The sequence below is a fragment of the Dendronephthya gigantea genome, unplaced genomic scaffold, assembly GCF_004324835.1.
Source record: "Dendronephthya gigantea isolate DGI-Jeju-01 unplaced genomic scaffold, DenGig_1.0 000218F, whole genome shotgun sequence".
Classification (NCBI taxonomy): domain Eukaryota; kingdom Metazoa; phylum Cnidaria; class Anthozoa; order Malacalcyonacea; family Nephtheidae; genus Dendronephthya; species Dendronephthya gigantea.
In genome coordinates this window covers 56,975-129,063 of record NW_021163228.1, presented here as the reverse complement: position 1 = coordinate 129,063, position 72,089 = coordinate 56,975, and the positions used below count along the sequence as shown (strand labels likewise).

Here is a 72,089-nt window from a genome sequence, read left to right as displayed (position 1 = left end):
CAGAGTCTATAAGTTCTACAGAGATTTGAGTGCATTTTTCTATACAATGCCTCATTTTGTGAATGTTAAAGACATCAATGGCTTAAGTGTCAACAACAGTGTTTTTAATAATATCCTCCAAACCAATAGTTGGTCGTTGCTCTTGGCGAGGAACTACAACGGAATTTCTTATTCACAGACGAATAATAACCAAAGTTATCTTCAGAGACGACTGCTCCCGTTTTCGGCTGAAAATCGCACCCATTTGAGACACTGTCGGAATGAAGCGACCAGTTGTTAACCTTTGCCGCCCAACGAGCCTTACACCCTGTGCAATGGTGAAGGGGGGGGGGGTGTTGTTGGTTTTAATGGTTCCGGAGGAGAAAAACATGAGCAAGAAGCGAACAATTTTGAAGGGTGACTTAAGGTGGAAAGTAAGGTGGAAATAGACCAAAAAAAAGAACTTTGCAGTTCTTTGTCAAAAAACATGGGGCCGGGGATGGACCAAAAACATGGTGGAGAGAAGTTAACCAAAAAAACTTAAGGGGCGTGGAGTTTTTGGGAAGGACCAGTTTGAATCAGTCTCTCAGGTTTTGAGAGATTACGGTGCAGAAAACATTTTCCAGTTGAAAGCCCTCGGAAAATTGTGGGTTCGCATTTCACATATAAAAATTTTAATATGTATATTTAAATAATAATTTTAAACAATCGAACAATCATTGATTAAATATCTCTTAACTATTTTCCAAGCTAATGTTTTACAAACTAACAGCAATTCTATAAGCTTTATACGAGTTCACAGTATAATTAATGTCAATTTTTTTATTAAACGAACAAGATTAACATTCTTACATCGTTCACACAACAACAGCAGTGTGATTGTCTCTTGCTTCAGACATTTCTGGAAGTTCTTCCCAGGAATACCTTTCAAAGTTGAAACCTTCAACTGACTTCAGCATTCCTTGCTCACCCCACCCACCCAGGACTACAATGTTGTGTTTGATAACAACTGCAGTACATCCCCACCTCTTACATCTCATTGATGGCAGCATGTGACTTTGCCCCGTCCTGACATTGTAAATGATAACTGTATCTAATGGCTTGCCATGTTTGTCTTTGCCACCAATAACAACAATGTTTTCAGCTCCCCATCTCACAGTTGCCATGAGACTTACTTCATATGGCAGTGATGAAAACTGTGTCAGCTCATCCTGTATATCGTACAGTACGACACTACTGAGGTTGTCTGCGTGATAGCCAGTTGTACTTCCACCAACGATCACCAAATTATCATCAAATATTTCCATGCTGTGATACTTTCTTGGCTCTGGCATTCTTGGTAAGGTCTCCACAGTATAGGGAGGAACAAGCTGGACTGCTCTGATCAAGTCAGATGAACCATTGAGTCTATTATGACCTCCAGAGACTATCAACTGATCATTATACAGCACACTGCTGTGGTTCCACAACTCATCAGGTAGTGTAACAGGACAGTCACTCCATTGTGTTGAGAGATCAGGGTTTGGGTCAGTATTCATTCTAATCATATCATCAACAACACCAGGCCCATCACAACAACCCCCAGCTACAGTCATATGATTGTTATAAATAAATGAAGTCGCTGCATAACGACTCTTCGGCATTGATTGTAATGGCGACCATGTTCTTTGACGCCAGTTAAACATCTCTACGGAGTTAGTTCCTACACCTCCAGCAACAATTATATTAAGTGCTTCAGATCTTTCTTCCATATCTTTCACGTCGTTCTTGTGTCGTATTAATAAAGCAAGTTCTGTGTTGTTTGTCGCTCTGTAGTATAAACCTCGCTGTATAGACTGAATATAGATCCAGTGTTCGTTCTTGTGCATTATTTTTTTCAAATATTTTGATCTGTTTACAACAGCAGACAAATATCGCTTTCTTGTAAAGTGTTTGAAGCGTCTTTTTGTTGACAGGAATTTGTTGCTATGAAACTCGGTATTATTATCATTGTCTTGTGACCAAAGCTAAGCACCTGCTATTTATTCAAATACTGACTTACAATTGCTTGTGTTTGTTTTGATAGGAATTTCTTGTTTCATTATATGGAAATGAGTTCTAAGAAAACGATAATTTATACCAAGAAAAATCAATCATAATAATGAAATATTTAGACTAAGTATATTATGATCGATGCGGATGAAGTCTGTATTAGAATTCCTTTTGAATCTTTCCACAAATTGTGTCTTTAAAACAACAGAAAATAATCTCTTGGGTAAAATATAATTATTTTTTCAAGCGTCTTTCACACTGGCTGGTGTTTGTTTATAAAATAATGGTCCCATGGAAACCAAACCAGCCGAAAAACATCGGAACCGCGTAAAAGGTTCGAAGCGTCTTTGCATGATGGAAATTTGCTGGGCATTGACACATTTCATTAGCGAATATTTATTCATAAAATATTGACTTACAGTTGGTGCAAAATAATAACAATAATTTTTGAAATTACAAATTTATTTCCAACGAATGATATCTTAATCAAAATCGTCCCGTTATTTTTTTCATTTTTGCATGCTTTCTGTTTGTGATTTTACCGCTGAAAATCGCTGTATGTATCCAAACCTTCTGTTAAGTAGTTTTTCTAACGTTTCATATACTTTTTTTATTTTCTCCGGTAGTCCACTCCGCTAGTTCACTCTGCTAGTCTACTCCGCTAGTTCACTCCGCTAGTCTACTCCGCTAGTTCACTGAAGGTTCAGGTGCTGTGCACGCCCTTTTATAATGAGGGTTCAGTGACTCTTGCATACGTCATCAACCATAGTGGGCTGATCCTTATCCAGCCAATCAGCGTTGTACATGTAACCAGTGGGTTGGTCTTAGAAGCTCGTTCCAGCTCTCATATCTTGTTTGTTTAAGGCGTTGTCGCACTAGTCGAGTTGGTCTTCTGCTCAATCGATCAATACTTAAAAATGTTCACAACTTAAAATGTTTATCATCAACAACTAGTAAAATTTACAAACAATACGTCTGTGAACAATATCTTTCAACTTAAACTATTTTCACTCTTATTTAATCGAATTGAACTTTTGATGACGTAATCTATTACATGCTTGACCGAGCAACATTTTTAACACAATTGATTGACATATGAACTTGAATGGCCTACAGCACGCACACTTTTTTATAAAAATGTAACCATTAAGATAAATGACGACTTAAGACTGTTTATCCAGGTATCAGTTCTGAGAGGATTATAAATATTTTCACTTATTACTTATTTAATCCCACGATATGTGATACATGAAAGGGAAAGGCGATTAATATTTGCTAATGGCCGAAAAATATATTTACTCAGGCGTCTTGTGGCAAAAATCATTCACTAATCCCTGTCATGCTATTGATATTCCTATTTTTGCAGCTATTTTTATATGCATATCTCTAAACACAATAAAGCCTTGCGTAACAATCCTCCTCACCTGCCCTGGGGAAATTCTGGGTTCGCATTTCACATATCAAAATTTTAATAATTGATATAATTTAAAACAATCGAACAATCATTGATTAAATATCTCATAACTATTTTCCAAGCTAATGTTTTACAAACTACGAGCAATTCTATAAGCTTTTTGCGAGTTCACAGTATAATTAATGTCAATTTTTTTATCAAACAAATGAGTTCAACATTCTTACATCGTTCACACAACAACAGCAGTGTGTTTGCCTCTTGCAGCAGACATTTCTGGAAGGTCTTCCCAAGAATACCTTTCAAAGTTAAAACCTTCAACTGAATTAAGTATTCCTTGCTCACCATACCCTCCCAGGACTACAATGTTGTATTTGATAACAACTGCAGTACATCCATACCTTTTATGTTTCATTGATGGCAGCATGTGATGTTGTCCTGTCTTTACATTGTACATTAAAACTTCATCTAATGGCTGGCGTTGTTTGTCAGCGCCACCAATAACAACGATGTTTTCAGCTCCCCATCTCACAGTTGCCATTTGACACACTTCATACGGCAGTGGTTTCAGCTCATTCTGTTTCAGCTCATTCTTTATATCGTACAGTACGACACTGCTGAGGTTGTCTTCGTGATAGCCAGTTGTATTTCCACCAACTATCAACAAATTATCATCAAATATTTCCATGCTGTGATACTTTCTTGGTTCTGGCATTGTTAATAAGGTCTTCACAGTATAGGGAGGAACAAGCTGGACTGATCTGATCTGGTTACATGCAGCCTTTTGAACAGTTTGACCTCCAGAGACTATCAACTGATCATTATACAGCACACTGCTGTGGTATTGCAACTTATCAGGTAGTTTAACAGGACAGCCACTCCAGTGTGTTGAGAGATCAGAGTTTGGATCAATATTCATTCTAATCATATCATCAACAATGCCAGACCCAACACACCAACCCCCAGCTATAGTCATATGATTGTTATAAACAAATGAAGTCGCTCCTTCACGTTTCTCTGGCATTGATTGTAATGGCGACCATGCTCTTTGACGCCAGTTAAACATCTCTACAGAGTTAGTTCCTACACCTCCAGCAACAATTACATTTTCTTTATCACCACTTGGTTTATTTATTACTTTTCTTGTGTTTTCTTTTTTCTTGCCCTCTTTCGTGATGAGAACGTCCTTCATTTCATTAAAAGCTTGGATCAGAGCTGTTTTCAATCCGTCGACATTGTTGTTAACCTCTTCGAGTTTTCCTTCCATATTTCTCTCTAAATTAGTTAATTTAGTTTCAATTGTTTTATTCCTCTCTGTGTTCTTTTCGATATTCGTCTCCACATTCGCGATTCTTTCCTCGATATCTGCCAAAGTTTTCGTTATTTCCCCGCACGAGTGACACTTCAACTTTCGGAATTCACAGACTTCACTTTCATGGTGAATAACATCACGCTTGTTGACAGTTAAACCACAGCCTTGGTTTGTACAAACGGCTGGTGCATATCCACATGTATCTTCATGGCGGTCAAGATGCTGTAATTCTACAACTTCTTGACAACCTCTGTCGATGTAAACGCAACGAATTTTTGATTCATTCAAAAAATCTTTTACCATTCGCGGTGCTTCGACCAAAGTCTCTACGGTCAGTTGATCAGCACACGTTGGGCATGTTTGAGAATTCTCCAGATGTTTCGTAATACAACAACGGCAAAAAGAATGCTGGTTTCTCGAACACATAACCGGCTCTTTCAAGACGTTGAAGCAAATCTGACAGAGGAAATTCCGATCGATTTTGTTCACAAACCTTTCTTCATCGTAGCCTTGTATATATGAAGCCATATTTCACGTCGTTCTTGTGTCGTAATAATGAAGCAAGTTCTGTGTTGTTTGTCGCTCTGTAGTATAAACCTCGCTGTATAGACTGGATATAGATACAGTGTTCGTTTTTGTGTATTTCAGCTTGAAATATTTTGATCTGTTTAGAACAGCAGACAAATATCGCTTTCTTGTAAAGTGTTTGAAGCGTCTTTTTGTTGACAGGAGTTTGTTGCTATGAAACTCGGTATTATTATCATGTCTTGTGACAAAAGCTAAGCACCTGCTATTTATTCAAATACTGACTTACAATTGGTTGTGTTTGTTTTAATAGGAATTTCTTGTTTCATTATATGGAAATGAGTTCTAAGAAAACGATAATTTATACCAAGAAAAATCAATCATAATAATGAAATATTTCGACTAAGTATATTATGATCGATGCAGATGAAGTCTGTATTAGAATTCCCTTCGAATCTTTCCACAAATTATGTTTTTAAAGCAACAGAAAATAATCTCTTGAGTGAAATATATTTCAAGCGACTTTCACACGGCCTGGTGTTTGTTTATAAATGGTCTCATGAAAAACACGGAATCGTGGTTCTGGAGCCGTGAATCAACTACAGACCTTATGATACTTGCTTGCTTCCGCTCTGTCACCTTTTGTTATCACATTCTTGCCCTGTTCCATCTCTCCGCACCCCTTTTGTTACCCCTCTGCTCCCCCTTTACCCATGTTTAACCTCTTCTGCCACTGTTTTGTTACCCCTCCGTCATCTTTTCTATCCATTTGTTACCCTAATTTCAGCACTATGTACCGAGCTATACCGACTCTCTGCTATATAAAAGTCAGGAGTGAGTGAAATTTAGATAACAAATGAGTTGAAGAATCACACACGATGTCTTTGTCAAATACCCATGCAGACACAGTAAACCATTGTTAAACGCATAATTCACTTCTCATAAACAAGATTTAGATTCATCGGTTTATATTTTACCTGAGTCTATAAGTTCTACAGAGATTTGAGTGCATTTTTCTATACAATGCCTCATTTTGTAAATGTTAAAGACATTAATATCTTCACTAAAGTGTCAACAAGAGTGTTTTTAATAATATCCTCCAAACCAATAGTTGGTCGTTGCTCTAGGCGAGGAACTACAACGGAATTTCTTATTCACGTTGACATAATAACCAAAGTTATCTTCAGAGACGACTGCTCCCGTTTTCGGCTGAAAATCACACCCAAGGGAGGTACTGTCGGAATGAAGCGACCATTGGTTAACCTTTGCCAGCCAACGAGCGTTGCACTCTGTGCAATGGTGGCCGCGAATATTAATGTATTCCATCTTCTTGCAAGGCACACCACCTACAAAATCCAACGCGTCAAATTCTTTGAAGGTTGCTCTTGCGTAATCTCGGTAAATATCAATGGGTTTTGCTTGAAAGTTGCAGGTGACTCTCCAGTGTGTGGACTGAGATCTCAAATGACTCATTTGGTTGTACGACATTCGGAAAAGGTTCCAGTTCGGGGTGTTTGGATTCACAGGGTCGTTCGTCTTGAGCGGTGATTTGCGGGAAGCTCGCAGGAGTTTATGTTTCAAGGCGAACGATTCAACCAAGGTCCACGCGAAACCACGCTCTGATGTGAAGTCACAGTAGACGGTATGAACCAGTCCGTTCACCCCGTGGTTGATAATATGATAGTAACCATTGGTTTTGTAGCCTCGTTTGAAATGGTCCACACAGCTTTGCGCGGTGACAATTTTGGGCCTAGGCAACCCCGACGCAAGATTCACCTAAAGTTTAAACACACAGTGCTCGATTAATTCGTACAAAATCGTTCAAGTTACAAAGTAAAATCGGATTTCTATTGTGAGCTATTGCACTTCTGAGCATTTCAAGAAATTTTTGAGCAGAACTGAGTATATGATTAAACACACATGCCCCCAATTATTATTGGTCGACTGGTTACAACACTGTCTGATTCGCCAATTCTGTCCTTATCTGCAGTCAAAAGTTAAGCAGTCTTTTAATACAACTGATGGCCTCTGGTTTGATTCCTTGGACAAATATCACTGTAATGCATGCGAGAGATGCATGTTCAATGTCAGCTCAAGTACGAATGTCATATATGTATTGTTTAACGTGGCATTTATAAAGCAGGTTATTAAACGCCCTCTTTGTAATGTCTTGGTTCAATCACCAAGTCCTATACTGAACAAGAACGGCGGTCATCTTTCCCAGTTCAGATTGAAATATTCGTAAACATTTACATTAGGTTTATTTCAATTAACCACGCTAATAATATATGCATTCAATCTAAATCTCTTTGAATATTTAAGAAACAAACTCCGAATATTAATTTAAGCTGTTTTAGACTTATGTACACATTCCAGCATTATTCGTGTCAACTTCGTGTTGACGTGTTCTTTCATGTTTTGATTCGTAAAGATGCAAATTTTCGTCAATACGTAAACATTGACTCGCGCTGATTTCAAGGCAAAATCGTTTTATTCGCTTGAATTAAATATATATAAGCAAGTACATTGAAATACAAGTTCTTCAAAATGGTAGCTACATTCTTGGTTTACATTGACATTGTAAGAAGATCGAACAGGCGATTGCTGTAACTGGTTACATTGATATCTCATACTTGTAGATTAAGCTGCTTTGGTGAGCTTTTTCTAATTCAAGTGTCTGAGTGTTCTAAAGTCTGGCCTTGCCGGTTCTCAAAGGGCTTGTGAATACGTTCCTTGTGCATTTTTCGTGGATTTTGTGAGCAATTATTACTCAAACCTTTTGCAAGTAGAATTATGTCTTGTATATAGCTGCCTATTAATTTTGACTTAGTAAATTAGTGACTTCCAAGGTTTCAAATGACAAATGAACTTAATTTACTACGGCGGACGGTCTTATCAAGTGTTCATGGAATTAATTTTATCGAGTTTTTACTGCAATAGATGACTCAGGGAGTCGCGCGATTTTTACTTGGGATTAAGACACTAAAGGTTTTGAAGTATTTCTACTTTTGGACTTAGATTGAAATAGATTTCATCTGTTTTTCGCTATTGTTTACTGAGGTTATCTTCTGAAGAAAGTTAGAATACTGTTTTAATATTCTTGTGTGCAAAATTGACTACTCATGTGTTTTCTTTCTCTTAACGTTAGCAGACGGGTTAATTCGTAGCCCTGTGCCATCTCAATTAAGCGCTGAAGGACATAATATACTATGCACCAAGAGGATTATATATAATTATATGAAATAAGCCTCACTGGGAAAAGAAACTATATCAGAATTTTTGAGAAAGACAGGTTTTGAAATACTGTGGAAGTGAATTTTATCACCCACTTACCTGACACGCAGCAATCACGACGAGCAGAAATACTTTGGAAATCATATTGAAGTAACAATAACCTTGATGATAAATAAAATAACTGACAGTTAATTTGATACATTCAGTTACACGTCATGCAAGGTATAGAAAAATAGGATTTTACCTGAGCTTTGGTTAAAAATTTTTGCCACAATTTTAAGCGAGACTCTAACGAGAAATCACAAAGTATAAAAAGAGACTTCCTTCAGCAATTGCTTTTATGCGGTAGTTCTAGAGATTCACTTTGATTGGCTGCTTTATTCAGAGCTATGATTGGCTGGCTTATTCACGATTTTGATTAGCTGTCTCATTAAATATTTTAATTGACTTTCACGCCAATTTGATTAACTGTCTCATACACGATTTTGATTGGCGTTCTTGGGTATTCTGATAGACAATTAAGTCATTCACGATTAGCATCAATAAACATTTGCTTTGTATTCAAATGATGAGTTACCTCGCGCTGTAGTGACTTGTGGTGGATAGAAAATAGTTTAAGATTATCTTGCCTTACGTGGGAGGTTTGCAAACTAGTCTTTACTGATCGCAAAGAAACCATGACGCAATATAATTATTAATTTGTGGTTTAAAAATTAAGAAATAGAAAACATTTTCCGTGTTTCTATACAGTTATAATATAACTCAATAAAAAGATTTTGTACAAATATTATAATTCGATTCAATTACAAATTCTCATTACATCGCTTCGCTTGTCAAGTTCGGCGGGAAAATTCCCGTGTTTCTATACAGTTTTAGTATACACCCGACTATTGTCTATTACAAATCCTACATTCTGATTGGCTACTCAACCATTGTCTATTCGTGATGGTGAACGTTTGGGGAAAATTCGCTCGCCCGACCGCATAAATTTTTCGGATTGAATTTTTCGGTGTAATTGCGGTGTATTGATTATTTTCTCGAAATTAATATATCTAGGTACAGGGTGTATACTAAAACAATTAGACAACTCGCCTTCGTTGTCTATGAGCGAATAGTCAACTCAGGCTTCGCCTTGGTTCACTATTCGCTCATAGACAACTCAGACTCGTTGTCTAATTGTTAAATAGAAACACGCTTCTCAACCACTTAGCACGCGCGTACTATAAATGTTATATTATAATGTATATTTCTTACTGAATATTTTCCAGTCTGTTAACCCGGGTCTCCATCAGTTGAAACAAGGTCCTGTTTAAAGTCATATCGTTGAAATAACATAATTAATTTGCCTTCTTTCTTTATTCTCTGGAAATTTATTTCTTTTTAATCATTCCTACCTAAATTTCAATCATTGGTATTTTCCAAGGTATATGCTAATCTATTTAAATACAATTTATCAGGTATTAGTCCTGTAGTCTGTTGCTTCGTGATATGATTATTGTCAATGAACAAACCAAATAATTGATGAGTTCAACATTCTTATATCGTTCACACAACAACAGCGGTGTGATTGCCTCTTGCTTCAGACATTTCTGGAAGTTCTTCCCAAGAATACCTTTCAAAGTTGAAACCTTCAACTGACTTCAGGTCACCTTGTTCACCCAACCCTCCCAGGACTACAATGTTGTTTTCAATAACAACTGCAGTACATCCCCTCCTCTTAAATGTCATTGATGGCAGCATGTGACTTTGTTCTGTCTTGACATTGTAAATGATAACTGTATCTAATGGCTTGCCATGTTTGTCTTCGCCACCAATAACAACAATGTTGTCTCCCCATCTCACAGTTGCCATGTCACTCACTTCATACGGCAGTGGTGACAACCGTTTCAGCTCATTCTCCTGTTGTATTTCATACATTACGACACTACTGAGGTTGTCTTCGTTATAGCCAGTTGTACTTCCACCGACTATCAACAAATTATCATCAAATATTTCCATGCTGCGATACTTTCTTTGTCCTGGCATTCTTGATAAGGTCTTCACAGTATAGGAAGGAACACGCTGGACTGCTCTGATCAAGTCAGATAAACCATTTCCATTATGACCTCCAGAGACTATCAACTGATCATTATACAGCACACTGCTGTGGTTCCACAACTTATCAGGTAGTTCAACAGGACAGTCACTCCAGCGTGTTGAGAGATCAGGGTTTGGATCAACATTCATTCTAATCATATCATCAACATAGCCAGACTGACCACAGCTGCCCCCAGCTATAGTCATATGATTGTTATAAATAAATGAAGTCGCTCCATGACGATCCTTTGGCATTGATTGTAATGGCGACCATGTTCTTTGACGCCAGTTAAACATCTCTACGGAGTTAGTGAATAAACCTCCAGCAACAATTATATTTTCGTTAACACCATTCGGCTTATTACTTATTTTTCTTGCGTTTTCTTCTATCTTGCCTTCCATCCTGTCAACAGTACCTTTCATCTCATCATAAGCCTGCTTCAACTCTCTGACTTCGTTGTTAAGCGCTTCAAATTTTTCTTCCATATCTGCCACGTCGTTCTTGTGTCGTAATAATAAAGCAAGTTCTGTGTTGTTTTTCGCTCTGTAGTATAAACCTCGCTGTATAGACTGAATATAGATACAGTGTTCGTTCTTAGCTTGGAGAAGTCTGCGTATTTGCTTGGAAAAATTTTGATCCGTTTAGAAAAGCAGACAAATATCCCTCCCTTATAAAGTGTTTAATTAAAGCGTCTTTCGCAGACAGGAATTTGCTTGTCTTTCTCTTGTGTTAAAAGGTCATTGACGTCTTGTTCAAATGCTGACTTGCAATTGGTTGTATTCATGTTGGTAGGAATATCTTGTTTCATTATATGGAAATGAGTTCCAAGAAAGCGATATTTTATACCAAAAAAAGTCGATCATAATAATGAAATATTTCGACTAAGTATATTATAATCGATGCGGATAAAGTCTGTATTAGAATTCCCTTCGAAACTTTCCACAAATTATGTGTTTAAAGCAACAGACAATGACCTTTTGGGTGAAATATATTTCAAGTGTCTTTCACACGGGCTGGTGTTTGTTTATAAATCGTTCCATGGAAAACACGGAATCGTGGTTCTAGAGCCGTAAATCATGATCTGCTGAAAACGCTTACTGCGGACTTGCTTTGTATTCAAATGATGAGTTACCTCGCGTTATAGTGACTTGTGGTGGATAGAAAATAGTTTAAGATCATCTTGCCTTTCTTGGGAGGTTTGCAAACTAGTTAACTAGTCTTTACTAATCGCAAAGAAACAATGACGCAATATAATTTTTAATTTGTGGTTTAAAAATTAAGAAATCGAAAACATTTTCCGTGTTTCTATACAGTTATAGAAACACGCGTGGGAGTTTGGGAGAACGAGAAATAATAAGTGGGAAAACGATGCCGTAGGGCGAGTTTTCCATGTTATTTCGAGTTCTCCCAAACTCCCACAACTGTTTCTATAACTGTATAGACACACAGGAAGAATGGTTTTCTATTTCGTTTATAATATAACTCAATAAAAAGATTTTGTACAAATATTATAATTCGATTCAATTACAAATTCTCATTACATTACTTCGCTTGTCAAGTTCGGCGGGAAAATTCCCGTGTTTCTATACAGTTATGGAAACACGCTACTCGACCAATCAACTCGCGCGTCAGTACTATCAATGTTATATTATAATGTATATTTCTTACTGAATATTTTCCAGTCTGTTAACCTGGGTCTCCATCAGTTGAAACAAGACCCTGTTTAAAGTCATATCGTTGAAATAACATAATTAATTTGCCTTCTTTCTTTATTCACTAGGAATTTATTTCTTTTTAATCAGTCATACATGACTTGCAAATATTAGTATTTTTCAAGGTATATGCTAGTCTATTTTAATACAATTTATCCGGTATTAGTTCTGTAGTCTGTTGCTTCGTGATATGATTATTGTCAATAAACAAACCAAATCATTGATGAGTTCAACATTCTTATATCGTTCACACAACAACAGCAGTGGACCAGTATCTTGCTTCAGACATTTCTGGAAGTTCTTCCCAAGAATACCTTTCAAAATTGAAACCTTCAACTGACTTCAGGGGTCCCTCTTTACCCAACCCTCCAAGGACCACAATGTTGTTTTCAATAACAACTGCAGTACATGCCTCCCTCTTCCACCTCATTGATGGCAGCATGTGACTTTGTCCTTTCTTGACATTGTAAATGAAAACTGTATCTAATGTCTTGCCATGTTTGTTAATGCCACCAATAACAACAATGTTGTCTCCCCATCTCACAGTTGCCATCTCACTCACTTCATACGGCAGTGGTGACAACTGTTTCAGCTCATTCTTCTTTATATCGTACAGTACGACACTGCTGAGGTTGTCTTCGTCGTGGGTAGTTGTTCTTCCACCAACTATCAACAAATTATCATCAAATATTTCCATGCTGTGAGCTTTCCGTGGTTCTGGCATTCTTGATAGGGTCTTCACAGTATAGGGAGGAACAAGCTGGACTGATCTGATCAAGTCACTAGAATCTGAAACGATTAACTGATCAATATACAGCACACTGGGGTACCACAAATCGGGTACTGTGAAAGGACAGTAAGTCCAGTGTGTTGAGAGATCAGGGTTTGGGTCAATATTCATTCTAATCATATGATCAACAATGTCAGACCCATCACACCAACCCCCAGCTATAGTCATATGATTGTTATAAATAAATGAAGTCAATCTCCAACGTTCTTTTGGCATTGATTGTAATGGCGACCATGTTCTTTGACGCCAGTTAAACATCTCTACAGAGTTAGTTCCTACACCTCCAGCAACAATTATATTTTCGTTATCACCACTTGGTCTATTTATTACTTTTCTTGTGTTTTCTTCTTTCTTACCCTCTTTCGTGATAAGAACGTCCTTCATTTCGTCAAATGCCCTAACCAAAGCTGTTTTCAATCCGTCGACATTTTTGTTAACCGCTTCGAGTTTCCCGTCCGTTTCTGCCATGTTTTTGTCTATTTTTCTTTCTAAACTCCTTATTTTATTTTCAACTGTTGTATTATTCTTCTCGATATTCTTCTCGATATTCGCCATTCTTTCCTCCATTTCTTTCAAAGTTTTCGACATTTCTCTGCACGAGTGACACTTCAACTTTCGGAATTCACAGACTTCACTTTCATGGTGAATAAGATCACGCTTGTTGACAATTAAACCACAGCCTTGGTTTGTACAAACGGCTGGTGTATATCCACATGTATCTTCATGGCGGTCAAGATGCTGTAATTCTACAACTTCTTGACAACCTCTGTCGATGTAAACGCAACGAGTTTTTGATTCATTCAAAAAATCTTTAACCATTCGCGGTGCTTCTGCTAAAGTCTCTACCGTCAGTTGATCAGCACACGTTGGGCATGTTTGGGAATTCTCCAGATGTTTCGTAATACAACAACAGCAAAAAGAATGCTGGTTTCTCGAACACATAACCGGCTCTTTCAAGACATTGAAGCAAATCTGACAATGAAAGTTTTGATTGATTTTGTCTACAAACCTTTCTTGATCGTAGCCTTGTACATATTTAGCCATATTTCACGTCGTTCTTGTGTCGTGATAATAAAGCAAGTTCTGTGTTATTTGTCGCTCTGTAGTATAAACCTCGCTGTATAGACTGAATATAGATACAGTGTTTGTCCTTGGAGAAGTCTCTGTGTTTGCTTGTAATCTTTTGATCCCTTTAGTCTTTGGAAAAGCAGACAAATATCGCTCCCTTATAAAGTGTTTAAAGCGTCTTTTGCGGACAGGAATTTGCTGGAATGTAAGTTGCAAGATATTATTAGTTTCAAGTCTTTGTCTTGTGACAAAAGCTCAGCATCTCCTGTTCAAATGCTTGCAATTGGTTGTGTTTATGTTGGTAGGAATTTCTTGTTTCATTATATGGAAATGAGTTCGAAGAATGCGATACTTTATACCAAGAAAAGTCGATCATAATAATGAAATATTTCGACTAAGTATATTATAATCGATGCGGATAAAGTCTGTATTAGAATTTATTTCGAATATGACCACTAATTGTGTGTTTAAGGCAACAGATAATAGTCTCTTGGGTGAAATATATTTCAAGCGTCTTTCACACGGGCTGGTATTTGTTTATAAATGATCCTATGAAAAACACGGAATCGTGGTTCTGGAGGCGGGAATCAACGGGAGACCTTATGATACTTACTGCCTCTCTGTCTCCTTTTGTTATCACATTCTTGCCCTTTTCCACCCCTCCGCGCCCCTTTTGTTACCCTTCTGCTTCCCCTTTACCCATGTTGAACCTCTTCTGCCACTGTTTTGTTACCCCTCTTTTATCTTTTCTATCCATTTGTTACCCTAATTTCACCACTGTGTACCGAGCTATACCGACTCTCTGCTATATAAAAGTCAGGAGTGGGTGAAATTTAAATAACAAATGAGTTGAAAAATCACACACGATATTTCTGACGAATACCCGGACACAGCGAACCATTGTGTTCGAAAGCATATAAATTCAATTCTGGAAGCGAAATTTGGAGTCTATGGACGCCAGAACAGTCAAATTGTATTATCGTTAAATAATGAACAAGAATATAACGATAGGTTAAACTTTATTTGCTTTTGGAAAATGGAAAACCTTGCATAATCGCGCCGCATTGCCAAATCGCGTCCGGTCTGTGCGGGTTTCAATTCACTTCTCATAAACAAGATTTAGATCTGCGAGTTTATATTTCACATGAGTCGTTTAAGTTCTACAGAGATTTGAGTGCATTTTTCTATACAACGCCTCATTTTGTGAATGTGAGACATTAATATCTTAACTAAAGTCAACAAAAGTGTTTTTAATAATATCCTCCAAACCAATAGTTGGTCGTTGCTCTAGGCGAGAAACTGCAACGGAATTTCTTATTCACGGATGCATAATAACCAAAGTTATCTTCAGAGACGACTGCTCCCGTTTTTGGCTGAAAATCGCACCCAATGGAGGCACTGTCAGAATAAAGCGTCCAGTTGTTAACCTTTGCCGCCCAACGAGCTGTACACCCTGTGCAATGGTGACCGCGAATATTAATGTATTCCATCTTCTTGCAAGGTACACCACCTACAAAATCCAACGCGTCAAATTCTTTGAAGCTTGCTCTGGCGTAATCTCGGTAAATATCAATGGGTTTTGCTTGAAAGTCGCAGGTGACTCTCCAGTGTGTGGACTGAGATCTCAAATGACTCATTTGCTTGTACGACATTCGGAAAAGATTCCAGATCGGAGTGTATGGATTCACAGGGTCGTTCGTCTTCAACGGTGATTTTCGGAAAGCTCGCAGGAGTTTATGTTTCAAGGCGAAAGATTCAACCAAGGTCCACGCGAATCCAGGCTCTGATGTGAAATCGCAGAAAACTGTATGAACCAGTCCGTTAACCCCGTGATTGATGATATGATAGTAACCATTGGTTTTGTAGCCTCGTTTGAAATAGTCCAGACAGCTTTGCGCGGTGACGATGACGGGTGAGGACCCCGATGTCAAGTTTAGCTGTAATAATAAGTGGACATTGTCAAGATCTGTTCAGACGATCTAATTTCGTCCAATTGACTTGTGACGTATGGAATGTAGTCTGTCTATTGACGGCATTAGTACTGCGTTTAGCTTAAGTGGATTCGCTCCACATACTTTACACAGCAACAGACTACAAAAATTAACAAAACATCCATCGGAAGTGAATTTGACCTGACAAAATTGAATCGTGTGAAATCGGGCTGTTTGACACGAAGGAAAAGTGATTTGTAATTTGGATTACAATATTCTCTTCTGTGTCTGGATGGGATTTCGTTGAGATGAAATCAACTTCAATTCTCAAACGCGGAACAGTGTACAAATAACGTTTGTTTCCGCTCTTGAAATGTCATCAATAAACATTGATTTATTCCTTGAAATTATGAAATATATGTACAAATGTGTGCAAATATGGTTTGGGATTTCGTTTAGATGAAATCAACTTCAATTCTCAAACGCAGCTAGAACAGTGTACAAAGAACGTTTGTTTTCCCTCATGAAAGAACGTTTGTCTTCCCTCAAAAAACGTTTGTTTTCCGTCATAGTATTGCATATGTACAAATGCGTGCAAATGTGTTTCAAACAGGAAGTCCAAACTCAACTATGAAGAAAATGCAAACAAATGAACAATTGTGCTGAAATATGATATAATTTCCTGCTTGAGTGTCTACAAATATATAACTCCTCTTCAGACGAAAATGATATTTTGACAACTGTTCTTTTCACAGCGTAAATTAACATCTTTTGTCCAGAAGCATTTACGACAAAACATTTCTTACAAATTTCACGGGAAAAATATACTTGCCACTTACCAAACACAATGACCCTGCTGATAGTAATTTTAGACAAAGATATATGCAAATTTACACATCGAGATTTGAAAAGATTAGTTTATATTATATGTCAACATTGAGTAATTTTAAAGCTATGCAACGCTCTGTCCAATTGAACGGTTTTCGTTTGGAATTAATCGTGGACAGCCTTCTATATGTCGCAGCTTGTATAAATCTCATATATATACTCGTTAAAGTAGTCACTTTGAATGGGTCCTGAATTGTGTAGTGTTTTTAGTTACAGAATTTAGTATAGGGAGCTCTGTATTCTGAGGGTTGTGTAGGCCTTGAGTAAGCTAGCTATCATGTTGAAAAGTAGTGCAACGGTGGAGCACGTCTTGTTTGTTGATATTTGTCCTCCAGATTTCCCAACACATTTAATATGTTTGCATACATGATAAAAATACACCTGTATGCATTGATGTATTTATTAGAGTTCACTTATGAACATAGATGTTTGACATTTCATGGTCGAACTGAAGCACTAACCGAACTAGCCGTAATTCTCTTGAATTATGAAGATCGTGTGAAATTTCTTCTGCGTTGCCTATTAGTTGACAGGGGTAACAAACGATAAGTGTTATCGTCTGCTTAGGATTATGAAATACTAACTCAAATAATATTGTATGTAAAATTAAGTTTCTCCATGTTTTCCCGAGTCATTGCTGAAGTCGAACTCACTGAAGATTGTATAAATATCTCAGTTGAAACAATGCTCTTCATAAATATTTCAAGTCAGAATATTGCAAGTGAGTCTATTGCATACTATATAGATAATAACCTACCTGACAAACCGCAATTACAGCGAGCAGTAATACTTTGAAAATCATGTTGAGTTACAGAAACCTTGATGATAAATAAAGAAACTGATAGTTAATTTTAAGAAATTTACACGTTTGCAAGGTATTGAAAAGTAAGATTTTACCTGAGCTTTGTTTAAAAATTTTATGCCACAATTTTAAGCGAGACTTTGACGAGAAATCACAAAATATAAAAAGAAACTTCCTTCAGCAATTGCTCTTATGTGGTAGTTCTAGTGATTCACTTTGATTGGCTGCTTCATTCAGAGCTGTGATTGGCTGGCTTATTCACGATTTGATTGGCTGGCTCATTTTAGTATTTTGATTCGCTGGCAGATCACTTTGATTATAACTGTCTCATACACGATTTTGATTGTCGTTCTTGGATATTCTGATAGACATGCAATTATAAGTCATTCACGATTATCATCAATAAACATTTGTTTTGTATTCAATTGCTGAGTTACCTCGCGCTATTGTGACTTGTTGCGGATAGAAAATAGTTTATAATTCGATTCAATTATAAATTCTCATTACATCGCTTCGCTTGAATGTCAAGTTCGGCGGGAAAATTCCCGTGTTTCTATACAGTTATAGAAACACGCTTCTCGACCAATCAGCACGCGCGTACTATAAATGTTATATTGTAATGTATATTTCTTACTGAATATTTTCCAGTCTGTTAACCCGGGCTCCATCAGTTGAAACAAGGACCTGTTTAAAGTCATATCGTTGAAATAAAACATCTTTCTTTATTCGCTGGCAATTTATTTCTTTTTAATCATTCGTACATGACTTTCAATCATTGGTATTTTTCAAGGTATATTCTAGTCTATTTTAATGCAATTTATCAGGTATTATTAGTCCTGTAGTCTATTGCTTCGTGATATGATTATTGTCAATGAACAAACCAAATAATTGATGAGTTCAACATTCTTATATCGTTCACACAACAACAGCAGTGTGCCAGCATCTTGCTTCAGACATTTCTGGAAGTTCTTCCCAAGAATACCTTTCAAAGTTGAAACCTTCAACTGACTTCAGGTCACCTTGTTCACCCAACCCTCCCAGGACTACAATGTTGTTTTCAATAACAACTGCAGTACATCCCCTCCTCTTACATCTCATTGATGGCAGCATGTGACTTTGTTCTGTCTCGACATTGTAAATGATAACTGTATCTAATTCATTGCCATGTTTGTCAACGCCACCAATAACAACGATGTTGTCTCCCCATCTCACAGTTGCCATATCACTCACTTTATACGGCAGTGGTGACAACTGCTTCAGCTCATTCTTCTTTATATCGTACAGCACGACAATGCTGAGGTTGTCTTTGCATCCGCCAGGTAAACTTCCACCAACTATCAACAAATTATCATCAAATATTTTCATGCTGTGATTGTATCTTGGTTCTGGTATTCTTGATAAGGTCTTCACAGTATAGGGAGGAACGAGCTGGACTGCTCTGATGATCAAGTCACTAGCACCTAAAACCATTAACTGATCAATATACAGCACACTGTTTTTGTACCACAACTTAGGTACTGTGAAAGGACAATAACTCCAGTGTGTTAAAAGATCAGGGTTTGGGTCAATATTCATTCCAATCGAATTAAGAACAATTTCATTCTGATCACAGCAACCCCCAGCTATAGTCATATGATTCTTATAAATAAACGAAGTCGCTGCCCACCGATTCTTTGGCATTGGTTGTAATGGCGACCATGTTCTTTGACGCCAATTAAACATCTCTACAGAGTTAGTTCTTGAACCTCCAGCAACAATTATATTTTCCTTATCACCACTTGGTTTATTTATTATTTTTCGTGAGTTTTCTTCCTTCTTACCCTCTTTCGTGATGAGAACGTCCTTCATTTCATTAAAAGCTTGGATCAGAGCTGTTTTCAATCCGTCGACATTGTTGTTAACCGCTTCGAGTTTTCCTTCCGTTTCTGCCGTGTTTTTGTCTATTTTTCTTTCTAAATTTGTTATTTTAGTTTCAACTGTTGTATTATTCTTCTCGATATTCTTCTCGATATTCGCCATTCTTTCCTCCATATCTGCCAAAGTTTTCGTCATTTCTCCGCACGAGTGACACTTCAACTTTCGGAATTCACAGACTTCACTTTCATGGTGAATAAGATCACGCTTGTTGACAATTAAACCACAGCCTTGGTTTGTACAAACGGCTGGTGTATATCCACATGTATCTTCATGGCGGTCAAGATGCTGTACTTCTACAACTTCTTGACAACCTCTGTCGATGTAAACGCAACGAATTTTCGATTCATTCAAGAAATCCTTTATCATTCTTTGTGGTTGGGCCAAAGTCTCTACGGTCAGTTCATCAGCACACGTTGGACATGTTTGAAAATTTTCCAGATGTTTCGTAATACAACAACGGCAAAAAGAATGCTGGTTTCGTGAACACATAACCGGCTCTTTCAAGACGTTGAAGCAAATCTGACAATGAAAATTTTGATTGATTTTGTCCACAAACCTTTCTTCATCGTAGCCTTGTATATATGAAGCCATATTTCAAGTCGTTCTTGTGTTGCAATAATAAAGCAAGTTCTGTGTTGTTTGTCGTTTGTACTATAAACCTCGCTGTATAGACTGAATATAGATACAGTGTTCGTTCTTGAAGAAGTCTGTGTGTTTGCTTGTAATCTTTTGATCCGTTTAGAAAAGCAGACAAATATCGCTCCCTTATAAAGTGTTTAAAGCGTCTTTCGCAGACAGGAATTTGCTAGTCTTTCACTGGTGTTAAGAGGTCATTGACGTCTTGTTCAAATGCTGACTTGCAATTGGTTGTGTTTATGTTGGTAGGAATATCTTATTTCATTATATGGAAATGAGTTCGAAGAAAACGATACTTTATACCAAGAAAAGTCAATCATAATAATGAAATATTTCGACTAAGTATATTATAATTAATGCGGATAAAGTCTGTATTAGAATTCCCTTCGTTTTATTCGCTTGAATTAAATATATATAAGCAAGTACATTGAAATACAAGTTCTTCAAAATGGTAGCTACATTGTTGGTTTACATTGACATTGTGAGAAGAACAGGCGAATGCTGTAACTGGTTACATTGATATCTCATACTTGTAGAATAAACCGCTTTGGTGAGCTTTTTCAAGTGTCTGAGTGTTCTAAAGTCTGGCCTTGCCGGTTCTCAAAGGGCTTGTGAATATTTTCCTTGTGCATTTTTCGTGGATTTTGTGAGCCATTATTACTCAAACCTTTTGCAAGTAGAGTCATGTCTTGTATATAGCTGCTCATTAATTTTGACTTAGTAAATTAGTGACTCCCAAGGTTTCAAATGACAAATGAACTTAATTTACTACGGCGGACGGTCATATCAAGTGTTCATGGAATTATTTTTATCGAGTTTTAACTACAATAGATGACTCAGGGAGTCGTGCGATTTGTACTTGGGATTAAGACACTAAAGGTTTTGAAGTATTTCTACTTTGGGGCTTTAAACTCGTTTATATGTTGATTGAAATAAATTTCATCTGTTTTTCGCTATTGTTTACGGAGGTTATCTTCTGAAGAAAGTTAGAATACTGTTTTAATATTCTTGTATGCAGAATTGACTATCCATGTGTTTTCTTTCTCTTAATGTTAGCAGACGGGTTAATTCGTAGCCCTGTGCCATCTCAATTAAGCGCTGAAGGACATAATATACCATGCATCGAGAGGATTTGATATTTATATATGAATTAACCCTCACTTTGAAAAACTCGTGGTTATTTACATTATTAAGAACAAACTAAATCGGAATTTTTGAGAAAGACAGGTTTTGAAATACTGTGGAAGAGAATTTTACGACCCACTTACCTCATACGCAGCAATCACAACGAGCAGAAATACTTTGAAAATCATATTGAAGTAACAATAACCTTGATGATAAATAAAGTAACTGACAGTTAATTTGATAAATTCAGTTACACGTCATGCAAGGTATAGAAAAATAGGATTTTACCTGAGCTTTGGTCAAAAATTTTAGCCACAATTTTAAGCGAGACTCTAACGAGAAATCACAAAGTATAAAAAGAAACTTCCTTCAGCAATTGCTCTTATGTGGTAGTTCTAGAGATTCACTTTGATTGGCTGCTGTATTCAGAGCTGTGATTGGCTGGCTTATTCACGATTTTGATTGGCTGTCTCATTTAATATTTTAATTGACTTTTACGCCAATTTAATTAACTGTCTCATACACGATTTTGATTGGCGTTCTTGGATATTCTGATAGACAATTAAGTCGTTCACGATTATCATCAATAAACATTTGTTTTGTATTCAAATGCTGAGTTATCTCGCGCTATTGTGACTTGTGGTGGATAGAAAATAGTTTAAGATTATCTTGGCTTTCGTGTGAGGTTTGCAAACTAGTCTTCACTGATCGCAAAGAAACCATGACGCAATATAATTATTAATTTGTGGTTTAAAAATTAAGAACTGGAAAACGTTTTCCTGTGTTTCTATACAGTTATAGAAACACGCGTGGGAGTTTGGGAGAACGAGAAATAATCAGGGGGAAACCACTTTACTTCGAGTTCTTCCAAACTCTACAAGTGTTTCTATAACTGTATAGAAACACTGGAAAAACGTTTTCCATTCCGTTTTAATATAACTCAATAAAAAGATTTTGTACAAATATTATAATTCGATTCAATTACAAATTCTCATTACATCGCTTCGCTTGTCAAGTTCGGCGGGGAAATTCCCGTGTATCTACACGATCAATTTTTGCCTTGCATCGCTGGACATATTAGTAGCTCGATCACCATTATTCGCCACAAACCTATTCAGATTTTCTCCTTTATGACTGAATATAATAAATATCGTATTAATCTCGCTCATTTAACATTATTAATTTAGAAAGCTTGTCCCCCCCCCTAAATTTTTAGATGGATTCACCCTCTTGGCTGGATACAATCGGGTCATGCGGGTTATGCAAGGTCATTCACCAAACGTGCTGTTGCATGTTACTCAATTTTTATTACAATATCCAGTGACAATGCAACCACACGATTCATACTATAAAATTGGTCTAGTTTGAACTATATTTACTTATTTTGATGGTGTATCGTTTACATTTTAGAGCTGACGGAATCTTCGTGGAAAAACGACTCAAATTGTCCAGGCTATGTGATGGCACACGCGCCATCTTTGAGAGAATTGAAGTTTAACTTCAGCCTGTTTATCGCGACAGAGAATTGAACGAACAATTAAAATGACGTGTATGGAAGCTGTTGAAATGTTTCAAAGACAAACAGGGAAATTATAAAGATGGAACTATTTCATGACAGGTAAATCAATTATGATTTTTGGCACTTCACTCGATGTAGGTAAATGTTAGAGGTTCAAAGGGTCTTAATTTCGAGTGGAATTATACACACTTCAAATTCCAGCCAGGAACAGTTGATAGAAAAATGAGTCAACTATCGGTCCTCCGGCAGGAATCGAACCTATTCTTTGTACGCTTCGCTTCGTGGCAAGAACATTGCACCGGCATCGCAAAAGCGTAGGTTCTATTCCTGCCGGAGGACCTATAGTTGACTCATTTTCCATCAAATGTTCCTGGCTTGAATTTGAAGTGTGTATAATTCCACTCGAAATTAAGACCCTTATCTCATTACAGCTCCATTATTATAACGTTGAATTTGTAGTTGGAATGTTTGGATACAACGACGTTTCTACAACTCACTTAAAAAATTAACAAAAATGCAACTTCCCCCCCTGGGTGAAATGTAATTCGTGCACTGCCCTCTCTTATTCAGAGCTCTCGGTAAATAAGATGAATTAGGGGGGGGGGGAGGTTGTTGTTGGTTTTAATGGTTCCGGGGGCGAAAAACATGAGCGAGGTGCGAACGATTTTGAAGGGTGACTTAAGGTGGAAAGTAAGGCGAAAATAGACCAAAAAAATAACTTTGCAGTTCTTTGTCAAAAAACATGGGGAGATGGACCAAAAACATGGTAGAGAGAAGTTAACCAAAAAACGTGAGGGGCGTGGAGTTTTTCGAAAGGACCAGTTTGAATCAGTCTCTTAGGTTTTGAGAGATTACGGTGCGGAGAACATTTTCCAGTTGAAAGCCCTGGGGAAATTGTGGGTTCGCATTTCACATATCAAAATTTTAATAATTGATATAAGTTTAAACAATCGAACAAATATTGATTAAATGTCTCATAACTATTTTCCAAGCTAATGTTTTACAAACTAACAGCAATTCTAAGCTTTATACGAGTTAATGTCAATTATCAAACTAAACAAATGAGTTCAACATTCTTACATCGTTCACACAACAACAGCAGTGTGATTGCCTCTTGCCACAGACATTTCTGGAAGGTCTTCCCAAGAATAACTTTCAAAGTTGAAACCTTCAACTGACTTCACGATCTGATGTTGTTCACCAAACCCTCCCAGAACTACAATGTTATGTTTGATAACAACTGCAGTGCATCCATACCTTTTATATTTCATCGATGGCAGCATGTGACTTTGTTCTGTCTTGACATTGTAAATGATAACCGCATCTAATGGCTGGTGTTGTTTGTCTTCGCCACCAATAACAACGATGTTTTCAGCTCCCCATCTCACAGTCGCCATGCGACTCACTTCATACGGCAGTGGTTTCAGCTCATTCTGTTTCAGCTCATTCTTCTTTATATCGTACAGTACGACACTGCTAAGGTTGTCTTTGTAATTGCCAGTTGTACTTCCACCAACTATCAACAAATTATCATCAAATATTTCCATGCTGTGATGCTTTCTTTGTTCTGGCATTCTTGGTAAGGGCGTCACAGTATAGGGAGGAACAAGCTGGACTGCTCTGATCTGGTCACATGCCATCTTTCCATCAGTTTGACCTCCAGAGACTATCAACTGATCATTATACAGCACACTGCTGTGGTATTGCAACTTATCAGGTAGTTCAACAGGACAGCCACTCCAGTGTGTTGAGAGATCAGAGTTTGGATCAATATTCATTCTAATCATATCATCAACAATGCCAGACCCACCACGGTAACCCCCAGCTATAGTCATATGATTGTTATAAACAAATGAAGTCGCTCCTTCACGTTTCTCTGGCATTGATTGTAATGGCGACCATGCTCTTTGACGCCAGTTAAACATCTCTACAGAGTTAGTTCCTACACCTCCAGCAACAATTACACTTTCTTTATCACCATTCAGTTTATTACTTATTTTTCTTGCGTTTTCTTTTATCTTGCCTTCCATCCTGTCAACAGACCGCTTCAGCCCTCTGACTTCATTGTTAAGCGCTTCAAATTTTTCTTCCATATCTGCCATGTCGTTGTTCAGTTTCTTGTGTCGTAATAATAAAGCAAGTTCTGTGTTGTTTGTCGCTCTGTAGTATAAACCTCGCTGTATAGACTGAATATAGATACAGTGTTCGTTCTTGTGTATTTGCCTCAAATATTTTGATCTGTTTAGAACAGCAGACAAATATCGCTTTCTTGTAAAGTGTTTGAAGCGTCTTTTGTTGACAGGAATTTGTTGCTATGAAAGTCAGTATTATCGGTATTATATTACTATTTAATCAAATACTGACTTGCAATTGGTTGTGTTTATGTTGGTAGGGATTTCTTGTTTCATTATATGGAAATGAGTTCTGAGAAAATGATACTTTATACCAAGAAAAATCAATCATAATAATGAATATTTAGACAAGTATGTTATGATCGATGCGGATAAAGTCTGTATTAGAATTCCCTTCGAATCTTTCCACAAATTGTGTGTTTAAATCATCAGATAATAATCTCTTGGGTAAAATATATTTCAAGCGTCTTTCACACGGGCTGGTGTTTATTTATAAAATCAATGGTCCCATGGAAACCAAACCAGCAAACCAAACCATGGAAAACACGGAATCGTGGTTCTGGAGCCGTGAATCAACTACAGATCTTATGATACTTACTTGCTGCCTCTCTGTCACATTTTGTTATCACTTTCTTTCCCTTTTCCACCCCTCCGCGCCCCTTTTTTTACCCCTCTGCTCCCCCTTTACCCATGTTTATGCTCTTCTGCCACTGTTTTGTTACCCCTCCGTCATCTTTTCTATCCATTTGTTACCCTAATTTCACCACTATGTACCGAGCTGTACCGACCCTCCGCTATTTGAAAGTCAGGATTGAGTGAAATTTAAATAGCAAATGAGTTGATAAATCACACACGATGTCTCTGTCAAATACCTATGCAGACACAGTAAACCATTGTTAAACGCATAATTCACTTATCATAAACAATATTTAGATTCGCCAGTTTATATTTTACCTGAGTATAAGTTCTACAGAGATTTGAGTGCATTTTTCTATACAATGCCTCATTTTGTAAATGTGAAAGACATTAATGGCTTAACTAAAGTGTAAAAAAGAGTGTTTTTAATAATATCCTCCAAACCAATAGTTGGTCGTTGCTCTTGGCGAGGAACTGCAACGGAATTTCTTATTCACGTTGACATAATAACCAAAGTTGTCTTCAGAGAGGACTGCTCCCGTTTTTGGCTGAAAATCACACCCAAGGGAGGTACTGTCAGAATGAAGCGACCATTGGTTAACCTTTGCCAGCCAACGAGCGTTGCACTCTGTGCAATGGTGGCCGCGAATATTAATGTATTCCATCTTCTTGCAAGGCACACCACCTACAAAATCCAACGCGTCAAATTCTTTGAAGGTTGCTCTTGCGTAATCTCGGTAAATATCAATGGGTTTTGCTTGAAAGTTGCAGGTGACTCTCCAGTGTGTGGACTGAGATCTCAAATGACTCATTTGTTTGTACGACATTCGGAAAAGGTTCCAGTTCGGGGTGTTTGGATTCACAGGGTCGTTCGTCTTCAACGGTGATTTGCGGAAAGCTCGAAGGAGTTTATGTTTCAAGGCGAAAGATTCAACCAAGGTCCACGCGAATCCAGGCTCTGATGTGAAGTCACAGTAGACGGTATGAACCAGTCCGTTCACCCCGTGATTGATGATATGATAGTAGCCATTGGTTTTGTAGCCTCGTTTGAAATAGTCCAGACAGCTTTGTGCAGTGACGATGACGGGTGAGGACCCCGATGTCAAGTTTACCTGTAATAAGTGGATATTGTCAAGATCTGTTCGGACGATCTAATTTAGTCCAATTGACTTCTGACGTTTGGAATGTAGTCTGTCTATTGACGACATTAGTACTGCGTTTGGCTTAAGTGGATTCGCTCCACATACTTTACACAGCAACAGACTACAAAAGTTAACAAAACATCCATCGGAAGTGAATTTAACTGACAAAATTGAATCGTGTGAAATCGGGCCGTTTGAAGCGAAGGAAAAGTGATTTGTAATTTGGATTACAATATTTTATTCTGTGTCTGGATGGGATTTCGTTGAGATGAAATCAACTTCAATTCTCAAACGCGGAACAGTGTACAAAGAACGTTTGTTTCCGTTCATAAAATGTCATGAATAAACATTGATTTGTAATGTAGATTACAATATTCTCTTCTGTGTCTGGATGGGATTTCGTTGAGATGAAATCAACTTCAATTCTCAAACGCGGAACAGTGTACAAAGAACGTTTGTTTTCCCTCGTGAAATGTCATGAATAAACATTGTTTTATGCCTTGAAATTATGAAATAAATGTACAAATTTGTGCAAATATGGTCAGTTGTATTCGATCTAATTTTCAAATGGTGCTTATTAGACGTTTCAAACAGGAAGTCCAAACTTAACTATGAAGAAAATGCAAACAAATGAACAATTGTGCTGAGTTATGATATAATTTCCTGCTTGAATGTCTAGAAATATATAACCCCTGTTCAGACAAAAATGATCTTTCGACAACTGTTCTTTTCACAGCGTAAATTAACATCTTTTGTGCAGAAGCATTTACGACAAAACATTTCTTACAAATTTCACGGGAAAAGTATACTTGCATGCCACTTACCAAACACAATGACGCTGTTGATAGTATTTGTAGACAAAGATATATGCAAATTTGACATATCGAGATTTGAAAAGATTAGTTTATATTATATGTCAACATTGAGTGATTTTAAAGCTATATAAAGCTCTGTCTAATTGAAGGGTATTCGTTTGGAGTTAATGGTGAACAGCCTTCCATATGTCGCAGCTTGTATAAATCTCATATACTCGTTAAAGTATTCACTTTTAATGGCTCCTGAATTGTGTAGTGTTTTTAGTTGCGGAATTTGGTAAAGAGAGCTCTGTATTCGGAGGGTTGTGTAGGCCTTGAGTAAGCTAGCTATCATGCTGAAAAGTAGTACAACGGTGGAGCACGTCTTGTTTGTTGATATTTGTCCTCCAGATTGCCCAACACATTTAATATGTTTGTATAAAGGATAAAAATATACCTGTATGCATTGATGTATTTATTAGAGTTCACTTATGAACATATATGTTTGACATTTCATGGTCGAAGTGAAGCACCAACGGAACTAGCCGTAATTCTCTCGAATTATGAAGATCGTGTGAAATTTCTTCTGCGTTGCCTATCAGTTGACTGGGGTAACAAACGATATGTGTTATCGTCTGCTTAGGATTATGAAAATACTAACTCAAAAAATATTGTATGTAAAATTAAGTATCTCCGTGTTTTCCCGAGTCATTGCTGAAGTCTAACTCACTGAAGATTGTATAAATATCTCAGTTGAAACAACGCTCTTCATAAACATTTCAAGTCAGAATATTCCGAGTGAGTCTATTGCATACTATATAGATAATATCAGAGCCTACCTGACAAACCACAATTACAGCGAGCAGTAATACTTTGAAAAACATGTTGAGTTACAGAAACCTTGATGATAAATAAAGAAAGTGATAGTTAATTTTTAGAAATTTACATGTTTGCAAGGTATTGGAAAATAGGATTTTACCTGAGCTTTGCGGTTTAAAAATTTTATGCCACAATTTTAAGCGAGACTCTAACGAGAAATCACAAAATATAAAAAGAAACTTCCTTCAGCAATTGCTCTTATGCGGTAGTTCTAGAGATTCACTTTGATTGGCTGCTTCATTCAGAGCTGTGATTGGCTGGCTTATTCACGATTTGATTGGCTGGCTCATTTTAGTATTTTGATTCGCTGGCAGATCAATTTGATTATAACTGTCTCATACACGATTTTGATTGTCGTTCTTGGAAATTTTGATAGACATGCAATTAAGTCATTCACGATTATCATGAATAAACATTTGTTTTGTATTCAAATGCTGAGTTACCTCGCGCTATCGTGACTTGTGGTGGATAGAAAATAGTTCATAATTCGATTCAATTACAAATTCTCATTACATCGCTTCGCTTGTCAAGTTCGGCTGGAAAATTCCGGTGTTTCTATACTGTTATAGACCAACTACTCGACCAATCAGCACGCGCGTACTATAAATCTTATATTATAATGTATATTTCTTACTGAATATTTTCCAGTCTGTTAACCTGGGCCTCCATCAATTGAAACAAGGCCCTGTTTAAAGTCACATCGTTGAAATAAAATATCTTTCTTTATTCACTGGCAATTTATTTCTTTTTATTCATTCGTACATGACTTTCAATCATTGGTATTTTTCAAGGTATATTCTAGTCTATTTTAATACAATTTATCAGGTAATATTAGTCCTGTAATCTATTGCTTCGTGGTATAATTATTGTCAATGAACAAAACAAATAATTGATGAGTTCAACATTCTTATATCCATCGTAATTATCGCTACTCTGGTTTTAGTAAATGAAAGTAATCACCACACAAAGATTAACTTTCACGACCCAACGTTTCGACACTCCGGTCTAGTGTCTTCATCAGGGGTGATCTGATGTTAAAACTCGGTTCCTTATATACTCTCAAAATGACGTCATCTATTAATCAGATGTAAATACTCTTTTGGCAAATAGCTTCCGTCATCCCTATTAAGGGCACAAAGACTCGCATTAATATGCCAGGCTTCCAAAAAACGCCTTTGTCCATAACGATCATTAGTGGTAATGACTTTTGAATCGTTCCACCCAATGTTATGGTTAGTTTGACACACGTGTTCCGCCAAGGCTGATTTTGAACTGTCTAAGTTCAATACGGCCTTTTGATGTTCTTTTAAACGTGTGCCGAACTGGCGTTTTGTTTGACCTAGATATTCTTTCTCGCAATCACCACATGGTATAGAGTATACAGCATGAGTTTTCTGTTTAGTCGCTACGCGATCCTTGGGTTTCGCGAAAATATGTCCCAATGTCTGAAAGGGTTTTAAGGCAACTTTTATACCACAATTATTCAGGATCCTCCTGATTGGTTCTGCAATTCCCTGAATGTATGGAACTATAGCAAAACCTGTTTTTGAGGAATCACCCTCTGCGGAATTGCATCCAGTCGAGACAGGGGATTTTAGACAATCATTTAAAAAGTTTCGAGGATAGTTGTTCTCTCTCAGTACACTGAGGACATAATCACGCTCGTTATCCCTAGCAACGCGATTGGATGGTAACGATTCAGCTCTTTGAAACAAAGTTTTTGCAACAGACTTTTTATCAAAAGGCCGTATCGATATCAGAACATCAAAAGGCCGTATTGAACTTAGACAGTTCAAAATCAGCCTTGGCGGAACACGTGTGTCAAACTAACCATAACATTGGGTGGAACGATTCAAAAGTCATTACCACTAATGATCGTTATGGACAAAGGCGTTGTTTGGAAGCCTGGCATATTAATGCGAGTCTTTGTGCCCTTAATAGGGATGACGGAAGCTATTTGCCAAAAGAGTATTTACATTTGATTAATAGATGACGTCATTTTGAGAGTATATAAGGAACCGAGTTTTAACATCAGATCATCCCTGATGAAGACACTAGACCGGAGTGTCGAAACGTTGGGTCGTGAAAGTTAATCTTTGTGTGGTGATTACTTTCATTTACTAAAACCAGAGTAGCGATAATTACGATGGATTATATACCTGGTTGCCGTGAACTCATAAACTTCAATTCTTATATCGTTCACACAACAACAGCAGTGTGCCACCATCTTGCTTTCGACATTTCTGGAAGTTCTTCCCAAGAATACCTTTCAAAATTGAAACCTTCAACTGACTTCAGGGGTCCTTCTTCACCCAACCCTCCAAGGGCTACAATGTTGTTTTCAATAACAACTGCAATACATCCTAACCTCTTACATCTCATTGATGGCAGCATGTGACTTTGTTCTGTCTTGACATTGTAAATGATAACTGTATCTAATGTCTTGCAATGTTTGTCAAGGCCACCAATAACGACAATGTTGTCTCCCCATCTCACAGTTGCCATGTGGCACACCTCATACGGCAGTGGTGACAACTGTTTCAGCTCATTCTTCTTTATATCGTACAGTACAACACTGCTGAGATTGTCTTTGTGATAGCTAGTTGTACTTCCACCAACTATCAACAAATCATCATCAAATATTTCTATGCTGTGACATTGTCTTGGTTCTGGCATTCTTGATAAGGTCTTCACAGTATAGGGAGAAACAAGCTGGACTGCTCTGATCAAGTCAGATGAACCATTTCTATTATGACCTCCAGAGACTATCAACTGATCATTATACAGCACACTGCTGTGGTTTTCCAACTTATCAGGTAGTTTAACAAGACAGTCACTCCAGTGTGTTGAGAGATCAGGGTTTGGGTCAATATTCATTCTAATCATATCATCCTCAACGTCACACCCACCACTGCAACCCCCAGCTATAGTCATATGATTGTTATAAACAAACGAGGATGCATTAAAACTATTCCTTGGCAATGATTGTAATGGCGACCATGTTCTTTGATGCCAGTTAAACATCTCAACAGTGTTAGTTCCTAAACCTGCAGCAACAATTATATTTTCCTTATCACCACTTAGTCTATTTATTAATTTTCTGGTGTTTTCTTCTTTCTTGCCCTCCATCGTGGTAGGAACGTCCTTCATTTCATCAAAAGCTCTGACCAAAGTCGTTTCCAACCCTTTGACTTCGTTGTTAACCGCTTCGAGTTTTCCTTCCATATCTGCTTTTATATCTGCTTTTATATCTGCCGTGTTTTTCTCGATATTCGCTACAGTGGCAACGTTTTTCTGCAAATTTGTAATTTTAGTTTCAATTGTTATATTATTCTTCTCGATATTCGCCGTTCTTTCCTCCATATCTGCAAAAGTTTTCGTGATTTCTCCGCACAAGTGACACTTCAACTTTCGGAATTCACAGACTTCACTTTCATGGTGAATAAGATCACGCTTGTTGACAGTTAAACCACAGCCTTGGTTTGTACAAACGGCTGGTGTATATCCACATGTATCTTCATGGCGGTCAAGATGCTGTAATTCTACAACTTCTTGACAACCTCTGTCGATGTAAACGCAACGAATTTTTGATTCATTCAAGATATCCATTATCATTCTTTGTGGTTCGGCCAAAGTCTCTAAGGTCAGTTTATCAGCACACGTTGGACATGTTTGGTAATTTTCGAGATGTTTCGTAATACAACAACGGCAAAAAGAATGCTGGTTTCTCGAACACATAACTGGCTCTTTCAAGACATTGAAGCAAATCTGACAAAGGAAGTTTTCATTGATTTTGTCCACAAACCTTTCTTCATCGTAGCCTTGTACATATGAAGCCATATTTCACGTCGTTCTTGTGTCGTAATAATAAAGCAAGTTCTGTGTTGTTTGTCGCTCTGTAGTATAAACCTTGCTGTATAGACTCAATATAGATACAGTGTTCGTTCTTGTGTATTTCAGCTTGAAATATTTTGATCTATTTAGAACAGCAAACAAATTGTTTGAAGCGTCTTTTGTTGACAGGAATTTGTTGCTATGAAACTCGGTATTATATGTCTTATGACAAAAGCTAAGTACCTGCTAGTTATTTAAATACTGACTTGCAATTGGTTGTGTTTATGTTGGTAGGAATTTCTTGTTTCATCATATGGAAGTGATTTCTGAGAAAAGATACTTTATGCCAAGAAAAATCAATCATATTAATGAATAATAAGTATATTATGATCGATGCTGACAAAGTCTGTGTTAGAATTTACTTCGAATCTTTTCACAAATTATATGTTTAAAGTAACAGATAATAATCTCTTGGGTGAAATTTATTTTAAGCATCTTTCACACGGGCTGGTGTTTGTTTATAAATGGTCCCATGAAAAACACGGAATCGAAGCTCTGTAGCCGTGAATCATGATCTGGTGAAAACGCTTACTGCGCACCTTGTTACCTTTCTGTCCCCTTCACCCTTTTTAAGCCTCTTCCGTCACTCTTGTTACCTCTCTGTCATCTTTTCTATCCATTTGTCACCCTAATTTCACCTTTATGTACCGAGCTATACCGACTCTCTGCTATATAAAAGTCAGGAGTGAGTGAAATTTAAATGACAAATGAGTTGAAAAATCACACACGATGTCTTTGTCAAATACCCATGCAGACACAGTAAACCAATTACATCATAAACAAGATTTACATTCATCGGTTTATATTTTACCAAAGTCTATAAGTTCTACAGAGATTTGAGTTCATTTTTCTATACAATGCCTCATTTTGTAAATGTGAGACATTAATATCTTAACTAAAGTCAACAAAAGTGTTTTTAATAATATCCTCCAAACCAATAGTTGGTCGTTGCTCTTGGCGAGGAACTACAACGGAATTTCTTATTCACAGACGAATAATAACCAAAGTTATCTTCAGAGACGACTGCTCCCGTTTTCGGCTGAAAATCGCACCCATTGGAGGCACTGTCGGAATGAAGCGACCAGTTGTTAACCTTTGCCGCCCAACGAGCCGTACACCCTGTGCAATGGTGACCGCGAATATTAATGTATTCCATCTTCTTGCAAGGTACACCACTTACAAAATCCAACGCGTCAAATTCTTTGAAGCTGGCTCTGGCGTAATCTCGGTAAATATCAATGGGCTTTGCTTGAAAGTTGCAGGTGACTCTCCAGTGTGTGGACTGAGATCTCAAATGACTCATTTGCTTGTACGACATTCGGAAAAGATTCCAGTTCGGGGTGTATGGATTCACAGGGTCGTTCGTCTTCAACGGTGATTTGCGGAAAGCTCGCAGGAGTTTATGTTTCAAGGCGAAAGATTCCACCAAAGTCCACGCGAATCCAGGCTCTGATGTGAAATCGCAGAAGACGGTATGAAAAAGTCCGTTCACCCCGTAATTGATGATATGATAGTAGCCATTGGTTTTGTAGCCTCGTTTGAAATAGTCCAGACAGCTTTGCGCGGTGACGATGACGGGTGAGGACCCCGTTGTCAGGTTTACCTGAAATAATAAGTGGATATTGTCAAGATCTGGGCCCGGTTGTATCAAGGCTGTTTAGTTAACTAGTGGATAAGTCAAAATTAAATAACACTCTTACATCTCTCTTGAGTGAGTCAACTTGAATATTATGCACTGAATATGTAGTGGTAGACAGTATCTTTGTATTAAGGTTAAAAACATTTAGTTTGCTTCTTGAATAAAACGATAGACTTGCTTTCTATTTTGAACTTAACCACCGTTTAAGCTAAACGGGCTGTATACAACCGGCCCCTGTTCAGACGATCTAATTTAGTCCAATTGACTTCTGACGTATGGAATGTAGTCTGTCTATTGACGACATTAGTACAATAGTTAACAAAACATTCATCGGAGGTGAATTTGACCCGACAAGATGGAATCGTGTGAAATCAGGCCGTTTGACACGAAGGAAAAGTGATTTGTTATTTGGATTACAAAAATGAGATTTCGTTGAGATGAAATCAACTTCAATTCTCAAACGCGGAACAGTGTACAAAGAACGTTTGTTTCCGTTCATGAAATGTCATGATTAAACATTGATTTGTAATGTAGATTACAATATTCTCTTCTGTGTCTAGATCGGATTTCGTTCAGATGAAATCAACTTCAATTCTCAAACGCGGAACAGTGTACAAACAACGTTTGTTTTCCCTCGTGAAATGGCATGATTAAACATTGTTTTATTGCTTGAAATTTTGAAATAAATGTACAAATGCATGTGTGCAAATATGGTGTGGGATTTCGTTGAGATGAAATCAACTTCAATTTTCAAACGCAAAACAGTGTACAAAGAGCGTTTGTTTCCGCTCTTGAAATGCCATCAATAAACATTGTTTTATTCCTTGAAATTATGAAATATCACATGTGTGCAAATATGGTCAGTTATATTCGATCTAATTTTCAAATGGTGCTTATTAGACGTTTCAAACAGGAAGTCCAAACTTAACTATGAAGAAAATGCAAACAAATGAACAATTGTGCTGAGTTATGATATAATTTCCTGCTTGAATGTCTACAAATATATAACCCCTGTTCAGACGAAAATGATATTTTGACAACTGTTCTTTTAAAAGCGTAAATTAACATCTTTGTCCAGAAGCATTTACGACAAAACATTTCTTACAAATTTCACGGGAAAAGTATACTTGCCACTTCCAAACACAATGACCCTGCTGATAGTATTTGTAGACAAAGATATATGCAAATTTAACATATCGAGATTTGAAAAGATTAGTTAATAATATATGTCAACATTGAGTAATTTTAAAGCTATATAACGCTCTGTCTAATTGAATGGTTTTCGTTTGGAATTAATGGTGAACAGCCTTGTATATGTCGCAGCTTGTATAAACCTCATATATATACTCGTTAAAGTACTCACTTTGAATGGCTCCTGAATTGTGTTGTATTTTTAGTTGCGGAATTTAGTATAGAAAGCTCTGTATTCTGAGGGTTGTGTAGGCCTTGAGTAAGCTAGCTATCATGTTGAAAAGTAGTACAACGGTGGAGCACGTCTTGTTTGTTGATATTTGTCCTCCAGATTGCCCAGCACATTTAATACGTTTGTACAAAGCATAAAAATACACCTGTATGCATTCATGTATTTATTAGAGTTCACTTATGAACATATACGTTTGACATTTCATGGTCGAAGTGAAGCACTAACGGAACTAGCCGTAATTCTCTCGAATTATGTAGATCGTGTGAAATTTCTTCTGCGTTGCCTATTAGTCGACTGGGGTAACAAACGATAAGTGTTATCGTCTGCTTAGGATTATGAAATACTAACTCAAATAATATTGTAGGTAAAATTAACTTTCTCCATGTTTTCCCGAGTCATTGCTGAGGTCTAAATCACTAGGGATTGTATAAAATATCTCAGTTGAAACAACGCTCTTCATAAATACTTCAAGTGAGTCTATTGCATACTATATAGATAATATCAGAGCCTACCTGACAAACCGCAATTACAGCGAGCAGTAATACTTTGAAAATCATGTTGAGTTACAGAAACCTTGATGATAAAAAAGAAGCTGATAGTTAATTTTTAGAAATTAACACGATTGCAAGGTATTGAAAAATAGATTTACCTGAGCTTTGCGGTGCCACAATTTTAAGCGAGACTTCAACGAGAAATCACAAAGTATAAAAAGAAACTTCCTTCAGCAATTGTTCTTATGTGGTAGTTTTAGAGATTCACTTTGATTGGCTGGCTTATTCACGATTTGATTGGCTGGCTCATTTTAGTATTTTGATTCGCTGGCAGATCAATTTGATTATAACTGTCTCTAAACGATTTTGATTGTCGTTCTTGGATATTCTGATAGACATGCAATTAAGTCATTCACGATTATCATCAATAAACATTTGTTTTGTGTTCAAATGCTGAGTTACCTCGCGCTATCGTGACTTGTGGTGGATAGAAAATAGTTTATAATTCGATTCAATTACAAATTCTCATTACATCGCTTCGCTTGTCAAGTTTGGCGGGAAAATTCCCGTGTTTCTATACAATTATAGAAACACGCTTCTCGACCAATGAGCATGCGCGTACTATAAATGTTATATTATAATGTATATTTCTTACTGAATATTTTCCAGTCTGTTAAACCGGGTGTCCATCAGTTGAAACAAGGCCCTGTTTAAAGTCATATCGTTGAAATAAAATATCTTTCTTTATTCACTGGCAATTTATTTCTTTTTAATCATTCGTACATGACTTTCAATCATTGGTATTTTTCAAGGTATATTCTAGTCTATTTTAATACAATTTATCAGGTATTAGTCCTTTAGTCTATTGCTTCGTGATATGATCATTGTCAATGAACAAACCAAATAATGGATGAGTTCAACATTCTTATATCGTTTACACAACAACAGCAGTGTGCCAGCATCTTGCTTCAGACATTTCTGGAAGTTCTTCCCAAGAATACCTTTCAAAATTGAAACCTTCAACTGACTTCAGGTCTCCTTGTTCACCCAACCCTCCCAAGACTACAATGTTGTTTTCAATAACAACTGCAGTACATCCCCTCCTCTTAGATCTCATTGATGGCAGCATGTGACTTTGTTCTGTCTTGACGTTGTAAATGATAACTGTATCTAATTCATTGCCATGTTTGTCAACGCCACCAATAACAACGATGTTGTCTCCCCACCTCACAGTTGCCATATCACTCACCTCATACGGCAGTGGTGACAACTGTTTCAGCTCATTCTTCTTTATATCGTACAGTAAGACACTGCTGAGGTTGTCTTTGCATCCGCCGGGTAAACTTCCACCAACTATCAACAAATTATCATCAAATATTTTCATGCTGTGATTGTATCTTGGTTCTGGTATTCTTAATAAGGTCTTCACAGTATAGGGAGGAACAAGCTGGACTGCTCTGATGATCAAATCACTAGCACCTAAAACCATTAACTGATCAATATACAGCACACTGTTCTGGTACCACAACTTGGGTAGTGTGAACGGACAGTCACTCCAGCGTGTTAAATGATCAGGGTTTGGGTCAATATTCATTCTAATCGTATCAAGAACAATTTCAGTCTGACCACAGAAACCCCCAACTATAGTCATATGATTATTATGAATAAAAGAGGTCGCTGCCCACCGATTCTCTGGCATTGATTGTAATGGCCACCACGTTCTTTGACGCCAGTTAAACATCTCTACTGAGTTAGTTCCTGAACCTCCAGCAACAATTACATTTTCTTTATCACCACTTGGTTTACTTTTTACTATTTTTTTGCTTTCTTCTTTCTTGCCCTCCATCGTGATGAGAACGTCCTTCATTTCATTAAAAGCTTGGATCAAAGCTGTTTTCAATCCGTCGACATTGTTGTTAACCGCTTCGAGTCTTCCCTCCATATTTCTCTTTAAATTAGTTATTTTAGCTTCAATTGTTTTATGCCTTTCTGTGTTGTTTTCGATATTTGTCTCCATATTCCCCATCCTTTCCTCCATATCTGCCAAAATTTTCGTGATTTCTCCACACGAGTGACACTTCAACTTTCGGAATTCGCAGACTTCACTTTCATGGTGAATAAGAACACGCTTGTTGACAATTAAACCACAGCCTTGGTTTGTACAAACGGCTGGTGTATATCCACATGTATCTTCGTGGCGGTCAAGATGCTGTAATTCTACAACTTCTTGACAACCTCTGTCGATGTAAACGCAACGAATTTTTGATTCATTCAAAAAATCTTTAACCATTCGCGGTGCTTCGGCCAAAGTCTCTACCGTCAGTTGATCAGCACACGTTGGGCATGTTTGGGAATTTTCCAGATGTTTCGTAATACAACAACGGCAAAAAGAATGCTGGTTTCGTGAACACATAACCGGCTCTTTCAAGACGTTGAAGCAAATCTGACAATGAAAATTTTGATTGATTTTGTCCACAAACCTTTCTTCATCGTAGCCTTGTATATATGAAGCCATATTTCAAGTCGTTCTTGTGTCGCAATAATAAAGCAAGTTCTGTGTTGTTTGTCGTTCTGTAGTATAAACCTCGCTGTATAGACTGAATATAGATACAGTGTTTGTTCTTGGAGAAGTCTGTGTGTTTGCTTGTAATATATTGATCCGCTAGAAAAGCAGACAAATATCGCTCCCTTATAAAGTGTTTAAAGCGTCTTTCGCAGACAGGAATTTGCTAGTCTTTCTCTGGTGTTAAAAGGTCATTGACGTCTTGTTCAAATGCTGACTTGCAATTGGTTGTGTTTATGTTGGTAGGAATATCTTATTACATTATATGGAAATGAGTTCGAATAAAGTGATGCTTTATACCATGAAAAGTCGGTCATAATAATGAAATATTTCGACCAAATATATTATAATCGATGCGGATAAAGTCTGTATTAGAATATCCTTCGAATCTTTCCACAAATTATGTGTTTAAAGCAACGACAATAATCTCTTGGGTGAAATATATTTCACGCGTCTTTCACACGGGCTGGTGTTTGTTTATAAATTGTCACATGGAAGGCACGTAGTTCTGGAATCGTAAACATGGAATCGTAATTCTGGACTGTGATCTGGAGCAAATGCTCACTGTGCACCTTATGATAATTAGTGGCAATCACTTTCTTGCCTTTTTCTCTCCTCCGCGCCCCTTTTGTTACCCTTCCGATCCCCTTTACCCATTTTTAACCCCTTCGGCACTGTTTTAGTTGTTACCTCTCTGACACCTTTTCTATCCCGTTGTTACCCTAATTTCACCACTATGTACCGACCTATAGCGACTCTTTAAAGTCGACTATTAAAGGCGGGATTGGGTGCAATTTAAAATAGTAAATGCATAAGTTGAAAACCACACACAATGTCTTTGGCGAATATTTGGAAAATAGATAAACTATTACATTTCTTTGGATGATCATGTTAGTGGCAGTTTGCGTCTTTCATATGCCTCATTGTTGCTTATCGATGACTTTCATGAACGTTGCGAGTCCGCCATTTTTGTGCAAATTTGAAAGAAAAAGGAATGACTTTTATGATATCATAAATTATTTTGGCTTAGCTGTGTATTGTCTGTCTGAAAAGTAAAGAAGGCTCTATTACACGGTGAGGGATGCAAATTTGGCAACTACGACATCTTAATTACACTAATCAATAATAATTACACTCCATTGACGTTCCTTTCACTTAGCTTAGAAGACTCTTCACTAATTTACATCTCTTAAAAGTAGAAATGTATTGCAAGTTGCAGGAAAAATTGTATGTAAAGCTGGTTTTCCACAAGGGATATTTTTCGCGTGAAGCGACGTTTTACTTTTGTTTTAGAGCTCTCAACTGCAACCATCTGGAACAAATTGCTCAAATACAAAGGAATAAAGTCGCTTCGCGCTAAAAATATCGCTAGTGGAAAACCGGCTTAACGCTAAATTTAAATTAATTACACGTTCGGTGTGCTGCGCTATCCAGTCAAAATCATGCGGTCAGAGCTTTCAGGAATATTTCACACAGTCTTAGCACTCTCCACCGTGGCTCAAAACCATTCGTTGATAAAACAACAGATAGGCCTGTGCTTTTAAAACTCGCTCCAGGCTCACCTCGGACACCACGCTGTCACTAATATGAAACCATCTCGAGCTAGGAAGTCCCTCGTGTACCCTAGTTTCACGGTTACCACCCTGTGTCCACATTTGCTCAATCACCTCCAAAAGGCGGGTCAAACTTTCGAACTTTTTTTCGAAAAGCGACGACGGTACTGTAGGGACGCGGCAGAAGGCTGTGTAGTGACCGCTGTGCAAATTACCCGAATGTTCGACAACTCCAAATAGGGCATAGAGAACTTTGCCGTTGCAATCTGTCGCAAACTAAAAACAAAATGGTGAAAATAAAAAAGGATTCATCTTATATTTATGACCGTGTTGCACAGGAACTCTACACTAAACTAATATCATACTGGATAGCTCTATCAGTTCTAAACTGTTCTTCCTAGAGGTCCAATAATTAGGATCATCTCTTTTTGATCCAGTGTTACCACAGGAGGAAACCTAAACTAAACTAACTTTATTTATACTGGATAGTTCTATCAGTTCTAAACTGTTCTTCCTAGAGGTCGAGTAAGGATCATCTCTTATTGATCCAGTGTTACTACAGGAGGAAACTTGAACTAAACTAACTTTATTTATACTGGATAGCTCTATCAGTTCTAAAGGATTATCTCTTATTGATCAAAGTATATATACATCATGACTAAGGTATTTGTTCAATTTCCCTTACAGAAACATGGTCCTCACCTTGCCAGATTTGTGACAGAACGGCGAAATGTCCAAGACCAATGGAAAATCAACGTGTTTTGCAATCTTCTTCAGGGAATACCCGACCTGATGGAACCTTTTCAAGTGAAGAGTCAAAATTGGCGGAGCTTTGTCGATGAGAAGCTGCTTCACAGCCTCAGTGTAAACTGGTTTCCGTTTGGTCTCCTCTTTCTTGGATTCATCTTAAAAGGTAAGCAGATTCAACCACTGAACTCTAATGCAACTGGAATGATATTTCACGGGGGGTGGGGGCACGAATCAATTTATAACTGGATACATCGCATTTTAAAATATTTTTCTTCGGAAAATTTAAACTTTAACATCGTGCGACGAAAATTTAAGTGTGTGGTACACACTTTGATTTTTGTTGCTAACTTTTGCGAAGAAATCAGTAGATCAAGAAATAGTTTAAAAACATGGAAGGACAAAATCGATTCATTCAAGGCAGTTTGTCGTCTAAATGCAATGCAAGAAACACCACAGAAAATTGGTGTTTATAATTATGAAGTTTCAGTTCGAAAATCTAATCGCTGGTTCACAATTGTGTATTTCTGTATCGCTATCAAAGAGAAAACTATTGAATAACTTTAAAAAGTTAAATTTTTCTTCTGAATACGCATTCTGCAATCTTTTGACAGCTCATTATACACATCTGACAGCTGTGAAATGGACATTTTGAGGCTTAAAGTATACACAAGGTTATTATTTCAGACGATTCGTTTTTGCCGTGTGCAAGCTTATGCAAGCCATATTTTCTTGGGCATTTATAAATCATTTTGCTGACCAAATTTGAAGTCTAAGTATAACGAATTTCGGCTATACCTTCAAGTTTCCCCGTGTCATACAATGCCGAACTACGGTGGAAATATACAAGACTGATCCTAGATTACAAAACACCTGATGTAAACCACTAGATTACCATTACCTTTATCATCATTATCATCATCATCATCATCACCGTCCATATCGTCATTTCCATCAACACTTTCTTCTTTAGTTTCATTACATTTTTCGCAAATGAACATATTATCACCCTCGAGAATTTCTGGACTACAGAATTTCTTCAAACAACTTTCAACACACAATGCGTTCGTTTTGATGGCGTCCATATTCCCCAGGGAATGATTTCCGCATAATATCTCGGATTCAGAACGAATTGAAGCCGTATCAACCTGCAGAACACTTGTCGAATTCGATTCGAGATTTTCTGAGCCAACAAAACACTTGTTTTCTTTATTTTCTACTTTCGCAAACTCAGATGCTACTTCTCCGGAAGTATTTTCGGTTAAATTGTCAAGCTCTGTTGATAAACGAATATTCACAAATTGTTTCAGTTCATTGTCAACAAATCTGTCGGAAAACTCTCGAATTTTATCTTCGTTGCTTGCTGAACGCTGTGGAACGGCTGGGTTACCTTCAATTGTGTCAGAGATATCGTTCATTGCATGCCTATTTTGTGAATCTTCGTTTCTAGAAATATAACAACCATCAATCCCCTCGCATTCAGGCGAAGAAATGCTTGTGTTTAGCTTCAACTGGCCAGAATACGAGCTATTTGTTTCACTGCAAAGTTGGTCGAAATCTTCGTCGACTTTTCCATTACAATCCATTTCGTTCGACGTCGAGGTTATCGAAGCTGTATTTTCCTGCACAAAACCTTGTTCAACATTATTAATTCCAATTGAGAAACAGGTCGAGATATCTTCAACAGGGCGATCGTTTTCACCGTCAGATATTTTCCCATTGACGTCGCTTGCTTTGAAGGAAATACCATCTTCAATATGCTCTTCATTTGCCGTACTTTCGCGTTCAAAAGAAACGTCATCTTCATCTTTCGAGGTATCTTCTTTCGATAGTAAAGTCGACGCTATATTTCGAATACACATCTCAATTGCATCATCCACCATCCGTTTCGCATAAGCCTGAATATCTTCGCGTCCTTTTGACTTCCCGCTGTGGCACAATGTGAACGATGTTACTGGTTCATTTTCAATGCTATCATCACATTCGTCCTCAACCATTCCGTTATATTTTGGGGATGAATCCGAAGACAAGTCTCCTAAGTTATTCTTTACAATAGTGGTTTCAAAATCAGAATATCCATGTTTTTTATTCAAATTGTCAATGCCTTCGTCTTGCAAGAAATCTGACAATTCTTTTGATATGGATTGCTCTGATATGTCATTTCTTGTTGTGGTACGTTCTTTTTCATTATGAGAATGGATTTCCGTTTTACCCTCCGAAGATTGATCGCAATTAGATTCACAACTGGGTCTAAGATGCGCTGTTTTGCTATTTACCGTAGGATCGACGCCGTTATCTTCAATCGAAACATCGACATCAGAATTGTAGCGTAGATTTGAGGGTATTAGTGAAGTATTGTTGCAGTCATTTTCTCCGTTGTCAAAACGACCCAAACTAACTTTGTTTACTGTATCAACATCGCTCGAATTCCCGTTGTTCTCCTCAGTCATACAACCGCCACCTTTAACCAAATATTCGTGACTTGTTTGGCCTTCGTCCGATGCATTTATAACCTCATGGTCGCTTGTTGATCGTTCACTAATTGCTTCCCCGTTTTCAAAAATATGAACCGTATTCAAGCTCTGTGAAAGCTCTTCATCACTGTTCCCAGGAGGGGGAATCTCCTTTCCATCTTTACACTGGGTCACGTGATCACCCGAAGATGTTTCGATTACGTCATCTTGTGACATCGGACTGACGTCATCATTGGAATCCGACAACTTGATTACTGCATCATTTTCGTTATTATTTCCATTACATATTACATCATGTTCCTTGATAACATCTCCATTAACGGGGTTAGCAACCGCTGCATCAGTGACGTCATTATTAGCAGTCTCGATGACGTCGTTATTAGCAGTCTCGATGACGTCATTATTAGCAGTCTCGATTACGTCTTTATTAGCAGTCTCGGTGACGTGATCATTAGCAGTCTCGGTGATGTCATCAGCTGGGGTTTCGGTGACGTCATCAGGTAGATTGGTATTGTCATCTTTATCTAACTCCTTGTCACCCTCACTTTGTCGCCTGCCTGTACTCGATGTGCTATTCTGGCGTTTTCGCTGATTTTTTTTATTCTAAAAAAAGCAATGAGAACAAAAAAGTTCATTCTTAAACAGCCTCGTAACCAGGCGCCGTTTGATGCCCTGCGGCTGTCACATTAGCGAGCTCTATCAGTGACTACGAGATTCGTCATTCTCGCGCGTTGTTTGTTTACGCCATCAGCCAAAACTCTTAAGGCTAGTTTCCACTCAGGAAAATTCTCCTTTGGATCGGACAGGACAGGAAAGTTTCCTTTGTATAAACGCCGCCTGAGAACTCACCAACAAAGGAGATTTTCCTGTCCGTTCCGATCCAAAGAAGATTTTTCCCGAGTGGAAACTAGCCTTTAGTCGTTGAGCTTTTGAATACGAGTTTACCAAGACCATATCATGTGTCTTTTACAGAGTTACCTTCTTCTTCTCTTTTTCCATCTTCTTCCTCTGATGTTTTGAAAGAACAGCAACTGGCTTCGGTTTTTCCTCTTGTATATTTCTTGCATTTTTAGGCTTCGGTTTTTGCGGAACAGGAGCTGGTGCTGGCTTTTTCTTTGTTGCAGACGCTGTATTTCCTGGTTTCTAAACGGATGTTACGAGAAATGAGATGTTGAAAAATGAAAATACGGTTCCCCCCGCATGGTATTGCGATTTCCAGTTGAGCGTGGAATTGCGAAAGTTTGTTCGTTACGTTTTGTGGTTTGAGAGCAATATTCGTGACGTCATCTAATAATAGGGTGATTTAGCACGAGGACGTGAACGTCAAATACGACGTGAAAATGGCGAGTAAATGGCGTGGCATGTCCATATTTGGGCGCATCACGCCATTTATTCGCCATTTTCACGTCGTCTTTGACGTTCACGTCCTCGTGCTAAATCACCCTTAAGATGATTTAAGCGAGCTTAAGATGCGACAACGCGCGCTGACGACGCGGCCGTCGTCAAAAATTGGAAAAATTGGAAAATTTATCAGTCAGCAAAAATTGGAAAATTTACTTCCGGTCGGCCGCGTCATCAGCGCGCGTTGTCGCATCTTAAGCTCGCAAATGTTGTTAGGCGACGCGCACCAAGTTGTCAAGAAAAACTGTCAATTTTGTGACTGTAAATAGAAGATATGTATAGCGACTATTAGCCGCTATTTTTACAGTATCTATTTATAGCCGTTAGTCAAAAACTTGACCGCTTTTTTTTCCTTGACAACTTGGTCAGCGTCACCTGGTAACATTATTACATGACGTCACAAACATTGCTTTTTAAACTACAAATCTTAATCAACAAACTTTCGCAATTCCACGCTCAAATGGAAATCGCAATAATTTCAATCACAACACAAATATGATCTGTGATCAATGCACTTACTGAAGATACAACACTCTGGTTTGTCGCCAACGACAAAGACAAATCAAAGAAACTTTCTTTGATGGTTGAAACCTACAAGATATTATTACATTGAAAAAAATCCGCTATCAAGTCGCTCTACGTTGCAATTTGACTAATATGGCCTACTTTATAGTTTAGTATTTTACTCTGTCTAATGCCAGATGATTTTACTCATCAGTGGAAGAGTACTGTCAGGTAATGAGTGAACAAAACTATCTGTCAGTGTCTCTTGTTAACCCATTAGCTTGCAATGCACCCAGATCGGTGGCCTAATTTAGTATTTTATTCTGTCTAATGTCAGATGATTTTACTCATCAGTGGAAGAGTACTGTCAGTCAATAAGTTAACAAAATCATCTGTCAGTGTCACTTGTCAACCTATTAGCTTGCAATGCACCCAGATGTGACCTACTTTAGTATTTTACTCTGTCTAATGCCAAATCACTCGTCGAGGTTTGGGTATAAAGCGTAACATGTATAAGACTAGTTGGATTGAACAATACAATCATTTTGAATAAAAAAGGGTCAAAAATGAATCGTTTTAATACTTTGGTTTCTTACCTTGTGACATGTTCGACACTCCAGAGAGCTTACAAGCTGTCCACCAAAAAGTGTATCAATTACAGGGGCATTTATGCTTCTCCCATACACTGAAATACAACACACAACGGTATTAAATACTGCAGGGTATCATAGTAAACTTCTAACATATACTTGATAGCTCTATCAGTTCTAAACTGTTCTTCCTAGACGTCCAGTAAGACCGAGGATCATCTCTTATTGATCCAGTGTTACTACAGAAGGAAACCTAAACTAAACTAACTTTATTTATACTGGATAGCTCTATCAGTTCTAAAATGTTCTTCCTAGAGGTCCAGTAAGCATCATCTCTTATTGATCCAGTGTTACAACAGGAGGAAACCTAAACTAAACTAACTTTATTTATACTGGATAGCTCTATCAGTTCTAAACTGTTCTTCCTAGAGGTCCAGTAAGGATCATCTCTTATTGATCCAGTGTTACTACAAGAGGAAACCTAAACTAAAATAACTTTATTTATACTGGATAGCTCTATCAGTGCTAAACTGTTCTTCCTAGAGGTCCAGTAAAGATCGTCTCATTAACGTACTGTTGTGCTCACCTCTTATCTTTTCATGAAGATTTTCATCAATTTTTTCAGCGCTAACTCCTTCTTTATTGTCAGGACTTTTAACATTAAACGAAAGCAAAATGGCTCGCTTCACCCCCTGAAAACGAATTGTGAAAGGTAACTTCAAATCTCTTGTGATCGGGAGGGAAATTGAAGTTCAATACGAACCTTGATTTCTTCCGTACGAACCGAATCGAGAAGATAACGAAGTAACTCTTGACTGTCCTGTTGCCTGAAACCTTTGAATCTTGGAGCTCTGGAAGAAATATAAATGCCGGCTTTCTTAAAAGAGAACAGTTTACAACTGATAGAGCTATCCAGTATAAATAAAGTTAGTTCAGTTTAGGTTTCCTCCTGTAGTAACACTAGATCAATAAGAGATGATCCTTACTGGACCTCTAGGAGGAACAGTTTAGAACTGATAGAGCTATTCAGTATAAATAAAGTTAGTTTAGTTTAGGTTTCCTCCTGTAGTAACACTGGATCAATAAGAGATGATCCTTACTGGACCTCTGGGAAGAACAGTTTAGAAATGATAGTGCTATCCAGTATAAATAAAGTTAGTTTAGTTTAGGTTTCCTCCTGTAGTAACACTGGATCAATAATAGATGATCCTTACTGGACCTCTAGGAAGAACAGTTTAGAACTGATAGAGCTATCCAGTATAAATAAGGTTAGTTTAGTCTAGGTTTCCTCCTGTAGTAACACTGGATCAATACTCAATAGACGATCTTTACCAATATAATCGAGTTAGTTTAAAGTGAACAGAAACAAGCTATACTTTCGTGAACCTACTTTTTGCAAATTTCGCTAAACAAGTATCCAGGGTTGACGACGTTTTTCTTGCCCTCTGATTTCATATCTTCGAGAAATTTACCCAAAGCCGACGTAAGTGGACCTGGTTTATCAGTAACCGTCACGGAAAGAGTTTCCTGTGGAAGACAACGGTTATATTCTAACATGACACTGACGACAGTTCCAATCATTCATTTCTTTGTCTGTACTTTATGTTCGAGCAAAATATGGATAGCTTTCACTTACAAAATCCGTGTTGTTTGACAGAGGCGAAATTGAATAGTTAAAACCTCCTTCTTTTAAATTGACCATTGCAACGCGAAGTAACTCACTTTGACAAAGACTCTTAAAAAGAAATTATCACATTTTCAATGAACGCATAAAGGGAATTGAGAATTTGGGATAGGCAATTTGTATTTCCGTGTAATTTTTCATCTAGAGGTAAGCTGAGATTCAAATATATCGCCACAACGGGAAAGAGCTTGTTAAACTTAGATAAATTACAAAGTTTTGTCGCGAAATATTGTAAAATAAGGAAAATATAGCCTTGCAAAGTTGAAACGTCTTGTATACTTCGTTATTGGCGCGAAAATTCCCGCCATTTTCGCTGTGTAAAATAATTTGAAAAAACCTACTAGCCTAAATTTTTCCGGTGTTTTCGAAATTTCACAACCAAACTTAGCTTTTTTTCTAGTTTTAACATGCTTTTCTACAACTGTGGCGATTTATTTGCTCCATTTTGTATGAAAACTGGTCTAGAATGCAAAATTAAAAATAGTGTTTTTTAGGCGTGAATATATCTAGTCCGGAAGCAAAAGCAATTCAACAAAATCGTCGAACTTTGCAAGGCAACATTGTCCGTATTTTACAACATTTCGCAACGAAACTTCAGCGTTTTACTGATTTTAGTACATTCTTTCCGGACATGTACTATCTCCTTGAAATAGTTCAAATAAATAGTCGGAAATACAAATTTCAAAAGGAGAGACCTGAACTTGAAGGTGACAAAGAATTCAAAATGGCGGTTTGTATTTGTTATTTAAATCATTCGTCGCGAGTTTCCATGTATTAAATTACCTGCATTACGGAATTAAAGAAGCATGTGTTTCCGAGATTTGACAAACCCTTCACAGCAGATTTGCTAGAAAGTGTGTAAATGTTTGAAGCGGGTTTTTTCTGTGGATGGTTCTTCTGGTCTAAAGGCATAAATATGAACAACATGTGAAAGTTTGTTTTAGACACCCGAGGTCGGAGTAGATTTTTATTGCCTTTGGCTTTGTGAGTACCGGTATCTTGTTTTTAGTCGATATTGATCACGATATGGACTTATTGTTGTGTGCGTAGATAGTTAAATCTGCTAACTTATTTAGGATTGCTTATGAATTAGGAAGTAACAACGTTTTGAAAATATCACAAAGCTTTAATTGACTTGGGAAGAAGCTACTGTATGTACATTTGGAAAGTAAATACGAAAATGATGTTTGCTTCAAAGTTGAAAGTTGAGCTAATTCAGAAAGCACTTTATAAAATAGTTTTTGAGCTTTTCATGAATTTAAATCAAGCCTTTCAAGAAAATATAAAGCCCTTTTGACACTGGTTAACAGGATAAACATCTTGAGTAATTCACTAACAGCTTGAATATATGAAAATCTGTAGTTCAGAATAAGTGGTAGTTTCAGGGTTTAAATTAATGGTTAAAAGCAGGCTTCTGCAGTATTTGCTTGTAAATTGATACATATGACTTGCAATGATGTATATATACCTTTTTGGTTTGCAACTTTCCCAATTTTTACATGTAAAGCTCTTTTTAAAATTCCCAAGCATTCGCCCAGCACAGAATTGTCACTGACATTAATTTCGTTATCACATTTGTAACACCTTAAAAATTAAAAAAATGCCAAGCGCTGTTAAATATACACACTTCAAAGTTCAAATTAGTATTGGGTCTCAGGTATTATTGGTCCAAATTATATTTACCATATCATCCAACTGGACAGATTAACAACCAAAGGATGACCATTCTTTGTGGTGTAATGTTGAATTGCATGTTGATGTTTTGACTGACGAGAGCATCCCTAGAATTCAATGAACATATTTTAGTTTGTAGAATATTATCTAGGTGCATTGCAAGCTAATGGGTTAACAAGATACACTGACAGATAGTTTTGTTCATTCATTAACTGACAATACTCTTCCATTGATGAGTAAAATCATCTGACATTAGACAGAGTAAAATACTAAAGTAGGTCACATCTGGGTGCATTGCAAGCTAATGGATTAACAAGAGACACTGACAGATAGTTTTGTTAACTCATTAACTGACAGTACTCTTCCACTGATGAGTAAAATCATCTGACATTAGACAGAGTAAAATACTAAAGTAGGTCACATCTGGGTGCATTGCAAACTAATGGGTTAACAAGAGACACTGACAGATAGTTTTGTTAACTTATTAACTGTGAGTACTCTTCCACTGATGAGTAAAATCATCTGACATTATAGACAAAGTAAAATACTAAAGTAGGTCACATCTGGGTGCATTGCAAGCTAATGGGTTAACAAGAGACACTGACAGATAGTTTTGTAAACTCTTTAACTGAAAGTATTCTTCCACTGATGAGTAAAATCATCTGGTATTAGAGTGAAATACTAAAGTAGGACACATCTTGGTGCATTGCAGGCTAATGGGTTAACAAGAGACACTGACAGATAGTTTTGTTAACTTATTAACTGACAGTACTCTTCCACTGATGAATAAAATCATCTGGTATTAGACAGAGTAAAATACTAAAGTAGGTCACATCTGGGTGCATTGCAAGCTAATGGATTAACAAGAGACACTGACAGATAGTTTTGTTAACTCATTAACTGACAGTACTCTTCCACTGATGAGTAAAATCATCTGACATTAGACAGAGTAAAATACTAAAGTAGGTCACATCTGGGTGCATTGCAAACTAATGGGTTAACAAGAGACACTGACAGATAGTTTTGTTAACTTATTAACTGTGAGTACTCTTCCACTGATGAGTAAAATCATCTGACATTATAGACAAAGTAAAATACTAAAGTAGGTCACATCTGGGTGCATTGCAAGCTAATGGGTTAACAAGAGACACTGACAGATAGTTTTGTAAACTCTTTAACTGAAAGTATTCTTCCACTGATGAGTAAAATCATCTGGTATTAGAGTGAAATACTAAAGTAGGACACATCTTGGTGCATTGCAGGCTAATGGGTTAACAAGAGACACTGACAGATAGTTTTGTTAACTTATTAACTGACAGTACTCTTCCACTGATGAATAAAATCATCTGGTATTAGACAGAGTAAAATACTAAAGTAGGTCACATCTGGGTGCATTGCAAGCTAATGGATTAACAAGAGACACTGACAGATAGTTTTGTTAACTCATTAACTGACAGTACTCTTCCACTGATGAGTAAAATCATCTGACATTAGACAGAGTAAAATACTAAAGTAGGTCACATCTGGGTGCATTGCAAACTAATGGGTTAACAAGAGACACTGACAGATAGTTTTGTTAACTTATTAACTGTGAGTACTCTTCCACTGATGAGTAAAATCATCTGACATTATAGACAAAGTAAAATACTAAAGTAGGTCACATCTGGGTGCATTGCAAGCTAATGGGTTAACAAGAGACACTGACAGATAGTTTTGTAAACTCTTTAACTGAAAGTATTCTTCCACTGATGAGTAAAATCATCTGGTATTAGAGTGAAATACTAAAGTAGGACACATCTTGGTGCATTGCAGGCTAATGGGTTAACAAGAGACACTGACAGATAGTTTTGTAAACTCTTTAACTGAAAGTATTCTTTCACTGATGAGTAAAATCATCTGGTATTAGAGTGAAATACTAAAGTAGGACACATCTTGATGCATTGCAAGCTAATGGGTTAACAAGAGACACCAAATATAGTTTTGTTAACTCATTAACTGACAGTACTCTTCCACTGATGAGTAAAATCATCTGACATTAGACAGAGTAAAATACTAAAGATAATGGGGTAAGAATGGGTCATCATAAAATGAGCTGGATACTTACAATATTTGCACAGCGTAAGCATACACAGATAGTAGGTTCCTCAGTGGATTGTGAAGGGTCTGGTATGTCATTATCATTGCCTTTTCCACCTTCTAATTTCTTGTCATCTTCTGGGGGTAGTTTCTCACATTCCAGGCACTTTGATAGATCAGCATGAGGAATGTCATTTTTCAAGTTTGTTACTTTCACACACTCTTGAATGTGAGAACACTTGCCTGTGAAGAAATGAGTCAGTATGTCAGATGATTTTTATTGATGAAAAATGTGCCTCAAACTGTTTAAAAAATATACCAGATGTGGCCTACTTTGTCAGTGTCTCTTGTTAATGCATTAGCTTGCAATGCACCCGGATGTGACCTGCTTTAGTATTTTACTCTGTCTAATGCCAGATGATTTTACTCATCAGTGGAAGAGTACTGTCAGTTAATGAGTTAACAAAACTATCTGTCAGTGTCTCTTGTTGACCCATTAGCTTGCAATGCACCCAGATGTGTCCCACTTTAGTATTTTACTCTGTCTAATGTCAGATGATTTTACTCATCAGTGGAAGAGTACTGTCAGTTAATGAGTTAAGACAACTATCTCTCAGTGTCTCTTTTTAATTACCCATTAGCTTGCAATGCACCCAGATGTGACCTACTTTATATTTAGTATTTCACTCTGTCTAATGCCAGATGATTTTACTCATCAGTTGAAGAGTACTGTCAGTTAATAAGTTAACAAAACTATCTGTCAGTGTCTCTTGTTAACCTATTAGCTTGCAATGCACCCAGATGTGACCTACTTTAGCATTTTACTCTGTCTAATATGTCAGATGATTTTACTCATGAGTGGAAGAGTATTGTCAGTTAATAAGTTAACAAAACTATTTGTCAGTGTCTCTAATGTTAACCCATTAGCTTGCAATGCACCCAGATGTGACCTACGTTAGCATTTTGTCTAACGCCAGATGATTAATTTTATTCATCACAGCACAAGTACCCTCAGCTAACAAAAGTTTCATACTAATGAGCTACCCTATAAATCCATTGGTAACTATTTAATATCCATGCAATCAGACCAGATCTAACAAAATCAATAAAATAACAACTAACTATTAATTACTCTTAATATTCAACATTAAGAAACAGGAAGAAAGGCTTTCAACCAGATTTGTCTCTTTCAAAATAGGCTGGGGAAGCATGCCTTCCCAAAACTCTCTAGGAAAAACTTGTAGTGAATTCCAACTCATGCTGCGATAAGCCGGCGATTGCTTTTAGAAATTGTGGAAGAAATTGCTTCTGTTTGTGCATCGTGTGATGCTCAATGCCTCTATTAAAACTGCCATCATTCCATCTCTCGTACAACAACGAGAATACTTCTAGTTTGACTATTAGCTAGGAACTACCAGCCCGACTAATTGGAGGTTTAAGAATTCCCTATCATTAAACTAGTGCAGGCGAAAGAAAACTTTCTATCCTGGATGGTTCAATGTTTGTAAACAAATAGTAAAAAATACAAATTAATACAATATTTTTATCCTCGCAATAACATATATTTTGACGATATTTTTACCTGGTATAGCTTCGCCCCATTTCGTGTTCTTGCCTGGGAATTTGCCCTTGGCCTTTTTATTTCGGTTTTTTCCTCCCATTTTAGTCAAAATATGATACTTTCATTTTACAAATTTCGTCGATTAATTTTCATTCATCGCTGAATTTTGTTCCAATTTTCTCAGAGGACACGCACGAGCCGTTACGTGCTGTGTAACATCAAGTAATCGGAAAAGGTATTCATTGCCGTCGAATGGACAACGATTGGATTTTATATAATAACGTAAAGAATTCAAGCAATTTCATTGGTCGAGAGCCATGATCTATAAGAGGACAGACGCACGGAATGACGTCACAGCAATTTTCTTTTTACCGGTTTAATTTTGGATTTTTTTCAGTTTTATTAAGCCCCGGCGGCTCGTGGCCACTTTTTTTGTTCTTATCACATATGACGTCATACCGTGTATCTATAACTGAACAGACAACGGTTCATTGTAATCTATTAGTTAAAAAGCAATTAGCAAAAGCGAAAATGATTTATAGCAAAAATATAAGACACTTCTCAACATTTCGACCTGTGAGCCTTCGTCAGGAGAGTTACCATACTAACTCTCCTGACGAAGGCCCTCAGGTTGAAACGTCGAGAAGGGTTTCGTATATTTTAGGCAGTTGTTATACCACATTTGGAGTGTTCCGACGGAATTAAATCTAATTTCAGCTAAGGAATTTTATTTCATGCAAAATAAAGTAAATGTAATGATAACGAATTTAAGGCTAGGTTAGGATTAGGGTTGGTTTTAGGATTAGGGTTAACTAATCCACCGTGATCTAATCCAAACTCTAATCCTAATCTGAGAAAGCATTGTCTGATTGAGCTTTGACATTTTGCAATTATTTCACGGTCGAGCACTTACTTGAAAAGCCGAGTGAATATTAGCCTCCTCCGCAGGCATCTCTTACGTATTTATATAAATACAGAGATGCCTGCGGAGGAGGCTAAGTGAATATGTCTGCTCAGAACTCTTTCTCGTCCTCATCAGCAAATGATGTTTACATCAAGGGCGATAAGTATATTCCACCGTACGCAAACGATCCAGAGTCATACAAAGATCTTCGCAGAAGACAGGCTTTAAAGCGAGAGGAACTCTTGAAAAATTCAAAGCGTTTTCAACGAATTAGCGAACGAGAGGACCGCACGGATGTGCCTTTGCAAGCTAGAGTTAATACAAGTCTCGGAAAACATATACCAACCTACCGTGGCTTTGATATATGCAAGTGTCCCGTGGATTATGTATTGTATCGGCAACTTTTTGAGCTGGTCAGACCGAAAACCGTGATCGAATTGGGAACTCTCTCAGGCGGTATGGCGGTATGGATATCTGACACACTTCGCTTGCTTGACGTCGAAGCTAATGTTTACAGCATGGATATCGATCCGAGCAATCGCAGTGAACTCGTGAACAAGTTGAAGCCGGAGAATGTCACTTTCCTTCAAGGAGACTCGTATAAAATCGAAGAAACTTTCACAGACGAGTTCATGAAAAGCCTTCCTCACCCTTGGGTCTTCTCTGAAGATGCCCACGCCAACCTAGACGGTGTCTTAGAGCATTTTCATCGCTACATGAAAGAGGGAGATTACATGGTTGTCGAAGACACAGGTCCGGATCTTGTGTTGCAAGTTGATTTAAAAATCGCTGAAAGCGGCAGCTTCACTCCCGTTGGACCGAAGCAGTTGCAGTGTTTTAAAAGATTCTTACTAAACCACGAGGATTTCTACGCTGTGGACAGCTTCTTGACTGATATGTATGGATACAATTGTAGCTGGCATTGGCACGGCTTTGTTAAAAGAATGAAATGATTTGGAACCGACGTGAACTCTACTTTTAACAAACTGTACTTTCTTCATTTAGTTTTACAGGAATATTTTATATATTTTTGAATCTTTTAGTATTGCTACATACGTTGTTATTCATACGTTACACGTCTGAGCTTTTAATACAATAAAACAATAATTTTGAACATATTCTGACGCAATTATTTTATCCTAACAATAGCAGTTTCGCTAAATAATTATCTAATCATTTCAACGGCGTTTAATGCAAGTTTTAAGCCATATATTGAATTGAAATATTTCGAATAATCAAATAGGTGTTGCAACATAAATCCCATTTTAATATTATAATACGCCACACTGGTTTCGCATGGTCACGCAGGGCCGTAGCTAGAAGCTTAATTGGGGGGGGGGTATATTCATATATTCGTCCTATGCCCGACTGATTTCTTTTGTACGCTATTGTTCCTACGGAATTTTCCTATTGTTCGTACGGAGTTCCCCCAATTAAATGGTCTAGCTACAGCTGTGTGGTCACGACATCAAAATTAGCCATATCAAAGCGAAATTTACCCCAGAAAATATGATAGCTTGATTGCTTTGACATGCATGTGGATAAACCAAATGGCCAACCGACAAAATAGGTTCACGTAAAAAAAAATCACGATTCTCGTGGACAAAGAGAAAGGGTTGCGACACAATAGGTTCACGTGAACAAAAATCACGATTCACGTGGACAAAGAGAAAGAGTGGCGACACAATAGGTTCACGTGCGAACAAGTGCTAAAAATAGCAGAACTGGCATATTGAATTTGTCAACCCTCCCTTAGAGATGAACTAAGCGCTAATTAAAATTGTCCCATATTTTGGGAGATTTCGCAATGTCACATGACCAGGCTTGACCAGGTAAAAGAGCCTGGCTTGCGAAGTTCCAAGCACTTCTGCTTTGAAAAGCCGAGTAAATATGTCTGCCCAGAACAGCAGAACTCTTTCTCGTCTTCATCAGCAAATGATGATTTTACTCATCAGTGGAAGAGTAATGTCAGTTAATAAGTTAACAAAACTTTCTGTCAGTGTCTCTTGTTAACCCATTAGCTTGCAATGCACCCAGATGTGACCTTCTTTAGTATTTTACTCTGTCTAATGCCAGATGATTTTACTCATCAGTGGAAGAGTAATGTCAATTAATGAGTTAACAAAACTATCTGTCACTGTCTCTTGTTAACCCATTAGCTTGTAATGCACCCAGATGTGACCTACTTTAGTATTTCACTCTGTCTAATGCGAGATTATTTTACTCATCAGTAGAAGAGTACTGTCAGTTAATGAGTTAACAAAAACTATCTGTCAGTGTCTCTTCTTAACCCATTAGCTTGCAATGCACCCAGGTGTGACCTACTTCAGCATTTTGTCTAATACCAGATGATTAATTTTATTCATCACAGCAGAAGTACCCTCAGTTAACGCAAGTTTCGTCCTAATGAGCTACCCTATAAATCCATTGGTAAACATTTAATATATATGCAATCAGACCAGATCTAAGAACATCAATCAAATAACAACTAACTATAAATTACTCTTAATTTAAGGCTAGGTTAGGATTAGGGTTGGTTTTAGGATTAGGGTTAACTAATCCACTCTTCAACATTAAGAAACAGGGAGAAAGGCTTTCAACCAGGTTTGTCTCTTTCAAAATAGGCTAGGGGAAGCATGCCTTTCCAAAACTCTCCAGGAAAAACTTGTAGTGAATTGCATGTAATGCTATATTAAGCCAGCGATTGCTTTAAGAAATTGTGGAAGAAATTGCTCCTGTTGGTGTGTGTGATGCCCTATTAAAACTAGCGTCATTCCATCTCTCGTAACAACGAAAATACTTCAAGTTTGTCCATTAGCTAGCAACTACCAGCGACACCGCAGAAATTGGTGTTGGAAGTCAAATATCTCATCAGTTGCTCACATTTGAATCCTAGTATTCAGAAAGTGCTGTCAAAGAAAATACTATCAAATAAGTTGAAAACAAGTTCAATTTTTCTTCCGATATCGGTTTTGGAAACTTTTGAAGGCTCTTCGTATGCATCTGCCACCGTAAAATGGCCATTTTGAGACATTTTCAGATGATTTGTTTTTGCCGTGTGCAAGCTTCAAATCTTTTGTGCAAGAGATATTTTGTTGAGTATTTATAAATCTTTTAGCTTGCCGAATTTAAAGTCTAAGTATTGAGAATTACGGCTAAGTCTACCAATTTCCGCGGTGTCACTACCAGCCCGACTAATTACTCAGGCTACCGTAGGTAGACAGAGTTGTAAAATGGGCTCGGTTTTTTCTTTTGCGTCGCGAGCTTACTAAAATCACGCGTGGGCGGCACGAAGTCTTTGAACCAATCGAAATCGTCCTAGGATCGTTTCTCGCGCGGGTGTCACGAACACGCCATGTTACTACGAGATAACTGTAGCCCGAGTGATCGCCTTAGCAGGCGTCTTGTTGAAAGTTTAAGAATTCCCTATCATTAAACTAGCGGAGGCGAAAGAAAACTTTCTGTCCTGGATGGTTCAATGTTTGTAAACAAATAGTAAAAATACAAATTAATACAATATTTTTATCCTCGCAATAACATATATTTTCACGATATTTTTACCTGGTATAGCTTCGCCCTCATCGTGTCTGCCTGAATCTTGCCTCTTGGCCTTTTTATTTCGGTTTTTTCCTCCCATTTTAGTCAAAATATGATACTTTCATTTTACGAATTTCGTTCGATTAATTTCATTCATCGCTGAATTTTGTTCTGAATTTCTCAGAGGACACGCACGAGCCGTTACGTGCTGTGTAACATCAAGTAGGCAGATGGCATTCATTGCAGCGAAAAAACCCTGGGGACGAGGATGCGAAAAACCGCGAATGCAAAGGATCGCACAAAACTCTTTTAACAAGATGCGGCCGTGTATGGGTGCGTTGACACGTCGCAGTTTGCACAGGATTGAAAATTTAATATAACTCGCTATATAATCGCGAATTCCAAAGGCAAAGTGTAAGACAAAGCGAATGTATCATGCGGTTTATTTACATTTTTGAACAATTGAACTTCTATACTTTTTAAAGTACGATGTGCTTCTGAATTTCGCGATCGAACAACATTTAGGTTAGCAAGGCATCTAAATGAATATGAACTGTATTATTTATGTTCAGAAGCATTATATTGAAGACTGGCACGTGCGCGGCACGCTGGAGTAAACGCCAGAACAGGCGTCTTGTTTTCTGTAAAAAGCTCGCTGTCAAAATGGGGACATTTCGCTACATTTGACTTCCAATTCTCTTTGTTTAAAGTTCCTGTTACAATTTACAGATAATATTTTTTAAAGAACGCCGACCTCGATTAAACGCCGCTCTCGAATAAGCACCGCAACTGAAGCTCTAAAAGTTTATAAAGCGCTCAAACGAGTAACGGGCTGTTTACATGAGCTCGGTTACCCGAGATTCAACTAAGCGTGAGATGATTTTAATTAAGATATTGAAACGAGCAGATAACATGATCCTGGGAGTCGTATAATCAACACAACAATAGCATGTGCTTGTTTGGTGTCATAAAGACTTATTTCAATACCTCAAAGTCCTCTCACGCTTCGTTGAATCTCGGGTAACCGGGCTCATGTAAACAGCCCCTAAATACGATATCTATGCTCCACACATTAGCTTCGACATCAAGCAAGTTCACCTAATGGAAACCTGGTGTTGTTTTATGGTATTTCTGACCCCAGAACTTTTCCATTTGGTTGATCATGTCAAAGCAATCAAGCTATCATATTTTCTAGTGCAAATTTCGCTTTGATGTGACTAATTTTGATGTCGTGACTATGCGAAACCAATGAGGCGTATTATAATATTAAAACGCAACGCCTATTTGATTATTCGAACTTTTTTTTTCAATATATGCCTTAAAACTTGCCTTAGACGCCGTTGAAATGATTAGATAATTATTTAGCGAAACTGTTATTGTTACGATAAAATAATTGCATCAGAAAATGTTCAAAATTATTGTTTTATTGTATTAAAAGCTCAGACGTGTAACGTATGAATAACAACGTATGTAGCAATACTAAAATATTCAAAAATATATAAAATATTCCTGTAAAACTAAATGAAGAAAGTACAGTTTGCTAAAAGTAGAGTTCACGTCGGTTCCAAATCATTTCATTCTTTTAACAAAACCATGCCAATGCCAGCTACAATTGTATCCATACATATCAGTCAGGAAGCTGTCCACAGCGTAGAATTCCTCGTGGTCTTGTAAGAATCTTTTGAAACACTGCAAATGATTCGGTCCCACGGGAGTGACGCTGCTACCATCGTCGGTTTTTGAATCAACTTGCAAGACAAGATCCGGGCCAGTGTCTTCGACAACCATGTAATCTCCCTCTTTCATGTAGCGATGAAAATGCTCTAAGACACCGTCTAGGTTGGCGTGGGCATCTTCAGAGAAGACCCAAGGGTGGGGAAGGCTTTTCATGAACTCGTCTGTGAAAGTTTCTTCGATTTTATACGAGTCTCCTTGAAGGAAAGTGACATTCTTCGGCTTCAACTTGTTCACCAGCTCGCTGCGATGGCTCGGATCGATATCCATGCTGTAAACATTGGCTTCGACATCAAGCAAGCGAAGTGTGTCAGATATCCATACCGCCATACCGCCTGAGAGAGTTCCCAATTCGATCACGGTTTTCGGTCTGACAAGCTCAAAAAGTTGCCGATACAAAACATAATCCACGGGACACTTGCATATATCAAAACCACGGTAGGTTGGTATATGTTTTCCGAGACTTGTATTAATTCTAGCTTGCAAAGGCACATCGGTGCGGTCCTCTCGTTCGCTAATTCTTTGAAAACGCTTTGAATTTTTCAAGAGTTCCTCTCGCTTCAAAGCCTGTCTTCTGCGAAGATCTTTGTATGACTCTGGATCGTTTGCGTAGGGTGGAATATACTTATCTCCCTTGATGCAAACATCATTTGCTGATGAAGACGAGAAAGAGTTCTGGGCAGACATATTCACTCGGCTTTTCAAAGCAGAAGTGCTTGCAACGTCGCAAGCCAGGCTCTTTTAGCTGGTCAAGCTTGGTCATGTGACATTGCAAAATCTCCCAAAATATGGGAGAATTTTAATTATCGCTTAGTTCATCTCTAAGGGACGTTTGACAAATTCAATATGCCAGTTCTGCTATTTTTAGCACTTGTTCGCACGTACGTGAACCTATTTTGTCGCAACCCTTTCTCTTTGTCCACGGGAATCGTGATTTTTGGTCACGTGAACCTATTTTGTCGCAACCCTTTCTCTTTGTCCACATGAATCGTGATTTTTTTTTCCCGTGAACCTATCGTGTCGGTTGGCCATTTGGTTTATCCACATGTCAGAGCAATCAAGCTATCATATTTTCTGGGGTAAATTTCGCTTTGATATGGCTAATTTTTAAGACGTGACCATGCACAGGGCTGTAGCTAGACCATTTAATTAGGGGTTTGTATATTCATATAATCATGGTTATCTTCCGTAGGAACAATAGCGTACAAAAGAAATCGGACGTGCATAGGACGAATATATGAATATGCACCCCCCCCCCAATTAAGCTTCTAGCTACGATCCTGCGTGACCTGGCGAAACCAGTGTGGCGCCATGGCCAGAAATTGCGGACATGGAATATGCAGATTGCCGTAGCAAATTTGCATATCTGTTCAAATATTATTCGTTTGCAGAACTGTAAATCATATTGCGCATTCTTAAATTTCGCAAAATTTAAGAAAATCTTTGCAATTTGCCCTGGTTGTTTCTTGTAACTCGTGTCATATTAAAGATCCTGAGGTAATATTTTGCTGGTAAAGGTTTATGTCGGCTCTGCATTTTCATTTTATTTCTACGCTATTACGGTTTTCGTTTTATATGGTATTCAACGTGATAAATGACCAAAACTTTGTTTTTAAAATGCAGGACGAATACTGATAAAACATTTTGAAATACTATATAAAAATATTAAGATTAACTTGCTGTGCAACGAGCAATTAAGGCAAATTATAATCGACCTACCTAAAGGTGTATTTTTAGCGTTTAGTACTGTGTACATCACACTTTACCATAAGCTCACGAAGCTTTATTTTGACACCATATGCAAATTTAGGCGGAAGTAGAATGTTAATTATGTCCGAATTTTCTGCCCATGATTATAATATTAAAATGGACTTATGTTGCAACACCTATTTGATTATTGGAAATATTTCATTTCAATACATCGCATAAAACTTGCATTAAACGTCGTTGAAATGATTAGATAATTATTTAGCGAAACTGTTATTGTTACGATAAAATAATTGCATCAGAAAATGTTCAAAATTATTGTTTTATTGTATTAAAAGCTCAGACGTGTAACGTATGAATAACAACGTATGTAGCAATACTAAAAGATTCAAAAATATATAAAATATTCCTGTAAAACTAAATGAAGAAAGTACAGTTTGCTAAAAGTAGAGTTCACGTCGGTTCCAAATCATTTCATTCTTTTAACAAAACCATGCCAATGCCAGCTACAATTGTATCCATACATATCAGTCCTGACTGATTAATCGATCATTTTATACGGTATGTTAAGTATATACTTGAGGTTTCAAAGGGTCTTAATTTCGAGTGGAATTATACACACTTCAAATTCAAACGAGGCACAGTTGATGAAAAAGTCATAACTTTTATTTATCGTTTAAATGAATTATACAACTAATGTTTGTTTCTTGAGCGGCTCTTGCTGGTAGCCTTTTAAGAAGAGAGAATATATAAAATCAGCCATAAAAACTAAATTAGAGAGAGCAGTTCACATCTGAGATTCAGTTCCAAATCATTTCATTCTTTTAACAAAGCCGTGCCGGCAATGCCAGCTACAATTGTATCCATACATATCAGTCAGGAAGCTGTCCACAGCGTAGAATTCCTCGTGGTCTTGTAAGAATCTTTTGAAACACTGCAAATGATTCGGTCCCACGGGAGTGAAGCTGCCAGCATCGGCGTTTCTCGAATTAACTTGCAAGACAAGATCCGGGCCAGTGTCTTCGACAACCATGTAATCTCCCTCTTTCATGTAGCGATGAAAATGCTCTAAGACACCGTCTAGGTTGGCGTGGGCATCTTCAGAGAGGACCCAAGGGTAGGGAAGGCTTTTCATGAACTCGTCTGTGAAAGTTTCTTCGATTTTATACGACTCTCCTCTAGGAGGCTTTGTACTGCGGCTACGAAATATATACTAAAAATCGCGGTTCTAACAAACTAAATGGTAAATTAGTAAATACTAAATAGTAAAATTTCAGAATCATCACAAGTTCTGTTGATATTCAATACAGACACTCGAACGCCTGTCCTAACTATCTTCTGAATTTCGTCGTTGATAATCGAATTCAAAGGGCAAATAACAATAACGACACAGGCTATTTCGCATTTGCTTATCAACCGTTAAAGCTAAACGCCTTTCGCACCCACAACCGGCCCCCGATTAGGATTAGGGTTTGGATTGGATTACAGTGGATTAAGCCCCGTTTACACTACAGTCAATTTATCGGCACGGCACGGCTAAAATTGGTACCCGTACCCAATTTTATTAGTGTTCAGGCTACCAAAACAAAGGCCGAGCACAGATGAAATGGGCACGGGTACCCATTTTAGCCGTGCCGTGCCAATAAATCGAGTGTAGTGTAAACGGGGCTTTAGTTAATCCTAAGCCCAACCTAATCCTAGCATCAAATGTGGTATAAGATTAGCATTTTACTCTGTCTACAAAATAACTAAAAAAGGAGCTTCTAGTATCGGCGTTATTAAGCGTTTGAGGTCAGTTGTTTCATCAGAAACATTATACCTTATCCGTCAAGCTCTATCTAATACATGCAACCTCACTTTGACTATTGTAACGTCATATATGGAAACTGTGGAAAGACCTTACAGTTATTTGCAAGCCACCGTTAACGGTGAAGTTTTTATCACGTTTTTTTTACGTTTCAAACGTTTAAGTTCAACTTCATAGTCTTTGTCCACGTGAATCGTGATTTTTTTTTACGTGAACCTATTGTGTCGGCACCATTTCTCTTTGTCCACGTGATCGTGATTTTTGTTCACGTGAACCTATCGTGTCGGTTGGCCATTTGGTTTATCCACATGTCAAAGCAATCAAGCTATCATATTTTCTGGGGTAAGTTTTGCTTTGATATGGCTAATTTTTAAGACGTGACCACAAACAAGGCTGTAGCTAGACCATTTAATTGGGGGTTTGTATATTCATATAATTATGTTTATCTTCCGTAGGAACAATAGCGTACAAAAGAAATCAGACGTGCATAGGACGAATATATGAATATACCCCCCCCCCAATTAAGCTTCTAGCTACGATCCTGCGTGACCTGGCGAAACCAATGTGGCGTATTATAATATTAAAATGGATTTATGTTGCAACACCTATTTGATTATTCGAAATATTTCAATTCAATATATGGCTTAAAACTTGCATTAAACGTCGTTGAAATGATTAGATAATTATTTAGCGAAACTGTTATTGTTACGATAAAAAAATTGCATCAGAAAATGTTCAAAATTATTGTTTTATTGTATTAAAAGCTCAGACATGTAACGTATGAACAACAACGTATGTAGCAATACTAAAGACTCAAAAATACATAAAATATTCCTGTAAAACTAAATGAAGAAAGTACAGTTTGCTAAAAGTAGAGTTCACGTCAGTTCCAAATCATTTCATTCTTTTAACAAAGCCGTGCCAATGCCAACTACAATTGTATCCATACATATCAGTCAGGAAGCTGTCCACAGCGTAGAATTCCTCGTGGTCTTGTAAGAATCTTTTGAAACACTGCAAATGATTCGGTCCCACGGGAGTCAAGCTGCTACCATTGTCGGTTTTTGAATCAACTTGCAAGACAATATCCGGGCCAGTGTCTTCGACAACCATGTAATCTCCCTCTTTCATGTAGCGATGAAAATGCTCTAAGACACCGTCTAGGTTGGCGTGGGCATCTTCAGAGAAGACCCAAGGGTGGGGAAGGCTTTTCATGAACTCGTCTGTGAAAGTTTCTTCGATTTTATACGAGTCTCCTTGAAGGAAAGTGACATTCTTCGGCTTCAACTTGTTCACCAGCTCGCTGCGATTGCTCGGATCGATATCCATGCTGTAAACATTAGCTTCGACATCAAGCAAGCGAAGTGTGTCAGATATCCATACCGCCATACCGCCTGAGAGAGTTCCCAATTCGATCACGGTTTTCGGTCTGACAAGCTCAAAAAGTTGCCGATACAAAACATAATCCACGGGACACTTGCATATATCAAAACCACGGTAGGTTGGTATATGTTTTCCGAGACTTGTATTAATTCTAGCTTGCAAAGGCACATCGGTGCGGTCCTCTCGTTCGCTAATTCTTTGAAAACGCTTTGAATTTTTCAAGAGTTCCTCTCGCTTCAAAGCCTGTCTTCTGCGAAGATCTTTGTATGACTCTGGATCGTTTGCGTAGGGTGGAATATACTTATCTCCCTTGATGTAAACATCATTTGCTGATGAAGACGAGAAAGAGTTCTGGGCAGACATATTTACTCGGCTTTTCAAAGCAGAAGTGCTTGCAACTTCGCAAACCAGGCTCTTTTACCTGGTCAAGCCTGTTCATGTGACATTGCGAAATCTCCCAAAATATGGGAAAATTTTAACTATCGCTTAGTTCATCTCTAAGGGACGGTTGACAAATTCAATATGGCAGTCCTGCTATTTTTAACACTTGTTTGCACGTGAACCTTTATTGCCATATTCATTTGCAAGCCAGGTACCAGTTGTCTGAATTAAAAACAATAAGTTTTACTACAGGAGGAAACCTAAACTAAACTTTATTTATACTGGATTGTTCTATCAGTCTAAATTGTTCTTTCTAGAGGTCCAGTAAGGATCATCTCTTATTGATCTGGTGTTACTACAGGAGGAAACCTAAACTAAACTAACTTTATTTATACTGGATAGCTCTATCAGTTCTAAACTGTTCTTCCTAGAGGTCCAGTAAGGATCATCTGTTATTGATCCAGTGTTACTACAGGAGGAAACCTAAATAAACTAACTTTAGAGGTTTAAAGCCTTTAAAGCCTTCTCCACCCTTGGGTCTTCTCTGAAGATGCCCACGCCAACCTAGACGGTGTCTTAGAGCATTTTCATCGCTACATGAAAGAGGGAGATTACATGGTTGTCGAAGACACTGGGCCGGATCTTGTGTTGCAAGTTCATTCGAAAACCGCCGATGGTGGCAGCTTCACTCCCGTGGAACCGATTCATATGCAGTGTTTCAAAAGATTCTTACAAGACCACGAGGAATTCTACGCTGTGGACAGCTTCCTGACTGATATGTATGGATACAATTGTAGCTGGCATTGGCACGGCTTTGTTAAAAGAATGAAATGATTTTGAACCGACGTGAACTCTACTTTAAGCAAACTGTACTTTCTTCATTTTAGTACAGAAAATTCGGACATAATTAACATTCTACTTCCGCCTAAATTTGCATATGGTGTCAAAATAAAGCTTCGTGAGCTTATAGTAAACTGTAATGTGCACAGTACTAAACGCTAAAAATACAACTTTAGGTAGGTCGATTATAATTTGCCTTGATTGCTTGTTGCAGAGCAAGTTAATCTTAATATTTTTATATAGTATTACAAAATGTTTTATCAGTATTCGTCCTGCATTTTCAAAACAAAGTTTTGGTCATTTGTCACGTTGAATACCATATAAAACGAAAACCGTAATAGCGTAGAAATAAAATAAAAATGCAGAGCCGACATAAACCTTTACCAGCAAAATATTACCTCAGGATCTTTAATATGACACGAATCACAAGAAACAACCAGTTCAAATTGCAAAGATGCAATGTTTTTTTTAAATTTTGCGAAATTTAAGAATGCGCAATATGATTTATAGTTCTGCAAACGAATATTATTTGAACAGATATGCAAATTTGCTACGGCAACCTGCATATTCCATGTCCGCAATTTCTGGCCATGGCGCCACACTGGTTTCGCCAGGTCACGCAGGATCGTAGCTAGAAGCTTAATTGGGGGGGGGGGTGCGTATTCATATATTCGTCCTATGCACGTCTGATTTCTTTTGTACGCTATTGTTCCTACGGAGAATAAACATGATTATATGAATATACAAACCCCCAATTAAATGGTCTAGCTACAGCCCTGTGCATGGTCACGTCTTAAAAATTAGCCATATCAAAGCGAAATTTACCTCAGAAAATATGATAGCTTGATTGCTTTGACATGTGGATAAACCAAATGGCCAACCGACACGATAGATTCACGTGAACAAAAATCACGATTCACGTGGACAAAGAGAAAGGGTTGCGACAAAATAGGTTCACGTACGTGCGAAAAAGTGCTAAAAATAGCAGAACTGCCATATTGAATTTGTCACACCTCCTTTAGAGATGAACTAAGCGATAATTAAAAACCTCCCATATTTTGGGAGATTTTGCAATGTCACATGACCAGGCTTGACCAGGTAAAAGAGCTTGGATTGCGAAGTTGCAAGCACTTCTGCTTTGAAAGGTCAAGTGAATATGTCTGCCCAGAACTCTTTCTCGTCTTCATCAGCAAATGATGTTTACATCAAGGGCGATAAGTATATTCCGCCGTACGCAAACGATCCAGAGTCATACAAAGATCTTTGCAGAAGACAGGCTTTGAAGCGAGAGGAACTCTTGAAAAATTCAAAGCGTTTTCAAAGAATTAGCGAACGAGAGGACCGCACCGATGTGCCTTTGCAAGCTAGAATTAATACAAGTCTCGGAAAACATATACCAACCTACCGTGGTTTTGATATATGCAAGTGTCCCGTGGATTATGTTTTGTATCGGCAACTTTTTGAGCTTGTCAGACCGAAAACCGTGATCGAATTGGGAACTCTCTCAGGCGGTATGGCGGTATGGATATCTGACACACTTGGCTTGCTTGATGTCGAAGCTAATGTTTACAGCATGGATATCGATCCGAGCCATCGCAGCGAGCTGGTGAACAAGTTGAAGCCGACGAATGTCACTTTCCTTCAAGGAGACTCGTATAAAATCGAAGAAACTTTCACAGACGAGTTCATGAAAAGCCTTCCCCACCCTTGGGTCTTCTCTGAAGATGCCCACGCCAACCTAGACGGTGTCTTAGAGCATTTTCATCGCTACATGAAAGAGGGAGATTACATGGTTGTCGAAGACACTGGCCCGGATCTTGTCTTGCAAGTTGATTCAAAAACCGACGATGGTAGCAGCGTCACTCCTGTGGGACCGAATCATTTGCAGTGTTTCAAAAGATTCTTACAAGACCACGAGGAATTCTACGCTGTGGACAGCTTCCTGACTGATATGTATGGATACAATTGTAGCTGGCATTGGCACGGTTTTGTTAAAAGAATGAAATGATTTGGAACCGACGTGAACTCTACTTTTAGCAAACTGTATTTTCTTCATTTAGTTTTACACGAATATTTTATATATTTTCGAATCTTTTAGTATTGCTACATGCGTTGTTATTCATACGTTACACGTCTGAGCTTTTAATACAATAAAACAATAATTTTGAATATTTTCTGAATTGAACTGAATCTCAGATGTGAACTGTTCTCTCTAATTTAGTTTTTATGGCTGATTTTATATAGTCTCTCTTCTTAAAAGGCTACCAGCAAGAGCCGCTCAAGAAACAAACATTAGTTGTATAATTCATTGAAACGATAAATAAAAGTTATGATTTTTCCATCAACTGTGCCTCGTTTGAATTTGAAGTGTGTATAATTCCACTCGAAATTAAGACCCTTTGAAACCTCAAGTATATACTTAACATACCGTAAATGATCGATTAATCAGTCAGGACTGATATGTATGGATACAATTGTAGCTGGCATTGGCACGGCTTTGTTAAAAGAATGAAATGATTTTGAACCGACGTGAACTCTACTTTTAGCAAACTGTACTTTCTTCATTTAGTTTTACCGGAATATTTTATATATTTTTGAATATTTTAGTATTGCTACATACGTTGTTATTCATACGTTACACGTCTGAGCTTTTAATACAATAAAACAATAATTTTGAATATTTCGAATAACAGTTTCGCTAAATAATTATCTAATCATTTCAACGGCGTTTAATGCAAGTTTTAAGTCATACATTGAAAAAAAAGTTCGAATAATCAAATAGGTGTTGCAACATGGTTTCGCATGGTCACGCAGGGCCGTAGTTAGAAGCTTTATTTTGGGGATGTATATTCATATATTCGTCCTATGCCCGACTGGTTTCTTTTGTACGCTATTGTTCCTACGGTAGATAAACATGAATATATGCATATACACCCCCCAATTAAGCGGTTTAGCTACAGCCTTGTGGTCACGTCTTAAAAATTAGCCATATCAAAGCGAAATTTACCCCAGAAAATATGATAGCTTGATTGCTTTGACATGTGGATAAACCAAATAGTCAACCGACAGGATAGGTTCACGTAAAAAAATCACGATTCAAGTGGACAAAGAGAAAGGGTGGCGACACAATAGGTTGACGTGAACAAAAATCACGATTCACGTGGACAAAGACCATGAAGTTGAACTTAAACGTCTGAAACGTAAAAAAACGTGATAAAAACTTCACCGTTAACGGTGGCTTGCAAATAACTGTAAGGTCTTTCCACAGTTTCCCCATATGACGTTAGAATAGTCAAAGTGAGGTTGCATGTATTAGATAGAGCTTGACAGATAAGGTATAATGTTTCTGATGAAACAACAGACCTCAAACGCTTAAATGATAACGCCGATATTAGAAGCTCCTTTTTTATAGTTATTTTGTAGACAGAGTAAAATACTAATGTAATACCACATTTTATGCTAGGATTAGGTTGGGTTTAGGATTAGAGTAAACTAATCCACTATAATCTAATCCGAACCCTAATCCTAATCTGGGGCCGGTTGTGGGAAAAGCGTTTAGCTTAAACGGTTGATAAGTGAATGCGAAATAGCCTTTGTCTTTATTGTTATTTGCTCTTTGAATTCGCTTATCAACGACCAAATTCAGAAGATAGTTAGGGCAGGCCTTCGAGTGTCTGTATTGAATATCAACAGAACTTGTGATGATTCTGAAATTTTACTATTTAGTATTTACTAATTCACTATTTAGTTTGTGTGAACCGCGATTTTTAGTATATATTTCGTAGCCGTAGTACAAAGCCTTGGTTAGCCTCCTGGACTGTGACAAGTGCTAAAAATAGCAGAACTGGCATTTGTCACCCCTCCCTTAGAGATGAACTAAGCGCTAATTAAAATTTCCCATATTTTGGGAGATTTCGCAATGTCACATCACATGACCAGGCTTGACAAGGTAAAAGAGCCTGGCTTGCGAAGTTGCAAGCATTTCTGCTTTGAAAAGCCGAGTAAATATGTCTGCCCAGAACTCTTTCTCGTCTTCATCAGCAAATGATAGCTTGATTGCTTTGACATGATCAACCAAATGGAAAAGTTCTGGGGTCAGAAATACCGTAAAACAGCACCAGTTTTCCACTAATTTGAGCTTGCTTGATGTCGATGCTAATTGGTAGATTATAGATATCGTATTTACTCGTTTGAGCGCTGTATAAACTTTTAGAACTTCAGATGCGGTGCTTATTTGAGAGCGGCGTTTAATCGAGGTCGGCGTTCTTGAAAAAATATTATCTGTAAATTGTAACAGGAACTTTAAACAAAGAGAGATGAAAGTTAAATGTAGCGAAATGTCCCCATTTTGACAGCGAGCTTAATCGGGGGCGGCGCTCTGTAAGAAAAATTTATCGCAAATGCGGCGCTTATTCGGGGGCGGCGCTCAATCGAGTAAATACGGTGTAGATCCGAGCAATCGCAGTGAACTGGTGAACAAGAGACGAGGACACGCACGGCCCGTTACGTGCCGTATAACATCAAGTATCGTAACGGTATTTGCTAGCGTCGAATGCACGCCGATGTTTACACGCGTAAAAATCATCATGTTGATGCAAGTTGTTAAAAACAGGAGTGAACAATGTTGTGCTGCACCCTGTGAACAGTATTGTTAACAATATTGTTGAAGCTTGTTGAATCATCAATGTTGTTGCAACTTGTTACAACAACATTGCATCGTGATTGCAACAACATTGATGATCCAACAAGCTTCAATAACATTGTTAACAATACTGTTTCCTGGGTGCAGCACAAATTATGTTTACATAGTTTCGAGTTTTCTTGTTCTACGAATATAGATAAAGGATTTCTAAAAGACTTATAAACGTTAATTATTTACAAAAGTGCTTTAGAATGTTCTATTGACGCCTTTGCAAACACGTCAATTATGCGCTTTTTGTCCAGAGACTTAAAAATCTGCGTCCAACAGCCATCAAAAGTAACGCTTCCAACCGTCCTTGCAACATAGTTCACCGAACTCCAGTTCTCACTCTCAGAATAAGCGTTCAGCAGTGGCAGAACTGATTGGGATTGGAAATCGATAATTGCGTTTTGAAATTCAGAAGCAACATCCGAATATCTATATGATTTGCGATCGCAAAATGGCTACGTGCAAAATAAAGCAATGCATTTGTACAATGTTATATAACTTGCCTAGACATACCCTAGAATCTGTTTATAAAAGTCTTGTGCAGCCTTACTTCGATTACTGCTCCCCTCTGTGGGATACTTGTGGTAAGCTGCTCAGAGACAAGTTGCAAAAATTTCAGTTTCGTGCAGCGAGGGTCTTAACTGATGCAAATAATGATACTTCATCAATCGATCTTCTGAACAATCTTTCTTGGGACACACTTGAAACTAGACGGTCTGGTGCCAGTATTGATGTACTCTTTACTTAATGAACACACTGCTCCGGCTCTTCGGGAGTCTTTTGTGAGAAGAGAAATTGATCAAACTAATTATCATCTCCGAAACTCTGCAACAGACCTAAAGCCCCGTTTACACTACACTCAATTTATTGGCACGGCACGGCTAAAATGGGCACCCGTACCCATTTCATCTGTACTCGGCCTTTGTTTTGGTAGCCTGAACACTAATAAAATTGGGTACGGGTGCCCATTTTAGCCGTGCCGTGCCGATAAATTCAGTGTAGTGTAAATGGGGCTTAAGTCTCCCTAGGCCGAATCGAGAGTACCTTAAAAAAAGTTTCAAATATAGCGGCGCTATGCTTTGGAATCAGCTCCCAAACGAAGCAAAATCAGCCGAGTCGCTTCGTTTGTTTAAATCAACCGTTGTTGGACACTGAAACGCATCCTACTTATTCATATAATTTATCTATCTATGTGTGAAACTGTCTGTGTGTATATTGTCCTGTTTTGTAGTCTTGTTAACTGTTTTTTTTTAATTTAAACACGCCCCTCATGGAAACCAGCTTAGAGTTGATGGGGCTAGCGTGTTTCTTGGTTTTAAATAAAGTTTACCTGCCTACCTGCCTACCTACCTGTTGACGATGTGTAATTATTATCGTTATGTAACGCTTTAATGATGTAACGCTTTTATGTGTGCAGACACTGTGTGCTTTCGCCTTTCGGTGATTTTGTACAATTTCGCCCTCCCCCCGGTTATGCCTTTTCGCCCCCTGAAAAACCTTCGCTGGGGAGCCTTGGACCGCTCAGCCCCCCCCCCCCTGCCAGCACGCCACTGTTGTAAATAACTTATTTGATTTGACATACTCATTGCAATTTTATTTTTTCTAAACAGGAAAAAAGACTGGAACTTCATTATGCTGTTCTGCCCGATCAGAAAATGACAATTTACTTGCTATGTCAGTCAAGATGACATAGTGCACGAGATTGTCCTCAATATAAAGGTAAAATTTCATGTTTAATGATTTTTATACTTAGGAGATCGAATTAATAGTCTTGTTAAAGTAGGTCACATCTGGGTGCATTGCAAGCTAATGCGTTAACAAGAGACACTGACAGATAGTTTTTGTTTGTTAACTTATTAACTGACAATACTCTTCCACTGATGAGTAAGATCATCTGACATTAGACAGAGTAAAATACTAAAGTAAAGGCTGTTTTCCACTTCCACCGTATCGTAGCGAAACGTAGCGTATCTCATTGTTTTAAAGTCATTAGTTCTGGTCGAATACTTCGGAAACAAAGAAATACGCTACGTTACGTTACGATACGGTTGAAGTGGAAAACAGGCCTAAGACACATCTGGTTGCATTGCAAGCTACTGGTTAACAAGAGACACTGACAGATAGTTTTGTCAACTTATTAACTGACAGTACTCTAACCCTTCCACTGATGAGTAAAATCATCTGACATTAGACAGAGTAAAATACTAAAGTAGGTCACATCTGGGTGCATTGCAAGCTAATGGGTTAACAAGAGACACTGACAGATAGTTTTGTTTATTAATTGATTATCGG

At 37.7% G+C, this 72,089-nt stretch overlaps 6 protein-coding genes across 7 annotated transcripts; all 6 read right to left on the bottom strand.

Annotated features, from left to right (window-relative positions):
* Positions 1-15,274: 15,274 nt before the first annotated feature.
* On the bottom strand, positions 15,275-21,781 carry LOC114539796. 2 transcript variants are annotated; one of them, XM_028560372.1, is made up of 3 exons: positions 21,727-21,781; positions 17,716-17,776; positions 15,275-16,076 (listed from the first exon to the last, which is right to left on the bottom strand). In XM_028560372.1, exons 2-3 carry the CDS (start codon positions 17,758-17,760, stop codon positions 15,390-15,392), a joined length of 732 nt encoding a protein of 243 aa, XP_028416173.1. In that variant the 5' UTR covers positions 17,761-17,776; positions 21,727-21,781; the 3' UTR covers positions 15,275-15,389. The 2 variants fall into 2 exon arrangements, with proteins under 2 accessions (XP_028416173.1, XP_028416171.1); XM_028560370.1 differs by lacking the exon at positions 21,727-21,781 and adding an exon at positions 17,856-17,926.
* On the bottom strand, positions 18,483-19,901 carry LOC114539795 (kelch domain-containing protein 8B-like). The gene has a single exon (XM_028560369.1). It carries the CDS (start codon positions 19,810-19,812, stop codon positions 18,676-18,678), a length of 1,137 nt encoding a protein of 378 aa, XP_028416170.1. The 5' UTR covers positions 19,813-19,901; the 3' UTR covers positions 18,483-18,675.
* Positions 21,782-24,042: 2,261 nt separating the features above from the next.
* LOC114539804 (kelch-like protein 40b) lies at positions 24,043-24,840 on the bottom strand. The gene has a single exon (XM_028560379.1). The coding sequence runs from the start codon at positions 24,838-24,840 to the stop codon at positions 24,043-24,045; it is 798 nt and encodes a 265-aa protein (XP_028416180.1).
* A 1,191-nt stretch (positions 24,841-26,031) lies between these two features.
* Positions 26,032-28,658, bottom strand: LOC114539797. The gene is made up of 3 exons (XM_028560373.1): positions 28,641-28,658; positions 28,501-28,561; positions 26,032-26,837 (listed from the first exon to the last, which is right to left on the bottom strand). The coding sequence occupies exons 2-3, from the start codon at positions 28,543-28,545 to the stop codon at positions 26,151-26,153; spliced, it is 732 nt and encodes a 243-aa protein (XP_028416174.1). The 5' UTR covers positions 28,546-28,561; positions 28,641-28,658; the 3' UTR covers positions 26,032-26,150.
* Positions 28,659-33,350: 4,692 nt separating this feature from the next.
* On the bottom strand, positions 33,351-37,833 carry LOC114539802. The gene is made up of 3 exons (XM_028560378.1): positions 37,735-37,833; positions 37,237-37,515; positions 33,351-34,037 (listed from the first exon to the last, which is right to left on the bottom strand). The coding sequence occupies exons 1-3, from the start codon at positions 37,831-37,833 to the stop codon at positions 33,351-33,353; spliced, it is 1,065 nt and encodes a 354-aa protein (XP_028416179.1).
* A 1,599-nt stretch (positions 37,834-39,432) lies between these two features.
* LOC114539794 (ubiquitin carboxyl-terminal hydrolase 16-like) lies at positions 39,433-57,495 on the bottom strand. Its single transcript, XM_028560368.1, has 15 exons — positions 57,280-57,495; positions 51,282-51,496; positions 49,187-49,284; positions 48,972-49,087; positions 48,287-48,405; positions 47,456-47,554; positions 47,210-47,346; positions 46,583-46,670; positions 46,406-46,511; positions 45,826-45,914; positions 45,245-45,316; positions 44,303-44,467; positions 41,752-43,927; positions 40,806-41,008; positions 39,433-40,379 (listed from the first exon to the last, which is right to left on the bottom strand). Exons 1-15 carry the CDS (start codon positions 57,353-57,355, stop codon positions 40,029-40,031), a joined length of 4,110 nt encoding a protein of 1,369 aa, XP_028416169.1. The 5' UTR covers positions 57,356-57,495; the 3' UTR covers positions 39,433-40,028.
* Positions 57,496-72,089: the final 14,594 nt, after the last annotated feature.

What these genes read in the sequence shown, in the direction of transcription:
- LOC114539797 (XM_028560373.1), bottom strand. Translation starts at nt 28,545, where the DNA reads ATGTTTTTCAAAGTATTACTGCTCGCTGTAATTGTGGTTTGTCAG. An exon ending in CTGTAATTGTGGTTTGTCAG is followed by an intron (nt 26,838 to 28,500) that starts GTAGGCTCTGAT and finishes CACTTATTACAG; the next exon opens with GTAAACTTGACATCGGGGTC.
- LOC114539795 (XM_028560369.1), bottom strand. Translation starts at nt 19,812, where the DNA reads ATGACGAAAACTTTGGCAGATATGGAGGAAAGAATGGCGAATATCGAG.
- LOC114539802 (XM_028560378.1), bottom strand. Translation starts at nt 37,833, where the DNA reads ATGGAGGGCAAGAAAGAAGAAAGCAAAAAAATAGTAAAAAGTAAACCA. An exon ending in GAGGTTCAGGAACTAACTCA is followed by an intron (nt 37,516 to 37,734) that starts GTAGAGATGTTT and finishes ACACTACCCAAG; the next exon opens with TTGTGGTACCAGAACAGTGT. An exon ending in TGTCACCACTGCCGTATGAG is followed by an intron (nt 34,038 to 37,236) that starts GTGAGTGATATG and finishes TTATTATTTCAG; the next exon opens with GTAAACCTGACAACGGGGTC.
- LOC114539794 (XM_028560368.1), bottom strand. Translation starts at nt 57,355, where the DNA reads ATGGGAGGAAAAAACCGAAATAAAAAGGCCAAGAGGCAAGATTCAGGC. An exon ending in TGAGGGCGAAGCTATACCAG is followed by an intron (nt 51,497 to 57,279) that starts GTAAAAATATCG and finishes ATTTCTTCACAG; the next exon opens with GCAAGTGTTCTCACATTCAA. An exon ending in TCTTCATGAAAAGATAAGAG is followed by an intron (nt 45,915 to 46,405) that starts GTGAGCACAACA and finishes GTTGTATTTCAG; the next exon opens with TGTATGGGAGAAGCATAAAT.
- LOC114539804 (XM_028560379.1), bottom strand. Translation starts at nt 24,840, where the DNA reads ATGCCAGAGAAACGTGAAGGAGCGACTTCATTTGTTTATAACAATCAT.
- LOC114539796 (XM_028560372.1), bottom strand. Translation starts at nt 17,760, where the DNA reads ATGATTTTCAAAGTATTACTGCTCGCTGTAATTGCGGTTTGTCAG. An exon ending in CTGTAATTGCGGTTTGTCAG is followed by an intron (nt 16,077 to 17,715) that starts GTAGGTTATTAT and finishes TTATTATTACAG; the next exon opens with CTAAACTTGACATCGGGGTC.